At 31.7% G+C, this 72,089-nt stretch overlaps 3 protein-coding genes across 3 annotated transcripts; 2 read left to right on the top strand and 1 right to left on the bottom strand.

Moving 5' to 3' along the window:
- Nucleotides 1-33,710: 33,710 nt before the first annotated feature.
- Nucleotides 33,711-39,876, top strand: LOC134688112 (uncharacterized). Its single transcript, XM_063548583.1, has 3 exons — nt 33,711-33,825; nt 38,308-38,496; nt 39,608-39,876. Exons 1-3 carry the CDS (start codon nt 33,804-33,806, stop codon nt 39,874-39,876), a joined length of 480 nt encoding a protein of 159 aa, XP_063404653.1. The 5' UTR covers nt 33,711-33,803.
- A 4,161-nt stretch (nt 39,877-44,037) lies between these two features.
- On the top strand, nt 44,038-48,108 carry LOC134688415 (uncharacterized). Its single transcript, XM_063549121.1, has 3 exons — nt 44,038-44,114; nt 46,173-46,361; nt 47,541-48,108. Exons 1-3 carry the CDS (start codon nt 44,090-44,092, stop codon nt 47,798-47,800), a joined length of 474 nt encoding a protein of 157 aa, XP_063405191.1. The 5' UTR covers nt 44,038-44,089; the 3' UTR covers nt 47,801-48,108.
- A 99-nt stretch (nt 48,109-48,207) lies between these two features.
- Nucleotides 48,208-71,777, bottom strand: LOC134688111 (uncharacterized). Its single transcript, XM_063548582.1, has 12 exons — nt 71,672-71,777; nt 68,273-69,347; nt 67,559-67,685; nt 58,208-58,232; nt 56,999-58,073; nt 56,285-56,411; nt 55,312-55,475; nt 54,873-54,915; nt 53,661-53,756; nt 52,633-52,716; nt 51,271-51,303; nt 48,208-48,659 (listed from the first exon to the last, which is right to left on the bottom strand). Exons 2-12 carry the CDS (start codon nt 69,326-69,328, stop codon nt 48,463-48,465), a joined length of 3,027 nt encoding a protein of 1,008 aa, XP_063404652.1. The 5' UTR covers nt 69,329-69,347; nt 71,672-71,777; the 3' UTR covers nt 48,208-48,462.
- Between the last annotated feature and the right edge of the window lie 312 nt (nt 71,778-72,089).

Raw genomic sequence — 72,089 nt, 5'->3', positions numbered from 1 at the left:
TAACACTTACACAAACAAACAAAAAACACACTGAAAAATAACTTTGCCACCATACGATCCTTTTAAATTCAGGTTAATCATTGTCATTTTAGTTATTTTCGTCTTTTACCTATTCTAACATAGCACTTGGATGTCTTTTAAACTTGTGTTTACTGTGCGTATTGCTTTCCAATTGTTAATGTGTTATTGGGAAACTCGCAAAACATTTTAAGCCTTGTCACATTTTTGCGCCTGGTAGTTTTTTTTTAATTTTTAATTCTGGTTCATGTATATGTTTCACTGCGTGGTTTGCACATTTTTGTTAGGTGTGCAGCTTAAGCTTGTCTCTGTGTGTAGGATGTTCTCGCTGTGTTGACCTTTTAATGGCCTCGGACTGTGTTTTGCTCTTTGGTCGGGTTGCTGTTTCCTTACACATTACCCAATTCCATTCGTTGTTTGGACTTGTTATTCACAAGCAGTTTCACTTTGGATGTTGATGTGAACAGGTAATTAACAACCACTGTAAAGTCTGAATAAATACAGAACATATCTTGATTTGCTTGAAAAAAATACTCAATATACCACTGTAGATAAGCATGACAATTTAAACAAGTACTGAAGATGACTGAAAAAAATATTGTTTATCTTTTAAGAGCTGTTCATATTAAAATGACCACAATGGCTTAAAATAGGTTTCATAGTGCATCATGCTTGCTGCTTTTTTTCTAAATAAGGTAATTATGCTCGATCCAAGTCAAGAAACATGTATATCGAAAAGTTTTGATACTGACGAAAAATTAACTTATTTGAACATAAATCTAGCAAAAGGGATAACATAAGAAAAGCAAACGCACATAAAATGAGTGAAAATTCCCCGTACGTCAGTTTTAACCTATATGTAACAAGATATGATAGTTATACATTATGCTTTCAAGTGTGAATGATAAAGTATAAATCGAAATAACGATTAACCTATTTCTTGTATCCTGTTGGATTCATGCCATCTTTCCTTTGTCAAGGTAAATGTACTTCCCTCGATATTTTGACAAATTGCCAATACAATCAGCATTATCTCGATAATGGCCAATAATAATATCTTTGATAAAAAAAATTCTAATACATTTGAACAAGTCTGATATAAATGCCCCGATAAACGACTTCATTCTCAAATCAACGACAAGCTCTTTTATAGGAGTTCCCGTTTCACCGTTGCATATCATCCGCAGTTCAGTACATATATTTTCTTATAATTTAATTGATAAATAACCTCATTGCATTATGCTATACACATTTTGAGATCATTTTTATCTGCATATTGTATGACACTCGAAATGTGTCTCAATATAGATATTTGGATGCTTGCCAGTATTTGGTTCTATACAAGTGGCGCAATCTCCTAGAAAAGTATGTGAAGATCTGATGTTTTATTATCCTCTTCACATGATCTGACAGCTCGATCCGATTAGATTAAAGACACGTTTTTAATATTCATTTGAAGTGCAATAAAAATTAGTGAATAAATACGAGTAAATACTAACAGTTCCATCTATACTCTGTTTATTTACATATGTAATCATATTCACCAGAAAACCACGATGCCAGGCGGACCCTTCATACACATTAACCAAGATGCAGATGAGCTGTGACGTCTAAATTCATTTTACCTGTTGGGAACCACGACTTAAAAGAGGGACAAAAGATACCAGAGCAGCAGTCAGACTCATTAATCGAAAACAAACTGACCACTCCTGGCTAAAAATGAAGGAAGACAAACAGACAAACAATAGAACACATGACAAAACAAAGAAAACTAAAGAATAAGCAACACGAATCTCAAACCCGCAGACGTATCAATTCAAAACCGCAGTGATTTTATCGCTGATCTTTGTACTTACACTTATTGTCATTAATTTATATTTTTAGTCACAATCTTTTTTGTAACTATTTAAATTTATACCTGTGTAGACAAAATAGAAATAATAAATCTTCCTTGTTTGACATGTAACTCTAAAAATATAAGTATATTTATAGGTCAACAGAAACCAGATTCAAAAATACAGTTGTTCAATCTGAAGTGAACGCCCATTTACTACTGACTAACGGACACAGAGTAAACGCTCGTTTACTCACGTAGACATTAGAAATTTCCATTTTGAACGTGTTTACATAATCATAGTATTAATTGTATGTAACGCACCGAACTTTAAACATTATTACCGATATCTTAGTTTAAACATATTTATTTATAGTGGATTGGGAAACAAATTTTGCAACTTATATTAATCCCTTTCCCCTTTAATGCAGGTGCGAGTGCTGCCTTGTAGCGGCATTAGCCTACTCTTTTTCGAAATCTACAAGGGTGTCTTTAACATACAAGAGACATGGCTCTCTCTTAACACAGGTAAGCCATGTATCGTCCCCTTCCGACGGACTATCATCGTTTACTCAAGTACATACTCGCAAATTGTGTCAAGGGAGAGCCGAAAATTGAGTTCCTGAAATTTTCATCCTGAACGGGAATCGAACCAGGAACCTTTGGGTTAGTAGTCCGATACCCTTAACCACTTCCCCACGGCTCTCTTTCCTATATCTTGATTTGCATAAATGTCATCTCATAACATTGTCTTAACAATGTGTTCTCATAACATTGTCTAAACAATGTCATCTCATAACATTGTCTTAACAATGTCATTTCATAACATTGTCTTAACAATGTCATCTCATAACATTGTCTTAACAATGTCATCTCATAACATTGTCTTAACAATGTCATCTCATAACATTGTCTTAACAATGTCACCTCATAACATTGTCTTAACAATGTCATCTCATAACATTGTCTTAACAATGTCATCTCATAACATTGTCTTAACAATGTCATCTCATAACATTGTCTTAACAATGTCATCTCATAACATTGTCTTAACAATGTCATCTCATAACATTGTCTTAACAATGTCATCTCATAACATTGTCTTAACAATGTCATCTCATAACATTGTCTTAACAATGTCATCTCATAACATTGTCTTAACAATGTCATCTCATAACATTGTCTTAACAATGTCATCTCATAACATTGTATTTTACATATGACTCGTTTGTCTTAAAAAATAATGATAGGACACATATTTAATATTGAATTCCGAAAATGCCTAGTTCTAGACGCATTGTACATTTACTTTCCTTTTATCAATAAAATGTCATTAAAACAGTTTTGAAACCTCTGGTATGCTTATCGCCATTAGCATGATTAGGTTAGATATAGATCATATAATGTCTAATAAGACTTGATTAAAGCATCAGTTTATAATATCTTGATGTTTCTGAATCTGGTTTCACATGTCACGTTTTGTGCACAATTTATCGTCTAGGTTTCGTTTTATGATAGTTGGTTGTGACATACGGACATATTGATATTGTCAAATACAACAGCAATTGTGTCAAAGTGCCTACACAAAGTTAAACAGTAACGTTTAATAGCGGGACACAAGATACCAGAGGGAGAGTCAAACTTATAGACTGAAAATAAACGGACAACGTCATGGCTAAAAATAAAAAGACAAAAAGAAAAATAATAGTTTAGAAGACATAAAATAGAAAACTAAAGACAAAGCAACGTGAACCCTACCAAAGTATCATTATATTTAATTCATCACAAGGAATTATGTAAACCTAACAATCGAGAACATGGTTAGAAACGTATTTTGAATTGATTATCATAACTTGCAGCAAAATGATTCAAAATGTTACCTATCCGCTATCGGAAAGCCTAAAAACAAATTTTAAAGTAGATATGCATAACTATAAGCAATATTGATATACAGCTGTATAATAGCATTTTTTTATTGAGTTAAGCCTGCCAATTGATATTTTATCGTGTGTTTTTCTATGTTGTAATGTTATGCTATTTTTCAAAAAAAGGTGAAGGTTAGGTACCATTAAAACGTTAAATCCAGCTGCAAATGTCTGCACCTGTCCTTAGTCAGGAATCTGATGTACAGAAGTTGTCGTTTGTTTATGTAATTTATACGGGTTTCTCATTTCTCGTTTATTTTATATAGATTAAACCGTTGGTTTTCCTGTTTGAATGGTTTTACACTAGTAATTTTGGGACCCTTTATAGCTTGCTGTTCGGTGTGAGCCAAGGCTCCGTGTTGAAATCCGAACATTGACCTATAATGGTTTTCTTTTTTAAATTGTTATTTGAATGGAGAGCTGTCTCATTGGCACTCACACCAAATCTTCATATATATATTAAAAGAGGGACGAAAGATACCAAAGGGACAGTCAAACTCGTAAATCTAAAACAAACTGACAACGCCATGGCTAAAAATGAAAAAGACAAACAGAAAAACAGAAAAACAATAGTACACATGACACAACATAGAAAACTAAAGAATAAACAACACGAACCCCACTAAAAACTAGGGGTGATCTCAGGTGCTTCGGAAGGGTCAGCAGATCCTGCTCCACATGCGGCACCCTTCGTGTTGCTTATGTGATTACAAATCCGGTAAAAAGTCTTATTCGGTAGGTCAAATTCATGAAAGGGAAGGGGATTGTAGTTACGACGTAAGGAACATATCCGATATCATTTGTGAAACGGTTATTCCATAACGGTCAACCAACTCGTGATGGCGTCCGTAAAATTTACGAAGGGATGATTTCAACTTCACCATTTGGAACTCTTGGTTTAATAGCTTCCTTTTGAGCAGTAACCCTCTATCAAGAAAATCATGATAGGAAATACAAGCACGGGAATATCGTATCAATTGGGAGATATATACCCCGTATGCAGGTGCTGCTGGAATGTTGCTACTTAGAAATGGAAAGTCCACAATTGGAAAGCTGAAATCATCTCTTTTGTCGTAAAGTTTTGTCTTCAACCGACCCTCATTGTCAAGATATGAAGCCGACTTAACTGTATCTGTAGTATCCTTTACCTCCAATTCGATGGGATAGATGCGATCCTCATAATCACCAAATTTTGAATTGTTTTGTGAAAGAACGTCATCTATATAGCGGAAAGTAGAGTTAAAGGATATTGCTAACTTCTTATCTTTCTTCCTAAGAAGTTCCTGCATGAAGTCAGCCTCATAATAATAAAAAAACAAGTCAGCAAGTAGAGGGGCACAGTTTGTTCCAATTGGGATGCCGACACTCTGTTGAAAAACACGTCCTCCAAACGTAACACATATGTTGTCAATCAAGAAATCAAGCATTTTGATAATATCGGTTTCAAAGAATTTTTTGTTTGAATCAGAATGATTCTTTACAAAGTAGGATTTATCCCTCCCTAAGTCAAGATACTTGTATCTACGTTGGCCATTCTTTTTAATGAAGCAAAGTAATACCAACTCTTTAATTTGTCTTTTAGTTTGGAATGTGGAATACTTGTGTAAAGAGTAGAAAAGTCAAATGTGTTAATACTGTTACAAGATGAAAGAGTGTTATATTGTATGTACTCTAAAAGATCTTTGGAATTTTTAAGTATCCACATCTGATTCACGCCACCTCTAGAATAGGCAGTTTCACAATAACTTTGAAGCCCGTCTTTGATTGCTGATAAAATGGATGTTAATAATTTAGAAAGGGGTTTCGTGGAGCACTTGGAAGACCCAGCAATATACCTTTTTTTGTAAGGACACTTATGTAGTTTAGGTATCCAATACAGTGATGGAAGATCCAGTTCTATATCTTTGGTTGAAATACCAAAGGAACAAAGAACAGACCTATGATTATCAAGGATTTCCTCTTTGGTAAGTGTCGTGAGGGTATATGTTGGGTTTCCAAGTGAATTGTCTATACCTAATTCGTTTATCAAGCAATTAATGTAATGACTTTTACAGACAAAAACGATGTTATTTGGGGCTTTGTCTGCAGGGACAACAACATATTTATCATGGCGGTCAGATAGGTGTTATTAACCTATGTATCTGAAACATATCAGCGTAACAATCCAAAATGAAAGGAAACACATCAAATATAAGAGAAAAACAACGGAACCTCAGATACACTGAAATACGACATAATTTATCTCAAAATGTTCGTAAATAAAACTAAAATCAGCATTAGAATAAATAAAGAACGGTGTTTATGTTTGTTACAGATTTCGTTTTCTGAAAATGGAGTCAGTTGGAATGTTGGTGAATTGGTGATTTCCTTTTTCAAATTTCGGGCCAATCATACCAATATTTCGGACCTAATTTCTATTTAAAAAAAACAACGGCAGACATTATCTGTTAACAAAACTCTGTTCGTTACCAGTTAATAAGTTAAATAAAATTTTGGAGGATTGCAACACAATTTCATATAGCAGTCCTAAATATGAAATTGTTCAAATTATTATGGCATATTGTTATTCTAAATTATTTCCCAAAATTGATCGCCCTGAAGATCATAAAAAACATTTTATTAAAATTAAGTATGTCAATAAAGGCTTTGATTTTGTAAATATTGCCGGTATATTTAACGACCATTCTGTTAAAGAACAAATTCCTGGATATTTTGACAATACTGAGCTACCTCTTATTTGTTATATTTACAAGAAATCTACCCGGAAATTTGTGTTTAATTATAGTCAATTGTGTAAAGATGTTAATATCAGTGAAAATACACCTACTTCATGTAATTGCAGTAATTCCGAATATATTTATGGACCCATTTCCCATGTTATAACAGGAGATCTTAACATCGTTCAAGACCGAGAGTTAAAATCAATCCTCAGTAAAGGACCTAAATATCGTCCCCCGTCAATTATTAATTTGAATGAGTGTCGTAATATCATCCACGACTCACTCCATACTTACTGTATGAAATGGATAAAACGGGAAAAAGCTGACAAAAAATCTTTGGACTCTTTTTTTAATTCAGTAATGAAGATAGTTGATATACGTATTCAACATTTTAAAGAACATTTTACTACTAACAATAACCACAATAAACCTATTTCTCGTATCAAACATAAACTAAAAGAACTAGTCAAGGAATTTGTTTTTGTCCCGGCCGATAAAGCTGTTAATAATATTATTATTGTTTGACGTAAATTTTACATTGAGGTTCTGAAAAAGGAAATCACCAATTCACCAACATTCCACTGACTCCATTTTCAGAAAACGAAATCTGTAACTAATTTGACAAGCAGAGTCAAATGCAATGAAAGTCCCAACTATGTATTGGCTTCCGAAGCTACACAAAACCCCTTACAAATATAGATTTATTTCGTCTTCAAGCCATTGTTCAACAACTAAATTGTCTTTTCTTCTTACTAGCACACTTGGTACAATTAAAAACCTTATAATAAATTGTTCAAATAAGGCCTTCGAAAATAGTGGAATAAATTACTTTTGGAGTGTCAAGAACTCGTTGGAAGTACTTGATAAATTGCATGCTTATATTGGTGATTTTGAATCTGTTCAAAGTTTTGATTTTTCTACCCTGTATACCACATTGCCTCACATTCTCATTAAGAAAAAATTCACACACCTTATTAAATGGGCATTCAAAAAATCAGAATGTGAATATATATGTTCAAACTCTTTTTGGTAATTTTTTAGTAGCAATAAACAAAAAAACTATGTTAATTGGACATGCTTTGATACTATATATGCCCTTGAATTTTTACTAGATAACAGACTAGAGGACTAACTGTGCACCCCTTATTGCGGACCTCTTTTTGTATTGTTATGAGTTACAATTTATGACAAAAATAAGCAAAGTCCCATCAAAACAACATCTGATCAACAAATTATATAATACTTTTAGATATTTGGATGATATTTTGGCTCTCAATAATGACGACTTCAGTATGTATATTAATGAAATTTATCCTGCTGAACTTACTTTAAATAAAGCTAATACTAACAATGACCACTGCCCTTTCCTCGATCTTGATATCTATATCACTAACGGAAAGCTGAATACTAAAATTTATGATAAAAGGGATGATTTTTCATTTCCTATCGTTAATTATCCGTTTTTAGATGGTGACGTTCCCTTGTCACCATCTTACGGTGTTTATGTTTCTCAACTTGTACGATTCGCTCGTGTATGTAACAATGTTTTAGATTTTAACGAGAGAAATTTATGTATTACTGAAAAATTATTACACCAGGGTTTTCGATACCACAAACTAGTCAAAACATTTACTAAATTTTATCATCGGTATAAAGACATAATTCGTAAATATAGCTCAACATGCAGACTTCTTATACGTTCAGGTATTTCACATCCAATTTTTTATGAAAATATTCTTTATAAAGCACAAAGGTGTCAGTATTCACCTCAGAAACTTACAAAACCTTTGAATAGACTTATTAAGAAGGGATATAATTACGATACTGTTGTCAAGTCATTAAAGATTGCATATTTTGGCGTTAATATTGAGTCACTGATAAGGTCTTTGCGTCGGAACTAAACACATTTATTCTAAAAACAGTTGTTGGCATGACACGGGTTATGTTCTTCTCATATATGTTATGATGGTATGATACTAAACCCCTAACGGGAAGGATTGTGCCTGATGTTCATATGATGGAATCATAATCTTTCAGTCAGTTTAATTGAAGTCTGGAGCTGGCATGTCAGTTAACTGCTAGTAGTCTGTTGTTATTTATGTATTATTGTCATTTTGTTTATTTTCTTTGGTTACATTTTCTGACATCAGACTCGGACTTCTCTTGATCTTGATTTTAATGTGCGTATTGTTATGCGTTTACTTTTTCTACATTGGTTAGAGGTATAGGGGGAGGGTTGAGATCTCACAAACATGTTTAATCCCGCCGCATTTTTGCGCCTGTCCCAAGTCAGGAGCCTCTGGCCTTTGTTAGTCTTGTATTATTTTAATTTTAGTTTCTTGTGTACAATTCGGAAATTAGTATGGCGTTCATTATCACTGATCTAGTATATAGATATAGGAAGATGTGGTGTGAGTGCCAATGTGACAACTCTCCATCCAAATAACAATTTAAAAATTAAACCATTATAGGTTAAAGTACGGCCTTCAACACGGAGCCTTGGCTCACACCGAACAACAAGCTATAAAGGGCCCCAAAATTACTAGTGTAAAACCATTCAAACGGGAAAACCAATATATTTGTTTAGGGGCCAGCTGAAGGACGCCTCCGGGTGCGGGAATTTCTCGCTACATTGAAGACCTGTTGGTGACCTTCTGCTGTTGGCTTTTTTACTTGGTCGGGTTGTTGTCTCTTTGATACATTCCCCATTTCCATTCTCAATTTTATTTTGTAGTTATTTTTTCATTTGTGATAATTATGGTTTGATTTTATCGCTAAATCGAAAGTTTTGGTACGTGTATGAAATGAATAGTAACCCGTATGCTGAGGATTTATTTTTTCTTGGTTTGAGGAAAACTTGCATATTCGGGGATATCTATTTTCATGGTTTTTGATTAAGTCAGCTTACATTCCTTTAGACAATTTGAAACCTGACCAAACCTCCTGCTTAAATGGCAATGTTAAAAAAAGGATGCTAAAATAACAACATTACGTGACAGGAATACAAATTTAATAACATTGATAATTGAATATTGTTTTATTGGTATTAATATTGATTTTCGTATCAGTAAATTAGAAGCAAACCAAATATTTTTGTTATATACATATACACATTCATGGACTACAATCTATCGATACCTGACTCTTGGCATTTAACATAGCCAGAAATTAGTAGTGGTTTTGCTAATTAATATTCATAATATGTAAATAAGAATTGTACCACATGATAGTAGTTTGAACTGGACTGGCTGGATAGGCTTGATATCATTAAAATCTTAAAAACACGGATATTATAAATTGCCCGTCACAGAGTCCTTATTTACAATCACTTTGATATTTCCGTAAAGTTGTCAGGCGGTCAAAATCAAAACAATGAACACGAATTTAGTGAATTGTTCGTGCTTTCGTGAGTTTATTCTTTTTGAAATAGTGATATTTTAATTTTACGTGGGAACCTAGAGTTCAACGACTACACGTACAAGGTTTGTACTTGCTTATTCTTTGGAAATTCAAGTTTTAAATTTCACCCCAGCAACCAGTTTTTGTAATGACCTTGTTAGCCAATTTTCAACACGAAGTTTGCAAATTTGACGTTTCAGCCATTTTAGCCTGTATTTTACACTGCACTGTTAAAGGCCTCTCGCTTCGATTTTTAAAATAGCTCAGGAACCTGTATTTTTTCGACAACAGTCATTATGTTTCGTTATGGTGTATATTGTTGTGTTTATTCATTTTCTGCCCCGGCAACCTGTCTATCACTTAAATTAAAACTAAAACAGGAATTTTTTTCAAAATTCCCTATCATTTTAATGTAATTTCCGTAACCCGTATCCGATTTCTTTAGTATAATATTCAAATAAGCAAAGTGGCGTTGATTTCTGGATATGACAAGATCATGTTATTTCTTTGATTGTTTATGACGCCTTTCAACTAAATCCAATAGATGTTAGATGTGTACAGATTGATAATGTAGTCTTAGATGCATGATTTTTTTATAAGTTGTTAAGTGGATTTCAACTAGCAGTAAGTTAGTGCAAGTACTCTCAGATCAGTACTTAGTGTCTATTTTGTCAATCTGTGTTTTAGTTATATGTGTTTCTATTTGTACCCATTTGATGGGTAAATGCTTTTCAACCGATTTTTATGGTTCGGTACTTTTTTGTACTTTAGGGGAGGTTTGGAATCCCGCGAACATGTTTAATCCCGCCAAAATAAAAATAAAAGAGTTTGTGCTTTATAAACTGCCACACTCTTTTACTGTAAACAAACATGTAGTAAGTGGGTAAGGAATGTTGAAAGTTAAATAACTGCTCATGTTCAAATTGAGTAACGTTAATATGTTAAAATAAGTGACGAGAATATGTGTTTCAACCACCTATACCAGACTTATACACAATATGGGTAATGTCTGTAAATGTCTCATCGGTTGCGCCAAATCAAAACAAATTAAATGTAATCAATTAAAAAGTTGAATACAACTAAGAAACAAAAGTCTAATTAGTCTTGATCAACAATGCCTATTACTGTGGATTCATTTATTCTCGTGGGTATCAAATTTCGTAAATTGCTGAAAACTTGAATATTCATCGATGTTTGATTTCGTGGTTTGGCCAATCTCTGTAGACAAAACCTATTGAAAATATGTTATCGTTGAATATTTGAATTCGTAGTTTCCACAAAACCCACGAAAAAATTGGTATCCAAGGATAAACAATGAATCCATAGTACATAAAACGCATTTGTTGCTGTTAATTGAGAGAAGAATTTTTTTTAAATCAATATAAGGCTGATGTCACAGATATGATCACACGCAGACATCCTTACAAACACAAAATAATTATCAAATATTAGCTAGTTATTATCATTGCAACGTCTATTTCTAAAAAAAAAATCTAAAATAAAACAATTCAAATACTAGTCAACAAAAGAACCGATACACGACTTTGAAATAAAAGTTATCAAAAAGTATTAAATATAAAACAAAATGAGATACACTATTTAAAAAGCTTTCATTTGCAATGTATGCACATGTGATAATGAAAATCAAAACTTGTCGGAAAGTATCTAAATTCACTGTAAACGATCATAGAGTGCAAATTAGTTTTGCGAAAAGTTAAATAAAAAATCGGCACATAATTTTCTAAGTACTGAAAAAAATTCAAATTGGTTAAACAATATTCGATATGCTGATCAAATTATGTTCATGTTGCAACTAATGGGTAGAAAGATTGTTTTTTCATTTGTTTTGGAAAAAAAGTGTTTTTTGAAATCTCAAAAAATGCCAAAATTTTTTTTTTATTTTCGTCTCAAATCAATGGTTTAGTTTTGAAAACAACACACAGAAAATTTGGAACCGTTGGGATTAGTTTTAAGATTGTTACCACTTTTTGAATATCAATTTACACATAGTGTCTATGGTAATTAGTAGACTCATCAGTGACGCTCAGATCAAAATAGTTAAAAAGCCAAAAATACAAAGTTGAATAGCATTCCGAGTAGTTGTGCCAAATACGGCTAAGGTAATCTACTCCTGGGGTAAGAAAATCCTTAGTTTTTCGAATAATTCAAAGTTTTGTAAACAGAAATTTATAAAAATGACCATATAATTGATATTCATGTCAACACCGAAGTGTTGACTACTGGGCTGGTGATACCCTCGGGGACGAAACGTCCACCAGCAGTGGCATCGACCCAGTGGTGTAAATAGTTATCAAAAGTACCAGGATTATAATTTTATACGCCAGACGCGTGTTTCGTCTACATAAGACTCATCAGTGACGCTCAGATCAAAATAGTTAAAAAGCCAAACAAATACAAAGTTGAAGAGCATTGAGAACCCAAAATTCCAAAAAGTTGTGCCAAATACGGCTAAGGTAATCTACTCCTGGGGTAAGAAAATCCTTAGTTTTTCGAATAATTCAAAGTTTTGTAAACAGAAAATTTATAAAAATGACCATATAATTGATATTCATGTCAACACCGAAGTGTTGACTACTGGGCTGGTGATACCCTCGGGGACGAAACGTCCACCAGTAGTGGCATCGACCCAGTGGTGTAAATAGTTATCAAAAGTACCAGGATTATAATTTTATACGCCAGACGCGCGTTTCGTCTACATAAGACTCATCAGTGACGCTCAGATCAAAATAGTTAAAAAGCAAAACAAATACAAAGTTGAAGAGCATTGAGGACCCAAAATTCCAAAAAGTTGTGCCAAATACGGCTAAGGTAATCTACTCCTGGGGTAAGAAAATCCTTAGTTTTTCGAATAATTCAAAGTTTTGTAAACAGAAAATTTATAAAAATGACCATATAATTGATATTCATGTCAACACCGAAGTGTTGACTACTGGGCTGGTGATACCCTCGGGGACGAAACGTCCACCAGCAGTGGCATCTAATCAGTTGATAATATATACATTTTAATGATTTCTCGTGGGGCCGAACTTTGCTTAAAACATAGACGAAGAAACTGTTTGATTTTATAAAACAAATTGATGGCAAACACTGTCTTTACCTTCAAATGAGAGGTTGGCATCATGAGTTGGAACTTCTGTTTTTAAAATTGACGTTTTATGTAAATTTTGTAAAAAAAAATCGCAAAAAAAAGTCACGAAAGCAAAAAAAAAAAATTCTTTAAAACGGATTTATATTTCCATAATGATTAAGTGTTACTACCTTCAATATTGGTCCAATGTACGGAAAACTGTATCCTTAATTTGAAAAAAAAGTCTGGTATCGTTTCTTTTGTTGACTAGTATATATAGTATCATTAAGTATAGTATTAATCAGTCTTAATGTCATGAAAAAACACCTGTTCATTCATTCAAAGTCCGAAACATAATTCTCTACTTCCTTTTCATATCATATATTTTAACTTAGGTTGATATCACGCAATCGTCCGTATTTTTTTTTATGATATGTGAAAAGCGTATTGGCCTTGTTCGTTGCTTCTACAAAGGAGTTATGCATGACTGAATTTAATGTTATTAATAAATGTTGAACTTAAACTAGGTTTGTAAGTCTACACGTACGCGCATATGGACGATTATAAAACCTTTATTTTGTCGAATACAATTGTTCACGATGTCTAACATGAACTTTGATTGTAACCTATCTATTTAGGAAAATGTACAAACAATGTTATTATTTTGCAATTACTTATATTTTGTGAACTGACAAAACCCACTTATTATCAGACCAAGCTTTTTACTGACCTTGCAATTGGTATTCAAGGTCGTTAAAACCCACGCAGTTGTACAAATGTATGTAAGAACATAAACTAGGTTCAAAGTGTTTAACACCATGATACATTCCTATTTATGTAGCGTCCATGTGATCTATGAAAATTATTAATTTTCTTTCATGAAATCAGTCATATTACTCCGCATACAATTGTTATTGTATCAATGAATGTTAAAAGTTATTTTACATGTCAGTATGCATATTTCGTTATATTTGTCAGGTAGGTCCAGTATTAAATTTGTTTTTATAAGTTACAAGAGGATAACACATTATAGCATTGTGAAATGTTGTCCTTTATTTTTAAAATTGAATGGATTTTTTAATTTGACAGAGAATCGTAAAAAAAAATTCATTTGAAACATATGTTGACATTGCAATGTCACTTTGTTCTCATTTAAACTAGTTAATATCCTTGCAACGTTTACAATTGTTTTTAAAATAAAACAATTCATATAATAATATTTGGTACAGTATCGATAAGTATTATCGTCATGAAAAAACACATTTACTTTCGTTTAGTGTCTAAAAAATAATTCTCTTCTGCCTTTTCATATCATAAGCTTTAACTGGGTTTTGTAACATGCAATCGTCCGTATTGTTTTCATGATATGTGAATGCTGTAAACAGCGAGTTGTCCTCGTTCGTTTTTTTTTTGTAAAGTAGTTTTAAATGACTGAAATTTAATATTATTTAATGTTGAACTTAAACGAGGTTAATTAGTCTACACATACGCACATATGGTGGATTAAATAAACCTTTCTTTCATCTGTGACCAGGTGGAATAAGGCTCAGATAAATTATGCAGAATGTTCATATATTTTAATAAATATAATATATAATAGAAGGCAACGACAGATCTGAAATATACAGATAATGACAAATAAATACAACTTTACATATAAATGCATATGAATATATCATTTTGTAGCAAATAATGTATATTATGTTTAATTACACAATTGCAAATAAATATTAATGCAAAACACAGTTAAATGACCACTCTGAATGTAAACAATTTGTTAATCAATGCAAATGAAAACTGTTCACTAAAGTAAGTTGACCATACTACTCTATAAAATACTATATAACATTGAAAGTTAATTACAGGTAAAAAGAATATATAAAGTTTGAAATACAATTAGCAAAGTAAATGAAACTAAATAAAATATTTAAGTCAAAAACATTTAACCATAAACTAATTTGAAAAACCCTTAAATGTAAATACCTTATAATGCTGGCTACGGCTCTTAATGATGTTTCTGGTGTTTCTTATTCTGCATTGACAATATAGTAAAAAAGTACAATATATATAGTCCAAAAGGTGAACTGTTTAACTAGATAGAACCAGATAAAACAACTATTAAGTAAGATAGTTTGTCCAATAGCCAGTGGTGAGTAAATATCAAAGAGCCCAAATAGAGTATTTTGGATTCATTGAACCATATAATATACAATATGTTCAATATAGTAAGATCATTACAATATAGGGTAAAATAGATATAATAGATATAAACTAAGTACAAAATTGGGAATAATATCAAATAGATAATATGTATATAAATGAACTTGTCCACATACTCCCCAGCTAAGTATTAATCGTCTCGATAATGCAAATATCTATATCCACATACTCCCTTTACTATTATAATAAATAACACAAAAAATAGGTCACAAAAATAGGACACAAAAATTAGAGACAAAAATGAGACACACAAAAATAAGGCATAACTATGTACAACAAATGTCCTCAATGCATTTACTTAGAAAACACAGAATTTGGAAGTCTATTTGGATTTGTATGTTTCCCGGCAGTTGTTCTAGTTGTTCGTCTCGGTATAAACATATCATCTGAACTGTCTGATTCACTGCTGTTATCATCCACAGTTTGTTGCATATTACATTTCATGACATCACGACGATTCAAAGTCCTAGAAACACCAGCGCCATCATTTGGTTCTACAGTGACGGTGTTTTCTGACAAACGCACTACACGATAAACAGTCGAGCTCCAAGTGTCTTGTATCTAATTTCTTCCATGTACACCACGGTTTCTAATATAAACTTTGTCATCGACACAAATTTCAGGATTGAAACGTTTCTCATCATGTTTAGTCTTGCGGTATTCAGCACGATCTTTTGTCTGCTCCCCAGCTTTTTCGTAAGCATATCGTAAACGATTCTGATGCGCAATAATCCATTCATCTAATGATTGATCAGTTTCATCAGTCTGATTTGTTCCAAGTAAAAAGTCAATTGGCAATTTAGGACTACGACCAAACAATAAATAATAAGGACTATAACCTGTTGTTGAGTTCTGTGACACATTGTACGAAAAGACTAATTCCGGTAAATACTTTGGCCAATGTTTCTTCCTATCTGGAGAAAGTGATTTCAGAAGATTGTGTAGTGTTCTATTAAAGCGTTCACATTGTGCGTTTCCTTCGGGATGATAAGGTGTAGTTCGAGATCTACTAATTTGGTACAGTTTACAAAGCTGACAGATAACATCAGATTCAAAGTTCCGACCTTGATCGGAGTGTAGACGTTATGGTACTCCATAAACACTAAACCATTCAGTCAACAATACATTCGCAACAGTGTCTGCTTTCTGATCTTTCGTAGGTACTGCACAAGTAAACTTTGTAAAAATATCGGTCATAACTAATACATTTTCTTTTCCGTGTGCTGGTTCAAGAACAGTAAAGTCAATTGCAAGTATTTGTAACGGTCTGTTAGCTATCAAATGGCCCATTGCTGGTCTTATGGCAGGTTGTGGCATCTTTGAAACAATGCAACGTTCACATGATTTACAATAATCCTTGATCTGTCTAAACATTCCCGGCCAATAACACCTGATTCTAATATTGCAGAATGTGCGCTCAATTCCTTGATGACCTAATTTATCATGACAGTTCTTCAATACTTTGTCCCGTAAAACGGCTGGTAAAATTAATTGCTTCAAGTGTCCCTCATTTGGATCAATGATTACCCTGTAAACTAAACCATCTTCTACTTCAATACGGTCCCACTGACGTAATAATGTTACTAACGGCCTTTCAAATTTCCGTTGCTCCGATCTCAATGGTTTACGTTTAGTGTTCCATATTTCAATAAATTTACCAATTACTGTATCTCGTTTCTGTAAATCTTTAATCTCCTGTCTATCTAAAGTAGGTAGTGTCACGAATGATTCCTCTGTATAAACTGATTTCTGTGGCACAGACTGTATATTTGCTGCTAAGTCATTTGGTACAACAGTTCCTGCAGCAAAAGTTTGAAGTAAATTTTTAACATCCTCAGATTTCGAAAGTTCAATTTTATCATGCATACGGGATAGTGCGTCGGCATTGGTATTATGTTTAGCTTGTCTATATTTTACCTCAAAATTAAAAACGGCTAATTTCGACAACCATCTTTGTTCATGTGCACTTAGTTTCGATGTTTGTAAATAACACAATGGATTATTGTCAGTAAAAACTGTAAATTTGGATCCAAGTAAATAATCTCTAAATTTTTCTGTAATTGCCCAAGTTAAAGCTAGGAGTTCTAATTTTCTGGAACTATAGTTATCCATATTGCGCTCATTTGGCCTTAAAGCACGACTAGCATACGCAACAACACGCAATTTTCCATCGACAAATTGTGACAAAACAGCACCTAATCCTTGCATACTTGCGTCAGTTTCCAAAATAAACGGTTCATCAAACTTCGCATAACTTAATATTGGAGCAGTAACTAAGTGTTCTTTCAGAGTATCAAAAGCAGTCTGACAATCAGTAGTCCATTCCTTACCAAATAATTTTCGTGGATGAGGTGTAAACTTTTGAGCTAATTTGTGTAAAGGTCCTGCTATTTTACTAAATCCCTGTGTAAATCGACGGTAATATCCTGCTAAACCCAAAAAAAGACTTTAACTTCTTAACGGTTGTAGGTATTTCAAAATCTTGAACTGCACTGATTTTATCTGGATCTGTATGAATTCCTTCATCTGAAACGACGTGGCCCAAATAGCGAACTTCTCGTTTAAAAAAATGACATTTGGAAGGCTTCAGTTTTAAACCATGTTCTCGTAATCTCTTGAAAACAACTTCTAAACGCTTCAATTGTTCTTCAATATTTGCAGAATACACAATAATATCATCTAAAAAGACTAACAAAATGTTAAAAATCTCATCTCGAAAGCAATGTTGCATCAAACACTGAAATGTTGCAGGTGCGTTGCATAATCCGAACGGCATTCGTAGATATTCGTAAAGTCCAAACGGTGTTGTAAAAGCAGTTTTCTCTATATCATCTTCATGCATCGCCACGACATTGTAACCACTAGTTAAATCCATTGTTGAAAACAATTTAGCTCCACTCAAAGCATCAAAGGATTCCTCAACATGAGGTAATGGATAAGCATCTTTGTAAGACTTCTGGTTCATTTTTCTAAAGTCCACGCACATGCGCAGAGAATTGTCTTTCTTCCTCACTAGTACAATAGGTGAAGCGTACGGACTTGTGCTTTCACGAATAATCTTGTTTTCAACTAGCTTCTGTATATGTTGCTTGACCTCTTCGTACTGGTTAGGCGGAATTCGTCTATACGGTTGAACAATTGGTACATCATCTACTGTGCAAATTTTATGTTTTACTGTCTTTGTATATCCAACATCAGTATCACTTTTCGAAAAAATGTCACTATAGTTATAAAATAATGTCTTTATTTCATCTCTCTGCTTGCTTGTTGTTGACAAATGGCTAATATCTACAGGCATTTCAAAATCTTCAATCTTTGACAAATTCACATCAGTTTCTGCACAATAAGCAATATCATTAATATAAATTTCCTCTATATGACCTGTTCGTATAAATTCAACCTGTCCTTTATCTTGGTTTTCTACATCATCTTTCAATAAAATACCATCTCTAGTTCTTGGAGCAAGCCATATATCATCATCTCCAATATTAGCAACTCTAAAAGTTAATCGTCCATTTCGAACAGTAACAAACGTATGTACAACAATAAAAGAAGAAGGCAAGTGTCCACTTGTCTGTAAAGGTTCAACCACAGCATCATACAATCTTGGTAAATTCGGCCCAGTTCCATTTAAAATAATCAGAGAATTCGCAGGAATACGAACTGGTGAACTAGAACAAAGTTTAATAAATCCAATAGTATAACAATGTTCGTTTTTGTCACAAGCTTTAAAAAGTTCTCTAAGTTTAAAATTTTCGGCTATTTCGGTAACTTGTTCTGAATACTGGTTCCCATAATCTTCTTGCAAAAGTTTTTTACATAAGCTAATAACATTCATTCCCAAAAGTCCAGGGACATTTTCTTTTCTCATACGGGTATAACTATCAATAGGATCCTTCACAATCAAAACACCTCTGTTTGGCAAACGTTGGCCCATAATGTCAATATCAACTTCAACATATCCTATATACGGTATACAAGTTCCATTTGCACCTTTCAGATTAAACGTAATATCAGTTTGTAGATCAGTACACCTCTTCAGAAAACGGTTATAAAATGACTCTGTAACTGTTGTAACAGTTGACCCAGTATCTACTAGACAGTTAACTTTAAATCCCGCAACGTAAGCACTAACGATTGGACTTTTACCCACTAAACGATCAGCTTGAATTGAGTCCATATGGTTATTCTACTAATTACACTCCTCGGCTCTTCGAGGATGTAACTTTAGCATTCATTTCCCGATGTGCAACGAGGCATCTCATTTAAAAGAGGTCAAAATCCTTGACCTATGGGTATGACGTAGCTATACCTAGCTATAAATACTGCGGCTATTACCTGTGCCAATCATATTATTTTTCGAGCAGCGAGGTGTCTAACTCGTTATAATCTGTGACGACGTCCAGAATTTTAAGATTTTTTAAAACTGAGAACGATGTTCCAGTATAAAATGTTTTATAAACATTAATTATCTTGAGAACTTATTATCCAAGTTCGTTAAATACAACGTATTTTATCGTTGTTCTATTTTCTAAACCTTGTTCTAAAAATACACGTGTACTGTGATGTGTAACACACAGGTGCTTATCACGTAATCAATGGTGGACCGAACGTTTTCACTCTTTAATAATTAATATCGTAGTTATTTTTAACACGAATGAATCTGTATACAGAAGTATATGAGTAGAATATCTTTCTTGTTTTTCAAGGTAAGTTCAAAATGTACGGAGGTGTACTCGTATATTCTTGCTTTAATGTACCCACGTAGTGACGTACAATTTATAGAAAATATAGCAAATATATTTGAGATTTATTATCACAAAATGTTGTGATTAAAATACATTTCTTATTCCAATATAAGAAACTGTAATGTTACTGTAGTGCATTGGAATATGCTAGACTACGTGTCGATATGAAACACCTGTATGTGTGTTACTATAAATAGACAAAAGTTAGTGATTATACGGAAGGCATTATGTGCCACTTCCAATCTAAGGTATCTGAAAACCTTTGCTAAAATATGTTATATCAAATAACGTTCAAATAGCTAATTTTTAAAAGCTCATTTGTCTAAAGCAATTAATGAGCCTAGAGACTTTTATAAGTCCTTGGTGTGTCATAAATGTGACAACAGTTCAGAATGAACTTACAATATTGTTTTAACTACCATATTGAGTAGCAAGTGGTATATCATGGCAAACAAGACCAGAAAGGTCGAAGGTGGAACATCTTTACATTGAATGAATAGTTCCTTGTAGAGCATTTAATATGCCACTAACAAACAATTGATTAGGTAGAAATATACTGTAGAAAATAATAGTAAAACAATTATTATTGTTTGAAAAATTTGCAACAATGCATTTTTAAAATATGCAAACTTTTGTTGCATAATTCTGTACATGAAGTTATTCTCATGTCTTTACTATGATTTAAGATTTATATCTTTATCTTGGCAAAAAATAAAGCAGAGGATTATTGCCAATTGTTAACTTAAGCTTTTTGCTTTTGAAAAAGAATTAGTACAATATGATAATAATGTTGTAAATTGTGAGAAGTGTAATGCCAACATATCAAAACATACTAGTTGATATCAAATAGTAAAAAAGAAAGATCATAGGATCTTCTGAAATAATTATATGATTGACCTGCATTGGTCCGATGTAAATTCCTTTTCTCAAGGATATTTTTTTATGATGTTGACATAACATGCATTATAGTGTTACCGACCAGTGATGGTCGTTAAAAACTTCCATATATATATATATATATATATGCAGTGTGGAAGGAAATAAAAATATTTTCCATTGGATGGTTTTATCAGTGCCTTGAAATTCATCAAAGGTAGATTTCAGATTATGAATAAAATTGTTTGACACTTGTAAAATGATACGTTCATGTACATTTATTACCATATTATATAAAATATAATAAGAGTTTTTCAGTCTTATATCTTGGCATTGTTATAACATTAATTATGAAATAACAAACAAAGCCTTGGAATAGGTAAACAGTAGCTCTTTTCTGAAGAAAAAGCTCAAAGTTATTGTTCCCATTAATAAGAACACAATTGTAGATCTTGATCTTGCTGTCTACAAGGTACCAGTAATAGTAAACAACTTTTTACTGTAAAATATAGTTTGAGAATATATACAGAATATGTATATTTTTAATATACAAAGCCATTAAGGCTTCAAAATAAGCTCTTTGTGAGATAATAATACTGTGTTACAGTTGAAATATTTACAGAAATAATATTATGTGATTGATACAACTATACTTATTATTTAGACTCTGCCAAGAAAGGATTATTTCCAAAAAGTCGCTATTTTGACTTGCAGAAAGTAGTGTAAAAAGGTGCTTTTTTGACAAGACAAATTGTGCTTTACAATCTAAGCAATGATACTAGATATGATAAACTTTAATATATTTATTAAATTGCTCATGGTAGCAGCAATGAATGTTACAGATCTATACAAAACAAGAAGATTTTTCTCTCAACATGCAAATTTTGGTTTGATGTTGGACATGAAACATCTGACATTTTTTCCTTTTTATAAAGGAATACTATAATGTACATTGGATATGCATCACTAATCTTTAAGTGACTATTAAAGTGTTGCCTTGTTATAGGCTATAGTCATATCTCTGTAAACATTTGTATATAATGTTAAGGGGACTAATCTCCTACAAATTTTTCGTGTCAGATAGCATATACTGAAGAAAGTAGTATTGCATGAATTTATGTAGAATTTATAAAGTTTCTATAATGATAATCAAATGATTATATTGCATCTATGCATCTGTATTATTGAAATCCATGATGGTAATTAAAAATACAAAAAGAAAATGGTGCTCTTTCTAGACTCCATGAGCTTGAGATAGAATTGCTATATTGATGCTTTTGTATCATCAGTTTATATGAATTGACATAGTCATACTATGATATATATATATTATATATCATTTATATCTTTTTATGCTCCATCGAGAAATGAAACTTTGAAAAGTCTCCTATCATTTTTTGTCTATAAAGCATTAGAATTTGCAAAGCAAATTGCAAACTTATATTTTGTACATGTACACTGGAATTTCTTTTCAGTTCAATTATGATTTACTTTTCTTAAATATATGTAGTTATATTGCTTTAAATATAACATAGCCATATATAATATCAGATGTATATATATAGAAAAATAGTACATGTAAGATGTATCATAAGCATACATGTATTGTACAAAAGAGCAGTTCAAGACTTGATTGATATAGGTTATTATATACAGTAATAGTTATATTCCTTCAATATCTAACATGTGTATGGATATCAGGATGGGTGAAGGTCATTTTCAAATGTTACAGTTTACAATGAAGTATAAACTTTGTAACCCTTCTCCAGTTCTTTTCAAGATAATTATCAGATTATCAGATGAGTGTTCACAGAACAGTATTACTGTTAGGATTTTTAAAACACGCTGGATCAGGTTTTAATTCTGGATATATTGATCTATATTAATTCTTATAACATAAGATATTAAATAGCTACACTGTGTTTTGTATAATTTGTTTATACTTAATGAAATATCATAACGATGATACTTTTGAGATGATTTACTTTAGAATGGCACATTAGATGCAGTAGGTATATGTAGACCTAGTCTGTATGATGTGTTGGATTTTATAAGATTCAATTTATTATCAATACTGTTTGAGATATATATATATATATATAATTCATATACTACATATACCCATCATGCCCATTGTCATAAACTAACATGGAATGTAAATTTACTGAACCAGATATCAAATACTATATTGTAGTTGGTATATTCCAGATAAAAATGAATAAGATGAAATTTGTAAATATAGTCACTTCATTAAGTGTCCTGAAAAAGAACTACAGTAGAGGCTGTTCATCTTTGACATCTACATGTAGTTTTAAATAAGTCAACCTTTACTTAACAGGTGACCTTTGTGTGACAGTTATCACTTATGTATGACTTTTTAATATGACTCAGAGAGGAGTTTTTGATTGCTAAGTTATGTTAAAGTTATGAATATTAATTCTATTTGAAGCTTTCGTTGCTTACTTGAGCTTTTGAATCAATTTTTCTGTTCTTACAATATTAAAGACAGACTGAATGCAAATGTCATGCAAATAGATAATACTTGTAGAACTTGCAGTGACGGTTTTTAGCTTGTAAATGTACTAGATATTTTACCATGGATTGATATTAGATATATCATGTATACATAACATTGAAATCTTCAGAAGGCTAATGAAAATCTGTATATATGGCTGTGTTTACATTGTTATTTAAACTACTGTCTCCTGAATTTGTTTTCAAATTCTTGTTTTTTCATACACATCTGAACTACAGAGAGTGTCATGTTAGAAGAGTACAAAAAAGAAGGGCTACAGGATTAAACACTTTCAAATATTAAATACAAGTGTTGCTGAATAATATGTCAGTAGATATTTAGATATACAATTAATGGTTTGTAAGCAAGTATCAGGCAAATGGTATTTTGAAAATTCTAAACTTGATATATAGATATAGGAAGATGTGGTATGAGTGTTATATATGCTCTTTATATAGTTAAAAGAATTTCTCTTGAATGTAAAGAATACGTTATTATTCTTGAAAATAGTAAAATTCAGACTACAAAATCTATTGATATTTTGATATATATTTATTTTCAAAATTACTTTAAATGTTTTTGAAACTATTTATTTTTTATACCTGTACTAACAATATTAGTACTTTACCTTCATATTTAGATGATATTTATTATTAATTCAGAAAGATTAGTTAGATTGACTACTTTCTTAGTCTCCAGTTTATTCTGGACTGAATCAGCAAATTATGATTTGCTCTCTGTTAGTTGTTCAGGGAACTACTTGTTTGTGCCAACACTTTGAATATGCTAAAGTTACATCCTCGAAGAGCCGAGGAGTGTAATTAGTAGAATGGACTCTCATCCAAGTATAACTTGGAATATGAAGGATGAGAGTCATTCTAGTAATGGAGCCTGAGGCTCAAGAGGATGTAACAATTTACCCACCCAGTTCGGAGGGTACTGTTTGCCCATCCCAATTGTTTTGGTTGCACAAACAAACTTTGAATCATGATTGGCACAGGTAATAGCCGCAGTATTTATAGCTAGGTATAGCTACGTCATACCCATAGGTCAAGGATTTTGACCTCTTTTAAATGAGATGCCTCGTTGCACATCGGGAAATGAATGCTAAAGTTACATCCTCTTGAGCCTCAGGCTCCATTACTAGAATGACTCTCATCCTCCATATTCCAAGTTATACTTGGATGAGAGTCCATCATCTACAATGGGACTCTTCACAGTAGACTCTACCCGTTTCCCAACTTCTTGGAATTCACAACTGGACAATCTGCAATCTTGTGACCTGGCTCATTACATCCAAAACATAACAAAGTACGTCGTTGTGGCTCAAACCTATTGTATCTACTGTTATAACTAGTCGTCTGTTGCTTTGTATTAACGATCTTTGTTAATGTTTCAATCTGTTCACTTTGTTTCTGTACAATACCCAATAATTGGTTGAATTTATCAGATTGTTCACTACTACTGCCAGTTTTATCCTTACTAGCGCAAACATCAGTTGTAGATTCTTCCGGTACAGTATCAGTTGTTTCGCTTTTCATCTTTGTGTTGTATCTTTTATCTTTATATTCTTCATCCTCAGACCACATAATAGCTTCTTCACGTAAATCCAAAAATGGTATATGAGATTGTGCACGAACTATTTGTTTCAGATGTTTTCTTAAGAAACTGTCTTGTACATTTTGTGAAAATTGGTCGCACAATGTTTTCTCTTTATTAGGCATCCAAGTAGAATCTTTATTTGTAATCTTACTCATTAAATCCATTAACACATACGAATATTCCCTGAGTGATTCATTTGGCTTTTGCACACGATCTAAAAAATTCTTCTGTAGTTTAGTAATGTTATCCTTTACACCAAAGGCATCTTGTAAAATTTCTAAAATTTGATCTGGACTTTGTCGAACTAGATGAGAACGATATTTCACTTCATCTTTAGCAGAACCTGCAAGTTGTAAATATATAAAATCCGCTCGTTCTTGATGGGACATCTCACGTGCATGTAACACAGTATTAACATCTTCAATCCAATCTTCAACTTGAAAATTATATCCAGTAAACTTTGGAACTTTTCTGTCTTTCTGCACATATACAACATTCTTTTCGTTCGATGGTGTCTTTTTCACTTCATTTTCAACACTAGGTTTCCAAGATAGTTCTTTAATTCTATTCTGTAACTCAGTCACTTGCTTTTGTAAAGACTTACAAGTAGGATTACTTGCCATTATGAACTTTCAAAACTATTGAAAATTACCACAAAAATATATACAAAAATTGCAAAAATACACAATATATAACTCCACTCTATATTCACAAAAAATTAATCAATGCATAACTATAATCCAGTATGAATAATACACATAATCCAAAATGAATAAAACACATAATCCAGATTGAAAAAATAATAAACATATTTCATCATATGTCACCATGTATCACAATATCACATATATTCCAAATACAGAAAACAGTTACTTCATTGGTAAACGGTTTCGGCACTGTTATACATCTCCGTCAATGTTCGTCTTCAATCGTAAACTCCGACAATGTTCGGTTAAGTCCGTATATATTCCAATACCACAAATCATCTCCGTCACTGGTCGGCTCCTTCCGTGGATTTCCGGTCTGGTAGAAACTCCGTCAAAGTTCGTTCATCTCCGTGGATAGCCCGATGACACACACATCAGCTTCGTTAATGTTCGGCTTCCTCCGTGGATACACCTCTCAGCCGTCAGATGGAATGCCAGCAGTCATTGCCTTCTGGTTTGTCGACGACGCCATTTGTGACCAGGTGGAATAAGGCTCAGATAAATTATGCAGAATGTTCATATATTTTAATAAATATAATATATAATAGAAGGCAACGACAGATCTGAAATATACAGATAATGACAAATAAATACAACTTTACATATAAATGCATATGAATATATCATTTTGTAGCAAATAATGTATATTATGTTTAATTACACAATTGCAAATAAATATTAATGCAAAACACAGTTAAATGACCACTCTGAATGTAAACAATTTGTTAATCAATGCAAATGAAAACTGTTCACTAAAGTAAGTTGACCATACTACTCTATAAAATACTATATAACATTGAAAGTTAATTACAGGTAAAAAGAATATATAAAGTTTGAAATACAATTAGCAAAGTAAATGAAACTAAATAAAATATTTAAGTCAAAAACATTTAACCATAAACTAATTTGAAAAACCCTTAAATGTAAATACCTTATAATGCTGGCTACGGCTCTTAATGTTGTTTCTGGTGTTTCTTATTCTGCATTGACAATATAGTAAAAAAGTACAATATATATAGTCAAAAGGTGAACTGTTTAACTAGATAGAACCAGATAAAACAACTATTAAGTAAGATAGTTTGTCCAATAGCCAGTGGTGAGTAAATATCAAAGAGCCCAAATAGAGTATTTTGGATTCATTGAACCATATAATATACAATATGTTCAATATAGTAAGATCATTACAATATAGGGTAAAATAGATATAATAGATATAAACTAAGTACAAAATTGGGAATAATATCAAATAGATAATATGTATATAAATGAACTTGTCCACACATCGAATACAATTTTTCGATTGTAACTAACTTTAACGATATCAAAATGTATTCTTTACGAAAATGTACCAACCATTGTTATTATTTTACAATTGCATACATTTTATGTACTGAAATAACCCACTTATTATCAGACCAAGCTTTAAACTGACCTTGTGGTATTGTTATTGGTAGTCAAGGTCGTTAACACCCACGCAGTTGTATGTCAAAACGCAACCTAAGTGTTAAAGTGTTTACACCATAATACATTCCTATTTTTAAAGCTTCCATGTGATCTATGACGATTATAAATTCCTTCAATGAAATCAGTCATATTACTCAGCATACAATTGGTAATGTATCAATGAATGTTAAGGGTGTTCGCTACTCTGTTTAAAAATAACAAGCTGATTAAAAGACTGTCATAAAATGAAAGTATTTAATAAAGAAATAAAAAAGCAGAAAAAATGGAGGGTCTGTGTGCTTGTTTTCGAGATATGAGCCGTTGAAAATTTGGCGTGAAATAATTCTCTCTAGATTTTTCTTTTACTTAACACTGGCACCTTTTTTGTTTAAAGAACTATGAAAACATAAGAAGGATTTCATAAGATTTTGAAATATGCCTTTTCAAAAAGTTAGTTACAAAAAAATAAAAAGAAAAGTAGGGGTTAGTGTGCATGTGTTTTTTAATGTTAATACATGCATAAAAACAGAGGATTCCGAAAATCTGGCAAAAATTCAAAAAGTAGAGGAGCAAACATCCTTTAAAGTTATTTTACCTGATTTAACGTACATGTAAGTATGCATATTTCGTTATGTTTTTCAGGTAGATGAAGTATCCAATTTGTTTTTTTTTTACTTACAAGAGGATAACATATCAAAGCATTGTTAAATGTTGTCCTATATTCATAAAATTGAATAGATTTTTTAGTTGTCAGAGAATTGTAGATTTTTTTTTATTCGAAACATTATTTGACATGGCAATTTCACTATGTTCTCCCTTTTGAGTTTAATTGTCCTTTAGTCGCGCTCTTTGAAACAGCTTTTTTCATATTGGGGCTTTTCATTACCGACCAAACGATATGTTGTTTTTTTCTCACTGTTGATCCTGCCTTGACGGTCACCTTGTTTCAGTATTCAATAGTCACTTTCGAACCGTCCGAGGCGCTTTTGTGGTCTTTCAACGTTTCGTGAAAAGACCTTTTGCTTTTCCTCTGCTTATTTTTTTTTTTGTATCTTCTGCCGTCTGAGATGCTTTTTTGTCTTACAACATATCGAATTATTTTTTGGTCAATAATGATGTACAGTAATGGGGGTTTTGAAACTCACCCTGTGTGACCGAACACTTGTTCTTATAGGAGTAAACTCCCAACGTCCCCTTTTTCTTGTAATCGCTATATCTCTAATTAGTTAACAAAGGTACCAGGATTATAATTTTGTACGCCAGACGCGCGTTTTGTCTACCTAAGAATCATCAGGGACGCTCATATCAAAGTATTTATAAAGCCAAACAAGTACAAAGTTGAAGAGCATTGAGGATCCAAAATTCCAAAAATTTGTTCAAAATACGGCTAAGGTAATCTATGTCTGGGATGAGAAATCCAACACCGTGCCAAAGCATTGACTACTGGGCTGGTGATACCCTCGGGGACGAAACGTCCACAAGCAGTGGCATCGACCCAGTGATGTAAATAGTTATCAAAGGTACCAGGATTATAATTTTGTACGCCAGACGCGCGTTTCGTCTACATAAGACTCATTAGTGACGCTCATATCAAAATATTTATAAAGCCAAACAATTACAAGGTTGAAGAGGTCTGAGGATCAAAATGCCAAAACATTGTGACAAATACGGCTAAGGTAATTTATGCCTGGGATAAGAAAATCCTTAGTTTTTCGAAAAATTCAAAGTTTGGTAAACAGGAAATTTATAAAAATTACCACATTATTGATATTCATGTCAACACCGTACCGAAGTGTTGACTACTGAGCTGGTGATACCCTCGGGGACGAAACGTCCACCAGCAGTGGCATCGACCCAGTGGTGTAAATAGTTATCAAAAGGTACCAGGATTATAATTTTGTACGCCAGACACGCGTTTTGTCTACATAAGACTCATCAGTGACGCTCATATCAAAATATTTATAAAGCCAAACAAGTACAAAGTTGAAAAGCATTGAGGATCCAAAATTCCAAAAAGTTGTGCCAAATACGTTTAAGGTAATCTATGCCTGGGATAAGAAAATCCTTAGTTTTTTCGAAAAATTCATTGTTTGATAAGCAGGAAATTTATAAAAATGACCACATTATTGATATTCATGTCAACACCGAAGTGTTATTACTTGATCATTAATTAAAAAAGTATTAATAACAATAGAAACTAGTTTATATAAAAATAGAAGATGTGGTAAGATCGCCAATGAGAAAACTCTCCACACGAGACTAAAATAAAACAGAAATAAACAAATCTAGGTCACAGTACGGACTTCAACAATGAGCAAAGCCCATACCGCAAAGTCAGCTTTAACAGGCATCGAAATGAAAATGCAAAACAAATTAAACGAGAAAATAAACGGCCTTATTTATGTACAAAAAAAGAACGAAAAATGAAAAGGTAACACAAAAACTAACGACAACCCCTGAATTACAGACTCCTGAATTGGGACAGACACATATATACATAATGTGTCGGACTTAAACATGTTAGCAGGATCCCAACCCTTCCCCTAACCTTGGACAGTGGTATAACAGTACAATATAAGAACAAAGTAGAAAAATCAGTTAAAAAAGGCTGTTAATTTTTATTAACACTTTGAATGTTCCAACATAATATTATTTTTAATGAGCAACACTTCTTTTTTATTCAACTATATTTCGAGATCGCAGTCCTGGGTAGCCTACGTGCGAATAACAAGGACAATACCACCATCGATGAACGTGACCAACGATATAAAGTGTGCACATATGTATCTTTTGACTACTTATATTATCTATATACATTGTATTGTCTCATATAACGAAAAGAACAACAATTAAGTTTGCCACTATCACAAAGTTCCTTTAAAGGAATAGTGCAATCCATATGTACTATTATGATAATTTTTATAGTATTCAAGTATTGTATACTGAGATATTTAAACGACCTTGCAATATAATAATGAAAGGTCAATGTCATTTGTCATCTAGGTTAGTTATTTTTAACACTTACACAAATACCAACACAATGACAAAAAAACTTAGTCATCATACGATCATATTTAAAACGCTTCCGTGTGATCTGATCGAATTAATGTTGTTAGATTAGATCGTCAGACAGTCTGGCATATTGCCAGTATCAGGATTCATGTAAATTTCAACAAAACATAATTTTATCGATGAAGGTTAATAATCATGATTTTTACGAAGGTGTTTTTTGTGAATGCTGATGACAGGATTATAACATTTTTTTTTTGTTTTTGCTTCATGTTTATCACTCACTCAGAACAAGTCGGAATATATTATACCTCTTTTAAAAAATAATCCGACTCGAAAAGGTTTAAGTGACAAGCTTAAATAATATATGTAATTGCATTGGTTTATTTTGTTATTGTCTGATACTGAATTTATACATTTTACATTGCATATAAAATGTGCTGTGAGTAATACAGGTCGTACGTCTGATGACAGCCCAGTAGTCAGAACATTGGCATTACAATCTTTTATAAAAACATACTTTCTTAAATTGACCGTTAATCAAATGTGTAGTCTGAGAAACTAAGGGTTCAATTTTATAAAGCAAAGCAGACTTAAGATTGATACCTCAATGTTGAGGTTCTTTTTGTATTAAAGCTCTTCAACTGTTTTTGTTCTTAAAATATTGTCTGCTTTTATCGATGCTGATCAAAGTCAAAAAGCGTGCCGGAAGCAGGAAATTAATAATGTGTTGTTTTTTAATTTGTAGCTAGCTGAAGATCACCTTTAGGTGCTGGATTTTCTCGCTGTTTTCTGCACTTTGGTTGGGTTGCTGTTTCTTTCACACAATACCCGTTTCTATTCTCAATTGTAATTGAAAATCTACTGTCTCACTTGTATCACACTAGATTAACATTCCATAACTTTTTATTTGTATTACATAAGTCCAGTATTTGTGTTATCAGTAAAAAGCGCGATAATATTTTTAAAGTAATATTTTCGATTTTCCGAGTATATTTAAGGAAAACATGTGAAATGCATAAGACTACTACTACTTTCAGCTTGATAAGTGCATACTTTTTCAGATTTGGATTTGTTGTCATTTTTTTTATGATTTTCTCTAAGCTCACTGACAAACGAAGTGAGTCTAACAAACTTGAATTTCAGATTTCTGTTTCCTATGGGAAAGGGGGAAAGGAAGGAAACGCAACTTTATATCACACGTGTAAAGATATGATAATCATTTTATCATGATTTCACATATGAAAAAAGTAAAATCACAGAAATACTAAACCCTGATGAAAATTCAAAACAGACAGTCCCTTATCATATAGCAAAATCAAAAGCTCAAACACAGCAATTGATTGAATCACAACTAGCATATTCCTGACTTGGTACAGGCATTTTTTTTTATTGAATGTATATGAATGATATAATATAGGTCGAAGTACCGATTAACCGTTTTCTTTTATGGTGTGTTGGAATCTTGCCATCTTTATTTTATCAAGGTAATCGTAAATGTACTCCCCCGATATTCTGGTACATTGCCAATAACAATCAGCATGAAAGTCAGTATTTAAATCAGGTCAATTTTATTTTTATAATTATTCAGTACTGATCATTCAACAACTTTAATACCATATACAGTATGCATCTAAGGAAGAAGAAAAAAATCGTGTCTGTCTTTATTTGCAAGACATCTGGTAGTATGTTGTTTTGAAATGCTTTAAAACAGGACTATTTACCAAGTTGTATTATCGCAGTAAGTAAAATATTCTAACATAACATAATGTAATGTAAGAAATATTATTTATTAATTATTATATGACTTGCACTTCTACTAATACAATGTAGTTGTAACCTTATAATTTGCTTTACACTTTTTATTTTGATGATTTATTCCGTAAAATAATAAAATATTTTTTACTGTGAAATATTTTACGCGATTCTGCGAATAAAATCAAATAGACGAAATGGACTGGAACAACTGTAAGGGTTCTACACAAAATTTTAAAGAGGTCATTGGTGTGTAAAGCTAAGGGGTCTATGACTCGCATGCTTAATGTGACGGTAAGGAACATCAACCTGAAAATTCAGGAAATTAACGATACCTAGGATTTAACTAATGTTGATGAAAATGCCTGCTAAATCATCCAAAAATAGGTATTTGCAAAGTGAGTGCTTGTGACTTAAAATATCAATGGGTCATTCTTTTTTAAAGAGAATATTGTAAACTGTACAACTTTAAGAAGGACACACAAGTTTTCGAATTTGATTATTTTTTCAACAAAAAAAGTTTTATAGTATACGTAGTATTAACTATTTGTTGACTTCTTTTGTTTCGGAAGAAGAATAATGAATTCGAAAGTATCAAAACGACAATCAAAAAGTATTTTGTTATTTTCCTTAGTTTCATATCAGCATTATTTCGATATTCGACAATGATAATATCTTAGCAAAGATTTATTCTAATACCTTTGAACAAGCCTGATATAAATGTTATTAAAATAATTGGCCACCGATAAACGACTTCATATTAAATTCAATGACAAAGATATGACGATTGCAAACTCTTTTAGAAATCCCGTTTCGTAGTTTCATACCATTTGCATTACGGTACATCGTTTTTTATCTGATTTAATTGATGAATGACCTTATTGCATTTTGATATACACATTTAAAAACCCTTTTAATTCGGTTATTGTATGAAACTCGAAATGTGTCTAAAAATGGATATTTAGATGCTTGACTGTATTTGGTTCTACACAAGTGTTGCCGTCTTTAAGAAAAAGATTTCAAGATCTAATGTTTATCCCCTTGACATGTTCTATACACTAGTAAAATTAACAGTGCAATATATATTCTGTTTGTTTTCATATGTTATCATATGCACTCGAAAAAACACGATGCCAATCGGAACCTTTATACACAATGATATACATGTACATGGACTAACATGCAGATGAGCTTTTACGTCAAAATTTATTTTAACTTGTTAGGTAACCACGACTTAATAAACATAATAAGCATATTAAACGTATCAATTCCAAACCGTAATGTTATTATCATTAATCTAAGTACATACACTTATTGACATTAAATGCTATTTTCATTCACAATTTATTTTATAAGTATATAAATATACTTGTGTAAACAAAAAAGATATAATACATCTTTCTTGTTTGGCCAACTTTAAAAATATAAGTGTAGTTATAGGTCAACAGAAACCTATAGCTAATTCCAAGTGTTTCTTTTATAACAATGTAACATGTTGAAAGAGTTTCAGTGCTTTTTGAATTTTGTTTCCATAATGAGACTAAAGATAAGTTGTCTACTATGCTGATTATCTAATATTCTATTAAACAATGAAAATATGTTTTCAACCGAAAAGTAACCCTAATTTGTGTAGTCGCACCAGTAAATACTATATCTATATATATTTGCTAGTTGAACGCAAGATATTATATCAAACTCTCTCGCAATTTTATTTACTCTGCACCACCTACCTGTTTATGTCTTGTCTTAACCACAATAGATACTTAGAACACATCCATTTCGTTAACCAATTGTATTTTAATATCCTATTGATGTCACTTACACGAGGGTTCTTTTTGTTGCGTTAACCAACATTAATATAAAATACATATGTTTTGTCGGAAAATGTTCTATAACAGGATGAAATATAAGTAAAAAGTGTTCGGGGAAGTTTATTTAGGAATTATGTTCAACTTATTTCCACGAAGTAAGTGTATTCATTATTAATACAGTTATTTTAGTTAGATTAATTCTTTTGAAAAAGTTATATAAATGGAATGAGAAGAATGATTCATAGTGGTATTTAATTTCTATTGTTTTTAAAGGGCGTAGTTGTTTGAACTTTCAATAACACCTTTTAGTTCCTATCTTTTTATTGAACATGATCTGCTTACGAGCTATTGACCGCCTGCCAAACATAGCGTAATACTTTGAAATGCAGACGTTTGAAAATTGTCCTAGCATACGAGCCGTTCTTTAAAGCTTGGTTTGCATCGTAAATACACACTCTGGTTCTCCATCCACCCAATAACAGAATACGACGGGACATTCGGAAATAATTGATCAAATATACCATGATTATAATTTAGTACGACATGCGTTGCCAGAAAACGGTTCCCTTTAACAAGATTCTTCAGTGGCACACGGCCCAACATAGTAGGATATGGTCACCCAAATAAAAACAAAAGACATGTAAAAACTAAAAAACTCTGAAAAGCTGTACCAAATACGGGTAGGTAATCTTTGTCTTAAGATAAAAAAAAAAAACAACACAAAAGCTCAAAAATTAAAGTTGTATTACAATATTTCTATACTGTAATCCAACTCATACAGGTGATAAGACGGTTCCCTGTCCGTTAATTCTAATTTTGTGTATGTGTGTGTGTGAGGTTTTTTCCTATGCCATGAGGCAATCAGTCGACATGACTTTAGCTGTGTCTTTGGGATCTTTCGCCCCTAAGGAGATGTTAGGCTATGTTCGGAAGCTTTCAAACGTATCATATCCTAAATAATATCAAAAATATGCATTTACGTTATATGCATGATAAAAAAAATCATTTGAATGTAACACAATTGTTGCTCGAAACCTAAATATAAACATACTCTTGTACTTGCAGGGATGTTGGCACTATGTTGCAAGTACAAGAGTATGTTGATATTAAGGTTACAAGCTACAATTGTGGTACATTCAAATGAATTTTTTTTTATCATGCATATAACGTAAATTACGTTCCTTTTTTGGAATTCCATTAAGAACAATCGAAACTAGTATTTATCTCAAACCACCGAATATCCAAGGAACAGATATGATTTTAATGATAAAACATCACAATTTCTGGTTTTCTTTTATTAACATCCCACACTTGATTAGGTAGTTAAATCTCTTTCCGTCTAGGATTCGTTTTAATCGATATAATATCAATTTCAGTGTACATGACATGTATGTTTTTACAACAGCCTTATTAGGATCAATCATAACAAAACGATATGTCCAATGCATATGTTTGATAGTATTCAGGATATGATACGTTTGAAAACTAAATGTTTCATATCAATTGATCTGACGTTGACGAAAGAAAATAAATGTTCCTGTATATATTTTGATTGATTATTCTTTTATGTACCTTTTACTGGTTCAGAGGATATGTTCCTTATGTTGTTACTACAATACCATTCCCTTTCATGAATGTGATCTACCGATTAAGACAATTTACCGATTTTGTAATAACATCAACAACACGATGGGTGCAATATGTGGAGCAGACTCTTCTTACATTTCCGCAGAACCTGAAATCACCCCTAGTTTTTGAAGGGTTCATGTTGTTTAGTCTTTAGCTTTCTATGTGTGTCTTCTGTACTAGTATTTGTCTGTTTGTCTTTTAATTTTAGCTAAGGCATTCTGTTTATTTTCAATCTATGAGTTTGGTTTGCAAAATCTTGTAACACCCTATACCTGCGTACACAGACTATTTAAAGCGATTGTATTATTTCATATCTAAATGTTGTTTCTAAATACGTCTTATCGCAGATGTCATAGCTGGTGTTTAATGTACTTTATTCAAAATAGACCTTTACCTTGGTACACTTATGAATACGAAATAAATCGGATTGCTGAATAAGTGTTTGATATTTTTTTACATAAATTAGACCAATGGAAATTATTGATTGATTTAAACATTGATGATTATCAACTTTTGAAAACCGTACGTCGATTGCTTTGCTCTTTTTGTGTAGTTTGTTTGTATTTTCTATTTTGTGCACAATGCATCAAATTTTTTTCAAAATCTGATTACTGAGGTACAATGAAACGTAATAATTTCATCATATTTAACAGTGAACATACATTGTTCTGTCCACGAGCCCGTGCTTTGTATTCATACCATTTATTTATATCAAAACTAAATGTTATTTGAAGGCAGGTGATCAAATTTCAAATCCCTTTTTCTCTCTTTCGTTTCCTCTTTCTCCCTTTCTAGTCTGTTTATTTTCTGTTCTTCATCTGCCTCCTTTTGTCTTGTGTTAACCAAAAAAGCTACTGAGAAAAAGGAACGTCCGTTGCGTTAACCGAAAACCTTTAAATCCATGTTATTTTTTTGTGTTAACCAACATTAACAGAACATATATATATTGGTCAGCGGAAAATGTTCTATACCAGTTTGAGATCCAAGTGAAGGGTGTTTGGAACCGTTTGTTCAGAAATTTTAGTCAACTTGTTTCGACTAAGTAAGTTTATTCATTCTTAACATTGTTTTTGTTTTGTAAAATTAATTATCATGATTATGTAGAAAAAGGTTAAAGGAACATTGATAAGAAACAATAATAGGGCTATTTGCTTTCCATTTTTAAGGGGAAGTAACGATGTAGTTGTTAACACTTTAATAAGTCTTTTAAGTTCCCATTTTTTTTATTGAACATCTAACCTGCACGATACAACTTCATACTTTGAAACTTTGAGAAAAAAAAGACGTGTTTACATGATACCAGCATACAATCAATTATCTTTAAAGGATGGTGTACTTTGATATATGGTATATACCGGTGTCAGTCGGACACCATACTCACCGTGATGTACATGTATTAAGAATGCATTAAAAGTAATATTACATTTTGAGTAGCCCCATGTCAATCTGAATTAACAAAGTAAATTTGAAACCGTTATGTTATTATTGATCAATTAAGTACATACATGTACCTGTTTAGTATTTAATGTTGTGCTATTTTTAGTTTATTTTGTTACTACATATATATAACGATTTCAGTCGAACACCATATTCACGGTGATATATATGTATTAAGATTGCATTAAAAGTAATGTATTAAGATTGCATTAAAAGTAATATTACATGTTGAGTAGCCCCAAGTCAATTTGCATTACAAATTATAAATTTGCAACGTTATATTATTATTTGTGTATAAATTAGTACATACCTGTTCAGCATTAAATGCTGTGTTATTTTTAGTCACACAGTTTATTTGTTTAACTGTAGGTGCTTGAACAAAAAGACACATAAGTTTTTCCTCGTTTGGGACCTTTATAAATATTAGTGTATTTATGGCTTAACTAAAATTAGGATTTCATTTCTTTTCCGCAATGTAACATAACTGAAATGTTTTCATAATTGTATTAAAGATGCATTTGTACTTTATCGATTTCCTTCATTATATTGAAATCCATGCACAAATTGTTCTTGAAAAAAAATGAACTGCGGACATTATTTTTTGTAAATTAAACATTCGATCGTATTATCATGATTAGACAAGAAGAAAAAAATTGCCACTATCTCTCACCCTTTTCCGATATTTAATACGTACCAGTTATGACCAAAAAAGCCACTTAGAAATATGAAAATCCGTTGCGTTAACCAACTCAAACTATAAATTTCAGATTGATGTCACTTCCACGAGAGTTATTTGTTTGCGTTAACCAACATTAATATAAAATATATATTGGTCATCGGAAACTGTTCTATACTAGTTTGAAATCTAAGTGAAGGGTGTTTAGGACTGTATATTTAGGAATCATAGTCAACTTGTTTCTACTAAGTAAGTTTATTCATTCTTAATATAGTTATTTTTGTTAGTTGAAATCTTTTGGAAAAGTTTTAAAATCAATGCAATAAGTAGAATGATGCATAGTGGTATTTAATTTTATTTGTATTTCTTTAAAACGGGAAGAGTATGCCGTGGTTGTTTGAACTTTCAAAAATACCGTTCAGTTCCTTTTTTTAATTGAACATTATACCTGCATCTGCTTACGAACTATTGACCCCCTGCGAGACACAACGTCATACTTTGAAATGCAGACGTTTAATAATTTGTTCTAGCATACGACCCGTTCTTTACAAGTTTGATTGGCATCGTAAATACACACACTGGTTCTCCATCTACCCAAATACGATTCGTAGGTGGCTCACAGCTCAACAACAGAAATATGATCTTCCCAAATACAAACTTTTAAGTTAAAATGCATTTAAACACTATAAACTGTATCAAATACGGGTATGTAAATCTTTATCTTAAGATAATAAGCACGAAAAACTCAACAATTAAAGTTGTTTTATAATACTTCGATACTATAATCCAACTCATAGAGCTAATATGACGGTTTCTTGTCCAACAAGTCTAATTTTAGGGGAAATACCGATATATTAATGATAATAATCTATTGGTAACCACATTTTTTTTACAGTTATGGCAATACCGTGGACTGATGATACAAATCAGGACACAGAACAATTAGGAACTGATGTACTAGACTCACAGTCCAATTTTACAAATTATAACTTCGTCAGTCAGTCAAGATCAGTGGGTGAACTGCGCAGACAGTTCAATACTGAGAGGCAAGACGATGACTCATTTATCGGAACTACACATTCAAGTGAGTATATAGCAATTTGTTATCCGATCTGTAAATCGGAAAATTGCGACAAAAGTTTTCTTTTTAAAATGGTGCATTGACTTTATGTGTACTAGTACATGTATCTACTAGTATGGAAATCTTGTTTTGCGCATATTGATGAAACATGATTAATATGAATGATTGGTATCATGCAAGGAAGATATAAAAGTTATTTGCATCCTAAACTTTTACTCTATGGTCCCCAGGAGAAGTTGCATCATGAAACATACTTCCGCGTACATTTTTTTTTTAATATTTGATATAAAAGTTAAATGAAACCGATATTCAACAGTAAGGTTTTCAATCAAAATTAACAATTTGTTTGTAGTGTTGTTATATTAAAACTGCTTTCTTTTGGTCGTTAAACCGTGTGTGTGTGTGTGTGTGTGTGTGTGTGTGTGTGTGTGTGTGTGTGTGTGTGTGTGTGTGTGTGTGTGTGTGTGTGTGTGTGTTACATTTTCCTTTGACATGAGGTAATCAGTTATCGTTCGACATGACTTTGGCTGAATCTTCGGTATCTTACGACCCATCCGTAAGATTAGGAAATGTTCAGTCAAGTTGTAAGCTTTCAAACGAATACTTTCAAACACATGCATTTGACATATCGTTTTGTTATAATTGTTCCTGATAAGGCTGTTGTACAAGTACATGTCATGTACACTAAAATTGGTATACTTATGACTTATACGAATCCTAGACGGAAACACATGTAACTACTCATGATTGTGATGTTAATAATAGACACATAGAAATTGTCAAATTTTGTCATGAAAATCATATTTGGTTTACAATAAATACTAGACAAGTTTGGATTGTTCATAATGGAATTCCAGACAAAAAACATTCAACGACATAATTAACACAAAAAGTAAGCTAGTTAGTCTGTTTGAATTCAGATTAATAAAAATACGAATATTATTGAAACGTTAACAAAAAGGAATCCGGGCGACGAACCTCAAACAGAATGAAAGCAAAACATGTTCACAGTCAAAAATACAGGTATATGTAAAAAAAAAAACTTACTTTTAGTTACATGCATGATTAAAAAAAGCATTTGAATATAACACAATTGTTTCTCTTATACTTGCAGGGATGTTGGCACTGCAGAGAGAAAACTTTGAGCTGAGATCAAAGTTAAACTGTTTCATATGCAAACACAATCAGTTCACACATGTAGTACTTCCATGCAGTCATGTTGTGTGTGGTGATTGTATTAAGCTGACAATGTGTTCGTGTGGTATACCCATTGAATCATCACATGTATGCACGTTAACGCCTATTCATACTACAGAACATGAAATAGTGAGTTCCGTCAGTTCATCGGACTTAATATTTGCAATTCATTCCAACAACTCGTAGAAGAGTTTGGAATGCTATATCGGTTTCACAAATATACAAATTTGACAACTTTCTAACAATTTATAGAACAGTTTTTGTAGTTTATTCGCAGATTCATATTAAATGTATATCAGTTGTTTTAGTGTAAATAACCATCAATGAAATGACTGCTGATGATTCGTGATACAGATTTTTTTGTTTTGTTACAGATGACCATCAATATAATACATTTGTGTTTATGAGAGATATATATGACATGTTTTTGATACTCCCTCTTGAAATTAACAGTTTTTAAATATCGTATAGTTCAATCATGCTATTTATATGAAGGACGTTTGTTAATTTATGTTGGAATTCTAGTTTTAAATTTTCCATTTTTTGTATTAACAATACTTTTATGATAATTGTTCTTGATAATGCATAATATCGTACCTTTCTAAAGAGTCTATGCCGTTGTTGCATAGCAATGTTTGTGATGTATTGTCCCGACATTGAAGAGTAGAACGGCCTGATTTTACATCTTTTAAATATCAATGATGTGTACGTTCGATAGGTAGCAGTTAATAATAGCATTTGTTTCATAGTGTAGTGTGTAATATATTTTGAACTATGTTTAAAAACAATTATTCTGACGTAAATGTCAATGTCAATGTTATCTTAATTTTCTCATGAGTCCTGTTTAACAATTAAAAGTAATTTTACAGACACCATTCGAAAATATATGAATAGTCATAAGTTATAAGTGATATAAGTTAATATGGATGATTAGTGGAATGTAACAGGGAACATCAAGAGAAGCTTGGACTCCTTAAGGATATTGTAACAAGCTAATATTTGAAATACATATTTAACTATGTTGTTAAAAAAACAATTATACTGACGTTGCCGAAACAAAATAAAAGCGCCTGTATATATTTAAATTTATTATTCTTGTATGTACCTTTTATTAGTTTATAGTTTACTGTTGAATGTAATGCATCTTCTGAATGGCTGACGTTATTTTGTTATTAAAAACCATAGACATAATTTTCTCATGTGACTGTGACGTCATCAACGTTTTTTCATAGTTTTCTACGGTTTACAATGAAATTTAGAATAAAATTATAAGAAATGACTGTCATATTTTTTCTGTCTATTCGAAATAACATAAAAATGTGGTCACACTGTTTAATCACCCACTACGCTCGTTATTCAGTGTGCACAAATTCTAGATGTTATTTCTTCATAAACAGCAAAAATATTACAGTCATTCCTTAAACAGATTAAACTCAACGGGGGAGGATGGTCTGCAAAATCTTGTTACACCCATTACCATATTTCGGCAATTATTGGCAGTGATTGTTTTCTATTTCATATCTTAATGTTTTTTTCTATATATATCTTAAAGGTGAAGATGCCATAACCGGTGTTAAGTGTATTTATTATAATTAGACGATTACTTTAGTACGCTTATGAATGAATCGGATTGTTGTATGTGTGTTTCATTTGATATTTACAGTAGACATTTGGAAAATTATTGAGTGATTGATGGTTTTAAACTGTTAAAAATTATTCATTGATTGTTTCGCCGTTTTTTATCTTCTTTTTGTGTAGTTGGCTAGAATTTTCTATTTTATTTACCTTGCATCATTTTTTTGTCCAAATTTGATAAGCAATGAATCTCAATATAAGTTTGGATACTCATGTCAGCCCAATTAACAGAGGTATAATTGACTTCTGAATTTAAAGTTCATGTTGCACTGTCATTTAACTTTTACGGCTTGCTTTTAACTGATTCAAAGAAGGGTACTCAAATAAAAGTACTTTTTCAGTGACCTAAAAGATAACTGTGAAAGCTTTCCATATTTTGTAAACGTTATACCATTGAGTCCTTATTGTGAACCCTTGTCGATTTGATATGTGTGCTAATATGAATGAAAGATCATGCAATACCTTCCAAAATCCAAATAGTCATTTGTTGTCCGTCTTTTAAGAAATAATACATAGTAGGGACCTTCAAATATTAAAAGTGTTATAAGGCTGAAATGTGTTGATTTCTCCTCGTCATATAACGTTAACGCATTACGGACCCGATTATTTATATATATTTTTTTGGTATATTTATCTTTAAAAATGATCCAGAAAGGTAACGATCGGTAGGACGAACGATTGCATTATGATACACAGAAGTATTACATGTAGGTTAAATCATATAATTAATGCATCTACTGATTTTGCCAAATCAAAATGAAAATGAAAGTCAATATATGTATTTAAATATTAAGTGTTTCGTTTCGACTCATACAATATATGTATGCTCGTTTATGATTGTGATCGAAATAACCTATCTGCTTTTCTGCAGTGAAAAAAAATACGATCCAAGAAACAAAAATAGCACTCCTTTGAATATAACTGTAATAAATAATTTCAAAGTTATTTGTATGAAAACACATTTATAATTGTTTAATTTCATGTAAAAACTGGCAATATGTTTTCAATAACTGTATAATAATATCAAACGATTTTATCTAGGTTGTCTAGATTTTTGCCGACTTATGATTAGAACGTGAAGCGAAGTTATACCTTAACTCAAAATTATAAATAAATGACTCACGTTTAAGCACGTGATGGGAAAATTGATACAATAATCATTTATTTGATTGTAATGAAATGAATATCCGTATAATTGTATTCAGATTATTTGTTTTCACCTCAAAAGCTATTTTAACGTATCTCGGTTGAATTATTTTACATTGTCATTTCGGGGCCTTTTATAACTGACTATGCGGTATGGGCGTTGCTTATTGTTGAAGGCCGTACGGTGACCTATAGGTGTTTACTGCTGTATAATTTTGGTCTCTTGTGGAGAGTTGTCCCACTGGCACTCATACAACATCTTCTTTTTTTCTAATTTATTACAAAAGAAGATGTTTTTTTCATAACGGATAGTTGCGATACTGCATGTTGTAAAGTCATAATTGACGTATTTTTTTGAATTAATATTGATTAACTCATTGGGTCTTTGCATATGTATTCTCACATCAGGATTGTATATATATTATCAGTTGGAAACCTTTATGTGTTTGTCACGATTACTTATTAGAAATAGTAGTGTATAAATAGATGAAGTGTGCTATTTATAAATTATGGTAAATACATGGATTGTGCTATTTTTAAATTATGGTAAATACCTATGTTTGTGTTAACCACATATATATGTCACATGTTGTATGATGAAATCAGCAGCACTTATTAAAGACGAACACTCTTTCTTGTTGGATTTTTATCTGTTTAATTTACATAATATATCATCATCATGTTTTACATGATCAATATTAATATATAATTTAGGAATTTTCTTTCAGTACATGCCTTTGTATTGTCTTTATCAATAATTTATGATGATTCAATCGTGCAAATGATCAATGTAAAAATACACAATTCCAGTTATTTTAATAGACTTTAATGGAGAAGGTTAAATTGCTCATTTCTCAAACACATTCATTTTAAAATCTATTAATTCATTGTAATTGTCGCGATAAAACGCAATTAACTATAATATGTTACTCTCTTTCTCTTTAATATGTATCGACTCGTTGTACATTATCTGAATTGATATGTACAATTCGTGAATGTAAAACGATAATAGTTTGCGTTAACCAATTCTGTTTTACATTTCAGTTTGATGTAAGTCTGGTGATAGTTTGTCTGTGTTAATCAATTGTAGATAGTAGAAAAAAAATATCCGCATTTTTTTAAGAAAAATATCATCGTGTTCGGACACTGCGACATGTATGACATGAGTAAGTGTGTCTGTATTAATCAGTTTGAAAAAATCAAAATACCGCTTCAACAATTAAAAACTATTGTGTACTTCTTCTTTTCAATTTCACAATTTTGTTTAATATTTTAGTGATGTATTAAAAAAAATCAAATACCCCTATTTCTCCTTTTATTGAATTTGTGTTAACCAAATCAGCAATGCGTAACAATCCACTTCCGTTGCGTAAACCAAATACATTTACATTTCAAAATGATGTTAGCGCAATGACTATTCTGATTTGCGTTAACCAACAACTCTTATTTGCGTTAACCAACAACTCTTATTTGCGTTAACCAACAACTCTTGTTTGCGTTAACCAACAACTCTTATTTGCGTTAACCAAGAACTGAACATTATAAAGCATTCAGTTTTAACATTTTTATTTACTTGGGTGAAATAAATCTGCATGGTGCTTGGAACATATATTCATGAATGTTTGTCAACTCTTTGCTAAGTAGTAAGTTATTTATTCTTATAATATGTTGTATTTTATGTATTAAAATATATATATGAAAAAAATGTTTGTGATATCAGTATCAGTATTTTTCATTTATCATATTCATGATTTATGTTGTGGTTTTCTAAATTTTGTTTACTTGCTCATTTGTTGTTTTTTGCTTACCAGATCCATCCCTCCGACGTCGACGTCGTCCGTTAAATTTGACAAAAATATTATCCTCTGAAACAATAACAAGACCAACCTTAACCAAATTTAGTAATAATGATCATTAGGGTATATAGTTAAAAAATCCGTTCCGACCTCTAACCAAAACGTTTTTGGCTGATTTCTCTGAAACCAAAGCATTTAGAGCGAATCTAACTTTCGTTTAATAGTTCATCATGTCCTGATCTATCTGCCCTGAAATTTTCAGACATCTCGTTGATTTGTTGGATTGCTGACCCTCAATGGTAATTTTTAGAAAATTTGGCAATTTTTTATTATCATGTTTCATATAATTATAGATAGAGATAAACTGTAAAGTGCAATAATTTACAGCAAAGTAAGATCTACAAATAAGTCAACATTACCAATATGGTCAAATGACCCCTTCAGGAATTAATGCCCCTATTATTATTTAGCAATAATGTTCAGCAAAGTAAGATCTACAAATCAGTTAACATGAACAAAATTGTCAATTGACCCCATAACACGTTTTTGCACTTAAATCTAAAATCTAACAATTTTCGTAAGGTTTTGTACTCTTTTATAAAAGTCTTCTCCTGAAACAACTGAGACGAATTTAACCAAACTTGGCCACAATTAGCAGTAGGATATCTTGTTTTAAAATGTGTCCAATGACCCTGCCAGCCAACCAACATGGCAGACATGGCTAAAATAGGACATAGGAGAAAATGCAGTTTTTGACTTATATCTCTGAAACAAAAGGAAAAGTATTACGGTTGCATTATTTCATGCATCATTTGTAAATAAAAATATCAGGTGAGCGACACAAGCTCCTTTGGGTCTATAGTTTAATGTAATGTTACCGCCGTTAAAAAATGTTCTTGGGTTCACATTTTAAAAATAATTAGTTGAATATCTGGAATAAGCCTTTTACCTTTTCTGTTGTATGCCATAACGTTGAAGCACCATAAAATGTAATGAATACAACTATACAGCGTGATCTGCCAAAACCTACGTCAAACAATGGCTGATATTACCAGTATGTGTTCATACTCCGATTACTGAACTATATCACTGATCACATTTTCTTATGTTGACGATTCTGGTATTCGTTGATGTTTATATCACGAAACATCTCCTCACGGGTAACTGGGGGGAAAAAGTTTGCTTAAATGGAGGGGGCTGCTTGACTGCCTGTGATGTACAACAACACAGCCACGTACAGTCAGGAAGGTGGCGTTTAAATCCGATGTCTCGTTTAATAGAGTGACACACTTTGTGCATCTTAGTAATAGTCCGTAGTTGGCTAGTTGACATACCAACATTTTGTCCCTAATCAATAATGCCTCAATTTTGTGTTGAAGTACAAGTTTCCCTTACCTTTATCCCGGTCGACCTGTATGTCAGGGCCTATTTAAATTATTATTTTTAGCGGTCCCGTCGTGAAACGTATGAAATATTGGTAACTGTACGTTAAACAACCAATAATCAGTCAATCAATCAATAATCATCTCATTGTTTGTGCCATAGACGATGATAATATTCGCGTGGTCTTACATAAATGGAATAACAAGTTGTGCGTAGTGTGCGTCCTGACGTGCCCTAAAAGGGAAAGATTACACACCATATTGAAGACCAATGAAGTGTATGTACATCAACAGAGAGCTATCTGACGAAAATGCACCCAGGGGAATAGGAAAATCCAGTATATGCCTACTTTTGTTGAGAGATATCTGATCAATATCTGTGTTATTGCATATCATTGGGTTGATTACTATATACGTAAAGGTGCACACAAAAAAAACAACATGTATATAAAAAATGTCGGGTATGAAAAACTATTCGTATAGAATAATAAAGAATATAACGAAAATTTATTTGTTTCTACAGGAATGGCAATTACGTGGACTAATGATATCATTGAGAGTACAGCAAACAAGACAACAAGAAATGATGAGCTCGATTCACAAGCCATGCATACCGAAGATATCTTAGACAGCAAAACAAGATCAGTGGAGGCAACCTCCGACCGATGCAATAGTATTAACAATGCCTCGCCTCACGAAATAACACATTCTCGTGAGTATGGAAAACGTTTAAATATTCTCCAGAAAAGAACATTGAATATTAAAAATAAAGTATAAAAGCATGCTCTGTCAATCTTTCTATAATAATTAAAATTTAAAGATGCATATAATGTTATTTTCAAGTAATAAAGATATAACCTATACCTGTCCATAGCCTTGTATGTTGGTCTAAAGGTCTTTAGTTGCATAATATAATATATCCTTATGTGCAATTCATATCATTTAGGCTTGCAAGGAAAAAGTGTTTTTAAAGGAAATAAGATGATAATGTTAAATAAAACACAATATTACAAAACAGTTAAGGTGCTATGGGTGTCTTCCTTCATCTTGGATTGTAAAAAACAGTGAATTAAAGGTCCATATTTTCTATCAATATCTGCCTACTTTTGTTGAGAGATATCTGATCAATATCTGTGTTATTGCATATCATTGGGTTGATTACTATATACGTAAAGGTGCTATTTTGATGCAGGAATGCAGATATTTAATGTGAATTTTCATTTAAAAGAACCAATTTAAAAGATTATAACTTATAAATATTTATTTTTTTGCAAATGTTGATTATTTTTGGTGGTTTTTTTTAAAGTTTAAATTGGCATTTTAAGGGGAGGTAACTCTAAAACAGTGCATTTTCTGAAGGATTCTAAATGAAATTTTCCTATTTTGTATTTTAGCCAGAAAAAACGTACGGTTACCATATCTTTTCTTTTGATATTCTCAAAACATTGTCTGAAAGCCTTCTTTTCCCTAAGTATTGGACAATTCTATCATTTTGTTTTGGTTCTAATCACAAAATAGTGTTTTTTCCTGTATAATCCATACAAAATGTGTCATTTTGTCACGTCCTGTAGCTTGAGAAAATGCGCGGTGACCTATCATTTTTATTATATTTTTGAACATATATCAAAAGATACTACGTTTTGTCAAAGTATGAACAAATTCTATCATTTGTATTTTTGACTCCCATACCACCTTAAATCACTAATATATGATCCTCAACATATGACTGGTGCCTTTGCATATTTATTATGGGTGTGAATATTCTAATTGAATTTATCTTTGATATCGTTCGGACCTGTGTAGAAACCAACAACTTGTATTACTACTGTATGATACTGTCAGCACTTTGTATTTTCAAATACATATATATGATATGTAACTTTTATTTTAGGGATACAGGAACTGACAAAAGAAAACATTGAGCTGAAATCGAAATTAAACTGTTTCATTTGCCGGCAAAATTTATTCACACATGTATTGATTCCATGTGGACATTTAGTATGTGGTAATTGCGTTAAGTTGACATGTTGCTGTTGCAGTTTACGCATTGAGAGATATCATCAATGTACATTGCCATCGTATCCTCACACTACAGGACATACAGTGACACTTTCGTCATCAATCAATACATTGGGTGCATTTTCTAGATAACTACTTCCATGTTTCTCACAAATAGTTATAATGATATAAAGATTTTACACAGATCTTGGGATACATGTACATTCAGGGAGTTATGTGACCTTTTATCTAACGTATTTTTGTTAACCATTATTAGAAATATGCTGTAGCTTATGATTAGTGTTGCGGGATTTTATTTAGACAGTACAATAAAGATACTAAATGTTATTTTATATTCATCCCTTTTAGATATGCACTATACCTGCCTGATTGAGAGTTCATTATTTTTTTGTCTTTAATAGATATGTAAATTATTCGCAAAATTAATGCTATCAGCATTTTTCTATGATAAAACTCAGAAAAGATAAGTGACATTTATATTTGATATTTGTGGATGTATGAACTATTTGTTTTTATAATAATGCATAAAAAGTAATGATTTTCAAATTACAGTTCATCAATTATTTTCTCTATAAGTTTTACATTTTTAATAAAAAATGTATAAATATGATATGCTTGTTTTTAATTTACAATCATGGTTTATGAATTGTACAACTATATGATGAAGTCACATATATAATGAATTTATTTTGCAGGTGTTTAACAAATCCGACAGGATTTCTTAGTTTGTGTGACCATTTAACAACCGATATAAATTTATTAAACCTTATATAAAAAACAATAATTATCTTATGCTATGAAAGATAGGTTTTCAATCTTGTTTTGATTTTTACGTCGCAGTATGGACAGAAATCCACATCGTAAGCACATGTTTCACAAGTTACTCTGTGTCCACACTCCACAAATAGTATTGACCTGGTAGTTCTTTCACATCTAATACACATCATATTTTTCTTCAGTTCTTTGTTGACTTCCCTGACCTTCACTGGATCTGTAATAAGTTTTGATGTTAAATCATGTTTGAAAGAATTTTCATTTTATTTTGATGTTTCAATTTTATAAAATCCTGCTCAGTCTCTTATCATGAAAATACGGAGATGCGGTATAAATGCCAGAAAACAACACTCTCAACAGAGATCAAATGACATGGAAGTTAATAACTATAGGTCACCTTACGGCCCTCAACAATGAGAAAAGCCCATACTGCATTGCCAGTTATAAAAGGTGTCAAACTGACAAATGTTACACAATTCAAACGTAAATTAACAGCTTTGAAATGCTAGTCTTATAGTCTTGTTAACTATATACAAATGTAATATAATAACAGATTCAAATTTAAGCTCAAACTTATCAGAAAATATCGCGAAAAGAAAAACAGTGTCCAATGAAACAATTCTACGTAAATTATTAAAAGAATAAAAACAAGTATATAACCAGATGTGGTATGGTTGACAACGAGAAAACCTTCCACTCAGAAATCAATAATTTTGGAAATAAAAATATGGCCTTTTGCATTAAGATAACACAAGACAAATTAAGCAATCTTGTATTTGAGTATGGTATTGAACATGAATTGTATTATATCTTTAGTTTCTTGTTGAGTAGAACATAATACAAATTTCTCCACATATATGTATTTTTTTGTTTTCTAGGTTTATGTTTAAAATGTTGTCTCTCTGTTTGTCAATCTGTTTCTACTGTTGTTTAAGGTTATCACAATTAACTATCAACTCATATAAAAAATCTTAGTAAAAAGTAAAATAAATACATTTAAGTTGTTATGTTTTCATTTAATATTGCTCCGCTAGAGATACACGTAGTTCCTTGTCGTTAAACTAACAAAGTTTATAAGTTCGTATGGTTACATTTTTCATATTACACCCAGTCAAAGTTGATGCTGTTTACTTTTAATTGTGTATGTCCAATGTTGGGACCTTTTCAAATGCACCAAAAAAAATCAGAGAGAACACGATATGTACAAATATGACGAAACTTCTTTGGTATAGTACGAAGGAAATAACTAATTTGCGCATAGGATCAATCATCAATATACGTATTTATGTTAACAATATCATGTTGTTCAATATAACTTGAACTGTTTCGTATACATTAAGTATAGTTCCTCGTATCTGCTTCACATTATCTCATGTACCGCATTCAGGATTTTCACATTGTAAATAACAACATTTCTATTGTTTTAGTATGTCGGTTATGTTATTTTATTATTGTATTTTGTTTTGTAATTATTTATATTTTTGCTGTTATGTGATGAATGATAACGTAATGTCCTATGCTATGTTGTTATATAGCTTTGTTGTTATATAGATATGTTGTTATATAGCTATGTTGTTATATAGCTATGTTGTTATATAGCTATGTTGTTAACATTTATTTGGTTTCGTTTTTGTTAATTATCTTACCCTGTATTATTAAATGATATGAGCAAATAAGCCCTAATACGGATAAATCAGCATGAGCAATACTAAAAACATTCCACTGTCGATATAAATCAAGATTTAATATTGCTCTTCGAACAGGGCCAATACGAAAAAAACAGGGCCAATACAGAAAAAAGCGGGAAAAAAGCCGTATTAGCCCTAGGGCTAATACAGGACGTTTACTTCCGGTTTTCAATTTTCTTACGCCATTACTTAACTTTGGAAGTATCGTTATGCATAATAACATTTGTATAATATTTTTTAAATTAAAGTCATAAAATAAAAAGGTTAAATGATGTGCAATGTTTTGTAACGTCTTACAGTTTTGAAACGAAAAAAAAACAGGGCCAATACAGAAAAAAAGCGGGAAAAAAGCTGTAGTGGCCCATGGGCTAATACGGGACGTCCACTTCCGGTTTTTAATTCTCTTATAATCATTTAATAAAAGTGTTATGAACTGGCTGTTTCTGTATTGGCACTGGTATAGATTCTCGGTCAACTGTATTGGCCCTCGACCCTACGGGTCTCGAGGCCAATACAGCAAACCTTGAATCAATACCAGTGTCAATACAGATACAGCCAGTTAATAACACTATAGTATTGATGTTGTATTGTTATACCACTGTTCCAGGTTATGGGTAGGGTAAGAATCCCACTAACATGTTTAACTCCGCCACATTATTTATGTATGTGCCTGTCCCAAGTCAGGAGCATGTAATTCAGTGGTTGTCGTTTGTTTATGTGTTAAATATATGTTTTCCGTTCATGTTTTTATATAAATAAGGCCGTTAGTTTTCTCGTTTGAATTGTTTTACATTGTCATATCGGGGCATTTTATAGCTGATTATGTGGTATGGGCTTTGGTCATTGTAATAGGCCGTACGGTGACCTATAGTTGTTAATGTTTGTGTCATTTTTGTCTCATGTGGACAGTTGTCTCATTGGCAGTCAAGCCACATCTTCTTTTTCATATTAAGTTTGTGTTGTCTCTGTTTCATATTTCATTAACAGATCCTTTAACTATTATTGTTATCATGTAATAAGTGCATTTTCAAATTTACGAACGTCCTTTTATTGCTTGTGTGTTAGAATGTTTGTTATCTTTTTCCATGTTTGGTGTGTTTATTTTCATTGTTTACATGTGACTTTTGACGATAAACGTACCTTCTTCGTTTTGATTTTCATCAATTGACAATTCTGTAATGTAAAAAATTATTAATTTGAAAAAGAAAAATGAGGAAATGTTATAGTTATACAGCAACGATTTAAAATACTGGTACAAGTTCTAATATAAAATGAAAGCAATATAGATATTTTCTATTGATATGTTATCATAACTGTATAGAAGTGTTGACTCATGAAGAACTAAAACGTTTCGCTATATACATTATGTCTTTTAAAGTAATTCAAATTTTGGCATCAATTGCACCGATATTACTCTTAGTTTTATTTCTCAAAATTGATATCACTTGACCGAGTATCAGAATGTCCTACTTTGCTGCTTACTATGAACATGATGAAGAAATTAAACCAAGAGTTCCAGATGGTGCAGTTGATATAATCTTTTCGTAAACTTTACGGACTTTATCACCAGTGGTTTGACCATTATGGAATAACCGTTTCATAGATGATATCGGATATGTTTCTTACGTCGTTTGGACAATCTTCTTCCCTTTTCATGAATGTGACCTACCGAATAAGACAATTAACCGGATGTGTTATAACACGAGCAACACAACGGGTGCCATATGTATCGCAAGTACTGCTTATCCTTCCGGAGAACCTGAGATCTCCCCTAGTTTTAAGTGGTTTCATCTTGCTCAGTCTTTTGTTTTCATTATTGTTTTGTTTGCTCACTTTTATTTGTCTGTTTGTCTTTTTCATTTTAAACCATGGCGTTGTCAGTTTAATTTCGATTTATAAGTTTGACTGTTGCTTCGGTATCTTTCGCACCTGTTTTGCCAACCTGCCCAAAATAATACAGTCCGAGATTAAAGTCGGTAATTAGAAAATAGTTTATTCTATGTCAATAAATCAGACATGTCAATTTACTATAACTAAGTTTCTTAAAACATGTAAAATAAGAACGAAAAATACTTGTCGGACAGTCAAACTCATGAATTGAAAATAAACTGACAACGCCATGGCTAAAAAAACAGACAATTAGTAGTACAAAAGACACAACAAGGAAAACAAAAGACTGAGTAATATGAACCCTTATAAAAACTGGGTGAGATCTCAGGTGCTCAGGAATGGTAAGCAGATCCTGTTCTACATGTGGCACCGGTCGTGTGGCTTATGTTATTACAAATCCGGTAAATCATCTAATTTGGTAGGTCAAATTCGTGAAAATAGAAGGTCTGTATGTGGGTTAATTCTATAGAATTGAACCCTTTTTTTTGTTGAGTATTAAGTGTTTCAATGATGTTTACAAGCTACTGGTAATTGCTTAAATTCATAGATCTTTTTAAGGTAGCGATTAATCAAATATATTGTACACCATTAAAAACATTGGTGATAACTAACCTCCAAACTGTAAGTTTAGCTTTTCTGTTTCTTGTTTTTCAATTAAGATTCTACACAAGTCTTCTGTATTGTAATGTATGTTTCCTACAAAGTTTCAAAACAAATGTAAACATGTGGGTTTTTTTATTTAATGAACAAAACCTGTGCAAAGTAAATTTACCTAATTGTTAGTGATATTCTGTTGCCTTTGTTTACAAACTTTTGAAATGTTCAGTTTATTTTGTTTTCTCCTGAATTTTTACATGTTCGCTTTAATGCAGAACTACTTTTTAAATAAAACTAAGCAATGAAGAACTATTGCAATGTTACTATGTTAGACTGTTTATTTTTTCTTCTTATTATCACAATCAAAGTGTTTTTTTTCAATCGTGACATTGTTGGTTTCACTTACATGCAATTCTCTCAATGCAGTAAAATGGGCAACTCCAAAAATACCTATTCTTATAGTACAATGTATTTTGTTTTTGTGTTTTCATAAACGATTAGTTAATATTTATAGTAGATAGCAAATTACATTATCTTCTTTTTTATTATGTATTTTCTAATGCGATAAATGCTCTTTCAACATTTTGAGAAGATGAAAATCGATTTGTGTCCCTAAAGTCAAATTAAAAACATATCAGACTACAATATCAGGTATATTGGTTCTAGGCTTCACACGCTGCTTTTGGAATTCGTGCAAATCCCTTATCTATTGTTTTCAGCTTGATCTGTATCTTTTCTAAAATAATGTTACACCTATAAACTATTGAAGCCTGAAATTTACTGTCCTGTATGAGCTTTTTCCTGTTAACGAGTTAACGCTCACATCAACAACAAAATTAAGAAAATAGTATGAATCGAGACCGGATGCGCCGAAAGAGTACTATATATTTCAATGTGGATAGACATTTGATACGTGTCCCATCGACGTTCAGTTAAGTAAGTTGGATGAAATTCTTATATAAGATGTAGTTTTCCTTGTTTGATGTCAATGGATTGTTGTCCCTAGATAAAAAAAAAATGTATGTTTTGAATAGTTTTGCTACCTTCGTGTTTTGTATACTCATTAGCTGCATATATCATATCCTTCATTTGAAATCCCATATCAAGCATAGATTTGACAATCGCTCCGTTTCGAATAGCTACAACAACAAAAAAGAAAACACTTGTTCAAGAAATTTTTTATCTGTTGGATTAGTACTGGTTGATATTCAAATTTGGATCATTTGTTTAATTCGGGCTTAAAACTAGCTTTCATTATCAGTGAGAACTCTTAGATCTGTCCATTTTGTTTTTTGTCTAAAATAAAAATTTGTGCTACATAATGTTGTGGCTTGTTTCAACCCCTTTCTAGCTGTCATATATCATTGTTTTGTTGTTATAACATGGATTCTTCGTGTGTCTTTTCAAAGCTAGTAGAGTGTAACTAGAACTATAAAATTGAGAAAGGAAATGGGGAATGTGTCAACGCGACAACAACCCGACCATAGAGCAAACAACAGCCGAAGGCCACCAATTGGTCTTCAATGTAGCGAGAAACTCCCGTACCCGAAGGCGTCCTTCAGCTGGCCCCTTCAAAAATATGTATACTAGTACAGTGATTATGGACGTCATACTAAATTTCGAATTATACGTGGTTGCGATTTGAGGTTTCATTCAAGGAAATGTTGTTGCGCGAGTCATCTGAATATCTTCAGGATAATAAGACTAAAAATGTCAATTAGGGAGCTACCATTTGATTTTTAGGGGGGGGGGGGGGGGGGGGGGCTAGGATGAAATTTGAAAAAAATAGGCAGGACAGGAGTTTTGAGTAAAAAAAGGCATGATGAGACACTTGCCCAAAAAAAAGACAGGATGACAATTTATGTAAAAAAAGTCAGGATAAACTGTAAAAAAAAAGCAGGACCGGGTGGAGTGAAAAATAAAAAGGCAGGACAGAGATTACAACTAAAAAAAATGCAGGACAAAATTTTTCATCCTAGCCCCCCCCCCCATAAAAATCAAATGGTAGCTCCCTTAGAGTCTAGGGTAACACGATAACGAGTAAGCAAATCAACGATAAAAATAACAAAAAGTTATATATAAAATTAAAATTATATAAATAAAATGAAATTTTAAAATGCTCTTAAAGTCCTTTAATTCTCTACACTTTTCTCCAACCGGTTTCACATCTTTGTGATAATCAAGGATGCATGTAACTCTAATTAGTATATATATATATATATATGTATAGTTATACAAACATATAGATAACTTACAAGTTTCAGTTGTGGGTTCCTGTGTTTCTGTTTGAGCGGAAGTCTACAAACAAAATTTGACAATAGTAAAACTATGACTAATACTTTAAACTTAATAGTTAGGGAAAAATATGACTAACTGTATGTATTATTGTCATAAAACATAAGTGGAACATCATGCATAATGTGCCTTAAAAAAGCAATTGTTGTTAAATGTGTATATATAGTAACATGTTAATCATCGGAAACAGAAACCAAACAATATTTATCATTTCAAGCTGATATGAATTTCCGTTAAAACATATCTTCCTTTTCTTTAGAAAATAACCACTAGTAAAGTTAGGCCGTTTGAAATATTTTTCTTACCATTTTACTCTATGACAATTAAAAACAAACTCAAAGGAAAACGTATTCATGTTGATTAAATGACTATTTCCAGTCTGTTATAAGTGACACTCACTTCATATTTAGCTTTAATTTCGTCTATAAACTCTCGCCCTTTCATTTTTATAACAAATTTACAGAATGGAAACCATCGTGCATGCTCCTCCCATGGGACGTCGCCTGGTTCCCAATTACGTAGTCCTCCATCACAATAATGACAGCGTACTGTGTCTTCTTCGCCTAGAGAATAAAGAACTTTGAGTAGTTTGTAATTTTTTAAGTAAAATTAACAAGTATTTTAAAAGGTGACTTACATTTAAAAATGTAAAAACTTTCCTTATATTTCAACAGTTTATTTTGCTGATGTCCAGTGAGTCTGAAAATGTGAATATATATGTGTCAAGATTTATCAGAACTTGCTTTGAATTCAGAGAAAATTTGCACTCCCGTCAAGTCAGGGGTTCTGGAAATTCATTACACATATTTAAATGTAAATTTTTAATGAAATTTGAGACAATGTATTGAAGTCAGCATTTTAAAATCAAGTTACAAGAAACTTTATAAGATCAAACATAATCCTCACTCCTGCTGAACAAATACATAAGCATTGAATGGTGTGTTTGCAATGTAAACGAATGTTAATTTTCATTAATTTTGCATGCTTTGTTATGTCATTTTATGATGGAAGTTTTTTTGGTATACCTTATTTTTTTTAAACGTTTTAATATTTAATACCGCACATCACTGCATGAAGAACGTTAATATTTTGAAATGACAATACGGTTTCTTATCTTATGTAATTTTCTAACACTGCCACAGCTCATTGACTGATATACTTTGTCGTTAAAGGGATCACAAGTCCGGGAGGTTGACGGAGCTAATTCTTTCTGATATTTTATATCAATACTGTTATATTCAATTTGTTAAACTTAGGTTACTTTTTAGTGGTACAGATGTTCATTACGGTACTTCAATTAAAATGACTGTGTGGTTCGTAGTGATACAATTCAACCTTGACCAACACTAGAACTCTATTTATTTGTTATTACCTTCATAAAAGAAGCCGGCATCAGACAGCATCTCTGATGTTTGTTCAATATCACTACGCCAAACTCCTTCGAAGGTAGCCATTCTAGATAGTTTGTCGTCATACGCTGCATGTTTAGGATTATATATCTACAAAAATTTATTGCATTTTAGGATTGGAGCATCATCGCTTCTTATCTATACCATTCAACCATAATACAGTTTACAAGTGTGTAAATTTACTAAAATATTTAAAGATTTGACCATAAAAGCCATTACCTGGGAGAGTTTGTCTCCAGCAAACATATTTAACCCTGTCACATTCTGTATGTACATGTACCTGTCCCAAGTATGGAGCCTTTAATTCAGTGATTGTTGTTTGTTGCCGTTTATCATATTTATTTTCTTTTATTGTTTTGTAAATAAATCAAGCCGTTTGTTTTCTTGTTTGAAGTTACTTTACATTTGTCATTTCGGGCTCTTATTAAGCTCATTATACGATCTCGTTGTTGAGATTCTTAAAGTGACCTATAGTTGTTGACTGTAACTGCATTTGGTCTGTAGTGGCGAGTCATTTGCTATCAAACCACTTTATATACAAAATGTTATGTGTATTCCCCTTCAAATCGTCTGTTGATTAATGTTTAAGCAGTAATATTCAGCAAAGCTTTACATCATGCAAAGTAAGACATGGAATCATGAATTAATTTCATTCACATAATATTTATTGTTTATACCTTACGCCAATCCGCCTGGATCTTTTCTACAAAGTCTTTCCCCTTTTCGTTAAGAAGAAACCAGCATTTTGGGCTGTGTCGGGAATGTTCCGTCCATGGATCATCCGAAACATCCCATTCAGCCAATCCCAAGTCACAACAGAAACAACGTACAATATCACCCTCCCCCGTATAGAAATATCCACTTTCTGATAGATTCCTAGGAATCTGTTTTTCTTCAAATTTCCATTTGTCATATGTCTTCAATCGAACTTCCAAAAAAGCATACTGTGGATATTTAAAAACTATTCCTTTTGGTGGATGTAAGGAATCATTGTGTTCCAAGTTTTCTTTTATACAATATGGCGGCCTATTTGTATCATATTCAACGGTCAAATCTGGATTGTCCATGTGAATTTTATCTTTCGAATTCTTATCCTCGTTTATACGTGATTTGAAAAAATAGCCTGTATCTTTAAGAAAGTGACAATGTGGATTAAGTTCTGCATGTTTATCAAGAGCTTTGTCAGTAGCCTTCCAATCCCTTACATCGGTATTGATTCCACAATATGAACATTGTAACTTTAAATCATCTCCTAAGGAAAAAAAGCCAGCATTTACAAGTTCTAATGGCCATCGTTCGGGTTTAGACCAATTTGCGAATGAATATGAGCGCTGTTGGTGCGTTTCCAAAGGATGAGTAAGTATTTCTAGCGAGAATTGGTCGTACACGTATGTTAAACACTTTGATGTATTTCTACTTTTTTTATTGTTTAAAATTCTCCTCGGTTGAATGACCCGTGTTTTCCTTTCGGCACTTGTCATAACATTTTCGCGATGGTATTCCGGCATGAGTTCAAAATGTTTTTGGTTTGAAAGACGTGTTATTGTTCTAACTGCCAAATCAAAAGCAGGATTATGATGGTTTCTATGAACTTTATGGCTTTTAGTCGAAATTTTCGTTTCTTGTGATAATTTATCATATTGTGACTCCTGGTAACATCCAGCATCATCATCATTGCCAAAAGTATTGAAATATTCACCAGAGGAACCCATTAACTTTGAATGGACAGTCATGTCGACAGTAGTTACTATCCTAAAATATTTGAGATTAGATATGAAATAAAACATTTAAATAATCTTTTGAAAATTTTCTATTACATGTATATTCCATTGTATATTGTATAAATAATCTTGACTTTAAAATATGTTTAGGACAATCCGTTTTACTTCTCAGTACATTCAGCTTGTATTCCTAATAAAGTAAATACCTAATATGGAAATTTTCACTTTCTGTCATACGTATTAACGTTCTAACAATAGGACTTTATATATATAACGGATATATATTATGTTGATGATTGTCATGTACAGTAACTTTAATTTTGACTTGGTACTCCAAAAAGCCGTTTCTTCAATTATATAGCATTTATAAATAATCAAGTTATCGAAAAGATAAGAAAACATAAATAGACAAATAATAGATTTTCTTGATTTTCATGTTTGTGTAAATAAATTATACTATCGATCGATCATGTAAAATTGTTTGGTTAACGGAAGCTTGTTAAAAAAAAATATTCTAAAAATAGATTTTAAAATATTATTGGAAGTTTTCACTTTAAATACTGAAGTGGTGATTTCCATTATGTGAATTATCACTGGATGAAACAAGGCAATAAAAACTGACATCCAAACATCCTCATTTGGAAAAATTATAGTTTAGGAACAGGTATTTGCCCGCTCACTGTCAGATACCAACGCAATGAGACATTTGCTCACCGAAATCGGAGAAACTGAACATTGCTGAAGACGTAATATTGCTAAAAAAAACAATTAATTATATCAGAAAGACAAACAAATCCAGAAAACATTACGTAGAAATCTATAAATGACCAACGCGAATCCATCCAATAAACAAGGTGTGATATAAGGTGCTTGAGCAGGAAGGGTAAGCAGATACTGCACCAACTATGGACCGTTATGTTGAATTGGACAATTTAGACACCTGTCCTGGCGTTTGTTCAGAAAAAAGACTATAGTTTCGTCTTGTTGCCGCTATTGATTCATAACAATGTGGTATGAGTGCCAATGAGATAACCCTATATCAAAATATTCATCTGAACATTGAAAATGATGCAGTTATCAAATAAATCGGTAGCATAAGTCTAGAAAAGGATTGCATGACAGAAATCGGTCTCGTTGAATGATCTTGTCATGTATTGGTGATTATCTCTATATCTTCTACAGATTTGCTCAAAACACAAAAGAGAGTAAAATAACAATCGCCTTTAGGGGCAATCAGTCACTTTTATCATGTTAATTAAGAGTGTCAGTTTACTTACTATGTTGTGGAAAAATGACTTGGTATTAGACCATGTCTTGCTAATTATTTTTTGCATATTGAAGTATTTATGTAGCTACAGTCACTATTACATTAACAATTTCAACCATTAGACATATTTGTGGAATTTTGTTGACCATTTTTGCAATTTAATGATTTTCTGTATCGTATAGTTTTCAAAATTTTAGGCAAAAAATTATAAAGATTTGTCAGTTAAGGGCAATAAACCCTATAAGAAGCGACAGTTTTCATTTATATAAACAATTTGTTAAACTCAACATTCTTAAGATTTCTGACTTGTCAGATTATTACTATTTATAACGGTAGGTTGCATATCATCCCTCTGTTCAGTATTTAGCCATGTGGGCTATCTTGCTTTGCGACATTAATTTTGTTTTGGTGCATTCGATCGGACTCTTTTTTAAACTCAATTATGAAAAATCATTGTGGTTCAGTGTGGTTAGATTTGGCTCAGTAGTTTCAGTGGAAAAGATTTTTGTACAAGTTAACGATGACGATGATGGACGATGAGAACGGACGCCAAGTGACGCGAAAAGCTCACTTGGTCTTTTAGTCCAGTTCAACTAAAAAAGTAAATTTACAATATACACAGAAGGGATGCCCAGAAAAAGACGTCTGTTCTACATTAATTAAATAAAATTTGATACTGTAAAATAGTTAACTGTTATGTCATCATTAGACGCATTATATTGCCATATTTATATACATACAATTGAGAATGGAAATGGGGACTGTGTCAAAGAGACAACAACCCGACCATAGAAAAAACAACAGCAGAAGGTCACTAACAGGTCTTCAATGTAGCGAGAAATTCCCGCACCCGGTGGTGTCCTTCAGCTGGCCCCTAAACAAATATATACTAGTTCAGTGATAATGAACGCCATACTAATTTCCAATTATACACAACAAACTAAAATTTTAAAAATACTAGACTAACAAAGGCCAGAGGCTCCTAACTTGGGACAGGCGCAAGAATGTATATATATGTATTCTTTTTGTTTCCAAATAAAGATTATAACTATCTCTCAATGACGTATCATTTCAATCATCAAACTTACCGATCCAAACAACAAAATAAAGTTGCTATAGAAGTAATTTCAAAGACCTTCTGAAGATGGCGTTCCAGAATCACATAGATTTCACATTAATACAATACGATATTCAGAATATAAATCGAATTAAATCTGTCATGGGCGTTGGTTTATTCATCTTATATATCATGAATATGAAGTAAATCTTCCTCATAGTCATACACCTTTTCCTTGTATAATAGAGGGAAATAATAATGTGCAGATAAAGAAAATACCATAAATTCGATACATGGTTTCGGCTGGAATTTTCAATCTCTACATATTATATCATTAAATGATTTTTTTTTAAATTCTGTTTAAATTTAAGTGTATCTGGTATAACTTAGAAATATTCATCGAACATGGGTTACCTGAAAGGCTCAATACAATAGTGGTACAAATGTAATCTTGCCCCTTTTATATGTCTGCAAAGTCAGTAACATGTTATCTAGTGGTTGTTATTACTTTGTAACTGAGATACATGTATATATATATATGTGTTGTTTGTTCATTTAATTATTATATATAAACGTTGCTGTTTGCTGTTTGTTGTGGTTTTTTTTCCGGTTTGTCATACCGTGATCTTTTATAGCTTTATATATGTTACAGTAAATAGGTGAAATCAGGAATTACATGTAATTACTGAAATTTAGGAATTACAGGTAATTCCTGATGCACTTAGTTAATACAAGTAATTCCTAAATCTGCCCAGTTATTACCAGTAATTACTAATTTTAAAACGAATTTTTACACCTATTTACTGACTGCTTAAACAATGTTGTATTATGATCAGATGATAAAAAGATATTGTCATAATTACTAGAAGATCAGTTAGTACTCTAAAAATATGGTATGGTTGATTTGTATTAAAAATATCTTGAATAAATATGGACTTTCAAATATTTGGTTAAATCAAAGTAACTTTAGTTTTAATCCGAAATGGTTAAAGTTGAGCATTATACAGATAATTTTTGACCAATTCCAGCAGACATGGAAATCAGAAATGGAAAATTTAACTTAAAAAACCACTTTGAGTTTGAAGAATATTTAGACTTATTACCTTGTAAAGATAAGATTTCGTTATATAGGCTAAGAACTTGAATGAACTGTTATGTGCATTTAATTTAGCTTCGAGATATGAAAAACAAATTTTTGTTGTTGTTAAATCATTTATAAAAATGATATAGTGAAATTATAATTCACTGTTAGCAGCCAATCTGGTTCTATTTTGTTAAATTAGCTAAGAAACAAGGTTGATGAGTTGTACACTTGCGAGTGAATATTAGGACCTCATTGCATACGTATTCATGTGACCTTCAATTCAACCCCGAGCTGGAGATGGGTTATTGATGTATTCAGCTATTAAAATTGTAAGAGTTTTGCAGAACAAATAGTCTCGCCTTCTTTTGCTGTTAATCGCAGGCTCAACAAAAATGAGGAAAAAATATTAAAATTTTCCTATGGATACTATCTTTTAACTAGTTCTGTCAAAATTGGGTAAAAATCCAGGATGGTTTATAACATCTAATGTTTTAAAAACTTTAACTCCAGAGTGTATGTAATGTTAACTGGGGAAAGTAGACCATTTATCATGTTTATATGTAATATAGGAAAAAAGGAATGTTTTACAAACTTTACTTTCAGATATTATCTTATGATCATAAACATTTTGCTTCTGTACAATTTTGGTAGAAATTCAGGATATTTGGAGAAAGTTATTTTAAAGTTTTAAACCACAGTGAATGATTGATATTTTAGTTTAACAAAATTATGAAAATCAATTTTGGATTGATATCATTGTCTTGCATGCATATATTTACGGAGTTTCAAGACCTATAAAACAACCATTTTCCAGTTTCAATTCACAAACACTAAAGAGTATGCACTTTTGGTGTGCCTTATATCCTACATCCTTAAGTAAGCTCCCTTAAAATCCCTACCCCTTTACTTTCTTATTTAGTATTTGAATTTTGTTTTTAATTTTAAACCAAAAACATCAAGTTAGTAAATAGCTGAAAAATTGACAAAAAAAATCAGTAATTACCAGTAATCACTGAAACAACTAGTAAATACATGTAATTACTAAATTGGCTAGTGATTACAGGTATTTACTGAAATGTTTAGTAATTACGTGTAATTCCTAATTTCACCTATTTACTGTAACATATATATACAGTATGTGTTTGATCAATGTTGAAGGTCGTACAATGACCTGTAATTGTTCAAATCTTCTTCCTTTGTTTTTTAATCATATTTGTCTTTTTTGTCAAATAAATCCCATTTGTTATACTTATTATAAAATTTGCATCAGAAATAAAACTGGAAATACACAAACAAATGAAAAATTATGTTTTTAGAAATAATTAGCATTTAATTTGTAATTCTTAAATAGTACTGACCAATTCTTATACCAATTTCAATAATGTGTACCATCCGACTGGTGGTGTAGTCTCATGTAAATCAAATAGTAACAATTTGTACAATGTATACGCAAGAAAACAGTTAGCCAAAGTTATGATACATGACAGGGAAATATTGTCTAATTTTCTAGAAATCCATGATATTCATATTATGTTTCGCATTTTATTAGAAATATAGGTACTAAGGCACTAAATCAGAACGTATGTAAAAGTAGCCATTTTCTAACAAAAAATAGCGCTTTTGATGTCTTTGTTTACCTCAACTAACCAGGAAATTTGTAGAAATGAAACTTTTGGTAAAGAAGAAATATATTTCTACCATTTTGGGCCAAATTTTACTTGTCTTTACATTGAAAGTGAGGAATAATAGGCTCCATGGTATATAAGTTTTAGATTTCCAGAAAACCAGGGTTTATTTTTAGTAGAATATGACTTCCGAAAGGCAGTGTTTTTGTTACAAATTAGTTTATAATTGGCATTTAGAAATGTGATACAAGTACAATTCATGATATATCTGGTTTTTTTAAAGTTAAACTCATGTGAAATACTAAAAATGCTGTGAAAATTTCAAAATTTGGTTGGATAGATAGTGATTTTGTCTGACTCCTTTTACAGGGGCGATGTCTGTTGATCCTCGTTTCGCATTCGTCCATTTAACAGGAGACAACTTCTTCAGATCTCATAAATTGGGTCCTTCGTATGGCAAGCCGTTCAACTGTTTATTCGAATTTCAAGATATCGCATATGATATATAAGATATCTTATATAATTTCATTTTATAACATATCATATGTATACAGTATTGTATCAGATTTCTTATTTATTATATCAGAAATCTTGTCGCATATTATATCAGATAATCATATCTGAAATATTATATAAGACATCTCATGGTTTGTAAAATGTCTTATATACATTACAAGATATCTCCCTAAGTTTATAAGATATCTTATAAAGTGTATGAGATATCTTATTAATGTTTTTATATGATAAACGGTGGCATCGGTGACCGAGTGGTCTAATTAGTAGTTATACTACTGTAATCACTTATCTAGCCAGTCAACACTGAGGTTGTGAGTTCGAACCACGCTCGAGCGGGTGCACTCGACTCAATTTTAATTAACTAGGAGTGTCAGTTTTCCAATCGAAGGTCGGTGGTTTTCTCCTGGCACTCCGGCTTCCTCCGCCAATTAAAATTGGCCGCCCCGAAATAGATTAAAATTTTGCGGTGCTTAAAAGAGGCAAAAAATCAATCAATCTTTAAAGTTTAAAATATATCTTATAGTTCATTATATATCTTATATAGTTTAGAAGATATCTTATATAGTATTTATAATTATTATTATTATTTAATTTTATTATTTATATTATAATTTATTACGTAACCTCATACGTAATAAGTCCGAAATACGTTCCTAATTTAATGCACTTGTTCCGGTGGGAAACACCTTTCCTTTTCATAAACAAAGATTAGAAAGTTGAAGTTGACGGATCTGTTAAATCATAATAATGTGTTATTTATCACCTTTAGCTTGTATTGTTATTGCCTTTTTTGTTATATCAACAGCCCAAAAGACATTAGAATCCCTTAACAATGAGTTGCATATCACAAATTTTATTTCTTGTAAGCCTGTCAGTATAAGATTACTGATTGACACCTTTAGGCCATCGAAAGTCAATTTTCAAGCTAGACTACGGTTAGTTTAAAATAGAAATAAAAACACACTAGATAGAGGGGTATATGGGTTTTAAAATGAAGACAATTTTATTTTCCCCTCTTTTCCAAACATGAAAAATGCTAGTCCAAATAATTATGACGTCTTGAAAGGCTATTATATTTTTTTCTTTGACGCCTTACATCAGTCGAAGTAAGGCGTCAAAGAAAAAAGTTATAATAGCCTTTCAAGACGTCATAATTATTTGGACTAGAAAAATGCCTGTAAATGTATTTACACCTGGGGCGTATCCAGCCATAAGAAAAAGACGGGGGGGGGGGGTGTGTGTTCTAAACCCAGAGTAAAAAGGGGGGTGTTCCAACTATATGCTCACATTCAAATGCATTGATCGGCAAATAAAAAGGGGGAGTTGAACCCCGGAGCCCCCTCCCCCCTTGATCCGCCAATGATTTACACGGGAACCACGATTTCCTAAGAAATACAAGAACAACGTAATATCCCTAAAACAAACTGATTAGTCTGATATATCCTGATTACAAGATATTTTATGGTGTTATATTGTGTTGAATTAGTGTAACAGCATACAATTATACAGGTTGGGAACAAACCCCCTGGATGGTGATTATACCTGTATAGCAGACTTGGGGTCAATTACATTGGAATGTAATTAATTAAATTACACATTACATTGCAAAAATGATCAATTACATCAATTACACATTACACTGTTTTTGAAATGTAATTAATTAAATTACAATTACTTTACTTAAGTAATTAATTAAATTACACATTACATTTCGTCAACGTATTTTTTAACAATATCATACATGTATAAATAATGCATGTGTAAAATATTCATGTAAGCATAGTTTTAAAAGCGTTGTATTTGATAATCATTAGCTATTTTAATGTTTTCTCATTTAGTCTGAATCTCTCTGGTCTGAACACTTTGACATCAATTCTAAATAGCTTTTCGACAGGAGCTAATGCGGCAGATATTGCTTGATCAGAACATGGAAGTTCTATGATCAGAAGATAATCATATTGAAAGGAGGGGGAATTGGTTCCTATTAACTTGCCAATGCATCAAGGGGTATTTTGACATCTCAGAAATGAAGTCATTTAAATTAAACATAATATAATAAAGGATATTATACATAAATCTTTTTGTTTTACATTAAAAATATCAAAAAGTGTGCTTGTCACAATATTGAAAATAATTTTTAGTACAAATAATGTGTGTATAATGTCTAAATATTAGCAATATTTTGCTAATTAGATAAAAATACATGTAACAGTGGCATTGCCCCTGGACATTTTATCTGATTAATTGCTTTTTGTTTTTACAGCTGTTAATTTTTATTTCTATAATCCTGTATTATGTGCACACTGATTTTAAATTATAAATGAACTGTCTAAGAAAGATTTTTCACAGTAACACTTTTTTGGGGTTTTTGTTTAACAAGGTGATTAATTACTTATCAATCTATTTAGTTAAAAGATCTTTCTTAAAAACTGAACACTAATATATGATTCTCACATTCTTTTTAATTTAAAATTAAATAATAATTATTGAAAAAAAAAATCTGTAGGTCAAATGAATATTAATTTACATTGTAACTTCAGTATAAATTATAGACTTCATATATTAAAAAAGTATGTGACATCAATATTTGAAAAACAAGTATTATTTTACAATTTATATTGTTAAACACAAATCCTTAACACCATTAAAGTATATGTAATTGAAATGTAATTCAAAAGTAATTGAGCATTACATGTTTTTTTTCAATGTAATTAATTAAATTATCATTACATGTAATTAAAAAAATGCTCAATTACACATTACATTCAATTACATGGAAACTTGTAATGCATTACACTTAATTACCATTACATTTTCAATTACCCCATCCCTGCTGTATAGAGGGATAAACCTTCTTTAGAGGGATAAAATTATCCCTCTATAGAGGGGTATTTGTGTTTGCACTGGATTTAAAGCAAATTAGGGCAGACTGGCATTTTCTAATGATATTGGCTATAATCTCTAGCAGTAGGTGCATCAACATATGCACTTTACTAAAACTTGGGATAACCCGTTTTCTGCTAAAGAGACAAAACTTGAAATCTATTGTATACCTATCTGAACACCTGATCAACATCAAAAGGAATAGTTGACCTTTAAATTTCATGTTAAATCTAACAATAGAAATTCTGTTCAGTGAGGCATACAATGTAAGTGAGTAGAATTTACCTGATCATCACAGCTTTCAATCACGGTGAACAATAGATTTTATATTTAGTCAGATAAGCAGCAAACTGGACATGTGCATATTAAACTAAGTACATCAATTGGTGCATCAACAGTTGTCCAGTGAGTCTGAAAATGTGAATATATATGTGTCAAGATTTATCAGAACTTGCTTTGAATTCAGAGAAAATTTGCACTCCCGTCAAGTCAGGGGTTCTGGAAATTCATTACACATATTTAAATGTAAATTTTTAATGAAATTTGAGACAATGTATTGAAGTCAGCATTTTAAAATCAAGTTACAAGAAACTTTATAAGATCAAACATAATCCTCACTCCTGCTGAACAAATACATAAGCATTGAATGGTGTGTTTGCAATGTAAACGAATGTTAATTTTCATTAATTTTGCATGCTTTGTTATGTCATTTTATGATGGAAGTTTTTTTGGTATACCTTATTTTTTTTAAACGTTTTAATATTTAATACCGCACATCACTGCATGAAGAACGTTAATATTTTGAAATGACAATACGGTTTCTTATCTTATGTAATTTTCTAACACTGCCACAGCTCATTGACTGATATACTTTGTCGTTAAAGGGATCACAAGTCCGGGAGGTTGACGGAGCTAATTCTTTCTGATATTTTATATCAATACTGTTATATTCAATTTGTTAAACTTAGGTTACTTTTTAGTGGTACAGATGTTCATTACGGTACTTCAATTAAAATGACTGTGTGGTTCGTAGTGATACAATTCAACCTTGACCAACACTAGAACTCTATTTATTTGTTATTACCTTCATAAAAGAAGCCGGCATCAGACAGCATCTCTGATGTTTGTTCAATATCACTACGCCAAACTCCTTCGAAGGTAGCCATTCTAGATAGTTTGTCGTCATACGCTGCATGTTTAGGATTATATATCTACAAAAATTTATTGCATTTTAGGATTGGAGCATCATCGCTTCTTATCTATACCATTCAACCATAATACAGTTTACAAGTGTGTAAATTTACTAAAATATTTAAAGATTTGACCATAAAAGCCATTACCTGGGAGAGTTTGTCTCCAGCAAACATATTTAACCCTGTCACATTCTGTATGTACATGTACCTGTCCCAAGTATGGAGCCTTTAATTCAGTGATTGTTGTTTGTTGCCGTTTATCATATTTATTTTCTTTTATTGTTTTGTAAATAAATCAAGCCGTTTGTTTTCTTGTTTGAAGTTACTTTACATTTGTCATTTCGGGCTCTTATTAAGCTCATTATACGATCTCGTTGTTGAGATTCTTAAAGTGACCTATAGTTGTTGACTGTAACTGCATTTGGTCTGTAGTGGCGAGTCATTTGCTATCAAACCACTTTATATACAAAATGTTATGTGTATTCCCCTTCAAATCGTCTGTTGATTAATGTTTAAGCAGTAATATTCAGCAAAGCTTTACATCATGCAAAGTAAGACATGGAATCATGAATTAATTTCATTCACATAATATTTATTGTTTATACCTTACGCCAATCCGCCTGGATCTTTTCTACAAAGTCTTTCCCCTTTTCGTTAAGAAGAAACCAGCATTTTGGGCTGTGTCGGGAATGTTCCGTCCATGGATCATCCGAAACATCCCATTCAGCCAATCCCAAGTCACAACAGAAACAACGTACAATATCACCCTCCCCCGTATAGAAATATCCACTTTCTGATAGATTCCTAGGAATCTGTTTTTCTTCAAATTTCCATTTGTCATATGTCTTCAATCGAACTTCCAAAAAAGCATACTGTGGATATTTAAAAACTATTCCTTTTGGTGGATGTAAGGAATCATTGTGTTCCAAGTTTTCTTTTATACAATATGGCGGCCTATTTGTATCATATTCAACGGTCAAATCTGGATTGTCCATGTGAATTTTATCTTTCGAATTCTTATCCTCGTTTATACGTGATTTGAAAAAATAGCCTGTATCTTTAAGAAAGTGACAATGTGGATTAAGTTCTGCATGTTTATCAAGAGCTTTGTCAGTAGCCTTCCAATCCCTTACATCGGTATTGATTCCACAATATGAACATTGTAACTTTAAATCATCTCCTAAGGAAAAAAAGCCAGCATTTACAAGTTCTAATGGCCATCGTTCGGGTTTAGACCAATTTGCGAATGAATATGAGCGCTGTTGGTGCGTTTCCAAAGGATGAGTAAGTATTTCTAGCGAGAATTGGTCGTACACGTATGTTAAACACTTTGATGTATTTCTACTTTTTTTATTGTTTAAAATTCTCCTCGGTTGAATGACCCGTGTTTTCCTTTCGGCACTTGTCATAACATTTTCGCGATGGTATTCCGGCATGAGTTCAAAATGTTTTTGGTTTGAAAGACGTGTTATTGTTCTAACTGCCAAATCAAAAGCAGGATTATGATGGTTTCTATGAACTTTATGGCTTTTAGTCGAAATTTTCGTTTCTTGTGATAATTTATCATATTGTGACTCCTGGTAACATCCAGCATCATCATCATTGCCAAAAGTATTGAAATATTCACCAGAGGAACCCATTAACTTTGAATGGACAGTCATGTCGACAGTAGTTACTATCCTAAAATATTTGAGATTAGATATGAAATAAAACATTTAAATAATCTTTTGAAAATTTTCTATTACATGTATATTCCATTGTATATTGTATAAATAATCTTGACTTTAAAATATGTTTAGGACAATCCGTTTTACTTCTCAGTACATTCAGCTTGTATTCCTAATAAAGTAAATACCTAATATGGAAATTTTCACTTTCTGTCATACGTATTAACGTTCTAACAATAGGACTTTATATATATAACGGATATATATTATGTTGATGATTGTCATGTACAGTAACTTTAATTTTGACTTGGTACTCCAAAAAGCCGTTTCTTCAATTATATAGCATTTATAAATAATCAAGTTATCGAAAAGATAAGAAAACATAAATAGACAAATAATAGATTTTCTTGATTTTCATGTTTGTGTAAATAAATTATACTATCGATCGATCATGTAAAATTGTTTGGTTAACGGAAGCTTGTTAAAAAAAAATATTCTAAAAATAGATTTTAAAATATTATTGGAAGTTTTCACTTTAAATACTGAAGTGGTGATTTCCATTATGTGAATTATCACTGGATGAAACAAGGCAATAAAAACTGACATCCAAACATCCTCATTTGGAAAAATTATAGTTTAGGAACAGGTATTTGCCCGCTCACTGTCAGATACCAACGCAATGAGACATTTGCTCACCGAAATCGGAGAAACTGAACATTGCTGAAGACGTAATATTGCTAAAAAAAACAATTAATTATATCAGAAAGACAAACAAATCCAGAAAACATTACGTAGAAATCTATAAATGACCAACGCGAATCCATCCAATAAACAAGGTGTGATATAAGGTGCTTGAGCAGGAAGGGTAAGCAGATACTGCACCAACTATGGACCGTTATGTTGAATTGGACAATTTAGACACCTGTCCTGGCGTTTGTTCAGAAAAAAGACTATAGTTTCGTCTTGTTGCCGCTATTGATTCATAACAATGTGGTATGAGTGCCAATGAGATAACCCTATATCAAAATATTCATCTGAACATTGAAAATGATGCAGTTATCAAATAAATCGGTAGCATAAGTCTAGAAAAGGATTGCATGACAGAAATCGGTCTCGTTGAATGATCTTGTCATGTATTGGTGATTATCTCTATATCTTCTACAGATTTGCTCAAAACACAAAAGAGAGTAAAATAACAATCGCCTTTAGGGGCAATCAGTCACTTTTATCATGTTAATTAAGAGTGTCAGTTTACTTACTATGTTGTGGAAAAATGACTTGGTATTAGACCATGTCTTGCTAATTATTTTTTGCATATTGAAGTATTTATGTAGCTACAGTCACTATTACATTAACAATTTCAACCATTAGACATATTTGTGGAATTTTGTTGACCATTTTTGCAATTTAATGATTTTCTGTATCGTATAGTTTTCAAAATTTTAGGCAAAAAATTATAAAGATTTGTCAGTTAAGGGCAATAAACCCTATAAGAAGCGACAGTTTTCATTTATATAAACAATTTGTTAAACTCAACATTCTTAAGATTTCTGACTTGTCAGATTATTACTATTTATAACGGTAGGTTGCATATCATCCCTCTGTTCAGTATTTAGCCATGTGGGCTATCTTGCTTTGCGACATTAATTTTGTTTTGGTGCATTCGATCGGACTCTTTTTTAAACTCAATTATGAAAAATCATTGTGGTTCAGTGTGGTTAGATTTGGCTCAGTAGTTTCAGTGGAAAAGATTTTTGTACAAGTTAACGATGACGATGATGGACGATGAGAACGGACGCCAAGTGACGCGAAAAGCTCACTTGGTCTTTTAGTCCAGTTCAACTAAAAAAGTAAATTTACAATATACACAGAAGGGATGCCCAGAAAAAGACGTCTGTTCTACATTAATTAAATAAAATTTGATACTGTAAAATAGTTAACTGTTATGTCATCATTAGACGCATTATATTGCCATATTTATATACATACAATTGAGAATGGAAATGGGGACTGTGTCAAAGAGACAACAACCCGACCATAGAAAAAACAACAGCAGAAGGTCACTAACAGGTCTTCAATGTAGCGAGAAATTCCCGCACCCGGTGGTGTCCTTCAGCTGGCCCCTAAACAAATATATACTAGTTCAGTGATAATGAACGCCATACTAATTTCCAATTATACACAACAAACTAAAATTTTAAAAATACTAGACTAACAAAGGCCAGAGGCTCCTAACTTGGGACAGGCGCAAGAATGTATATATATGTATTCTTTTTGTTTCCAAATAAAGATTATAACTATCTCTCAATGACGTATCATTTCAATCATCAAACTTACCGATCCAAACAACAAAATAAAGTTGCTATAGAAGTAATTTCAAAGACCTTCTGAAGATGGCGTTCCAGAATCACATAGATTTCACATTAATACAATACGATATTCAGAATATAAATCGAATTAAATCTGTCATGGGCGTTGGTTTATTCATCTTATATATCATGAATATGAAGTAAATCTTCCTCATAGTCATACACCTTTTCCTTGTATAATAGAGGGAAATAATAATGTGCAGATAAAGAAAATACCATAAATTCGATACATGGTTTCGGCTGGAATTTTCAATCTCTACATATTATATCATTAAATGATTTTTTTTAAATTCTGTTTAAATTTAAGTGTATCTGGTATAACTTAGAAATATTCATCGAACATGGGTTACCTGAAAGGCTCAATACAATAGTGGTACAAATGTAAT

The sequence above is a fragment of the Mytilus trossulus genome, chromosome 10, assembly GCF_036588685.1.
Source record: "Mytilus trossulus isolate FHL-02 chromosome 10, PNRI_Mtr1.1.1.hap1, whole genome shotgun sequence".
Lineage (NCBI taxonomy): Eukaryota > Metazoa > Mollusca > Bivalvia > Mytilida > Mytilidae > Mytilus > Mytilus trossulus.
The sequence above is the reverse complement of the archived record's forward strand: the minus strand, read 5'-3'. Positions and strand labels throughout refer to the sequence as shown.

Excerpts from the sequence above, each read along its gene's own strand:
- LOC134688415 (XM_063549121.1), top strand. The coding sequence starts at position 44,090 with ATGTTTGTCAACTCTTTGCTAAGTA. Across the intron at positions 44,115-46,172 it reads TGTCAACTCTTTGCTAAGTA|GAATGGCAATTACGTGGACT; the intron begins GTAAGTTATTTA and ends TTGTTTCTACAG. Across the intron at positions 46,362-47,540 it reads TCACGAAATAACACATTCTC|GGATACAGGAACTGACAAAA; the intron begins GTGAGTATGGAA and ends CTTTTATTTTAG.
- LOC134688112 (XM_063548583.1), top strand. The coding sequence starts at position 33,804 with ATGTTCAACTTATTTCCACGAA. Across the intron at positions 33,826-38,307 it reads GTTCAACTTATTTCCACGAA|TTATGGCAATACCGTGGACT; the intron begins GTAAGTGTATTC and ends TTTTTTTTACAG. Across the intron at positions 38,497-39,607 it reads TATCGGAACTACACATTCAA|GGATGTTGGCACTGCAGAGA; the intron begins GTGAGTATATAG and ends TTATACTTGCAG.
- LOC134688111 (XM_063548582.1), bottom strand. The coding sequence starts at position 69,328 with ATGACTGTCCATTCAAAGTTAATGGGTTCCTCTGGTGAATATTTCAAT. Across the intron at positions 56,412-56,998 it reads TCCAGGCGGATTGGCGTAAG|ATATATAATCCTAAACATGC; the intron begins GTATAAACAATA and ends AAATTTTTGTAG. Across the intron at positions 53,757-54,872 it reads GGAACCCACAACTGAAACTT|CTATTCGAAACGGAGCGATT; the intron begins GTAAGTTATCTA and ends TTGTTGTTGTAG.